The 70,768-nt window shown below is 43.2% G+C and overlaps 1 protein-coding gene and 1 pseudogene across 1 annotated transcript; both read right to left on the minus strand.

Annotated features, from left to right (window-relative positions):
• Positions 1-36,399: 36,399 nt before the first annotated feature.
• Positions 36,400-49,899, minus strand: RGCC (regulator of cell cycle). The gene is made up of 5 exons (XM_006884616.1): positions 49,851-49,899; positions 48,936-49,121; positions 40,536-40,643; positions 38,054-38,120; positions 36,400-36,577 (listed from the first exon to the last, which is right to left on the minus strand). Exons 1-5 carry the CDS (start codon positions 49,897-49,899, stop codon positions 36,400-36,402), a joined length of 588 nt encoding a protein of 195 aa, XP_006884678.1.
• Positions 49,900-55,564: 5,665 nt separating this feature from the next.
• Positions 55,565-56,029, minus strand: LOC102846883 (annotated as a pseudogene).
• Between the last annotated feature and the right edge of the window lie 14,739 nt (positions 56,030-70,768).

Below are 70,768 nucleotides of genomic sequence, written 5' to 3' on the forward strand. Positions count from 1 at the left end.
AGCATAATACTCTCCAGTCCCTCTGAAGTTAGATAATAATTTACAAAATCATTGCTCCTGCTTGTTGCATAGTATTCCATTGTGTGAATGTACCATAATTTCTCAATCCATTAGTTTGTGGTTAGACATTTGGGCTATTTCCACGTTCTTGCCATAATGAATAATGCTGCTATGAACATTGGTGTACAAATCTCCATTTGTGCCTCAGTGCTCATTTTCTTGGGGTATATTCCAAGTAGTGGAATAGCTGGGTCATATGGAATTTCTATGTTCAGCTTTTTGAGGAAGTGCCAAACAGCTCTCCAGAATGATTGTACCATTGTACAATCCCACCAACAATGTACAAGAGTTCCTTTCTCACCACATCCTCTCCAACATTTATTACTTGCTGCCCTGTTAGATTTTGCCACTGTTACTGGAGTGAGATCATACCTCATTGTGGTTTTGATTTGCTTCTCTCCTATTGTCAGCGATTTGGAGCATTCTTCATGTGTTTGTTTGCAATTCTAATATCTTCCTCTGTGAAAATTCTTTCCATGTCTTTTGCCTATTTTGTAATTAGATTATCAGTCTTTTTCTTGTGGAGGCCCAGGAGTATTTTGAAAACTTTTGTTATAAGACTGTTGTCTGAGATACTATTACCAAATGTTTGTTCCCAATCTGTAGGTTTTCTTTCCACCCTGTTGGAAAAAGTTTTTTCATGTACACATGGATTTAATCTGTAGTAGGTCCCATACATCAATTTTATCCTCTTTAGATTGTGCATTTCTGGTTGTATTTGGCAGTCTCTTTATATCTTGGCCTAGTGCTTCTAGGCTTGATCCCAGTTTGTCTCTTATGATCGTTATGATTTTAGACTTTACTCTCAGGTCTCTGATCCACTTTGAATTGATTTTTGTGTGTGGTATGAGATGTGGATCCTGTTTCAGCTTTCTGCAGGTGGAAGTCCGGTTTTGCCATCACTATTTGTTGAAGAGGTTATCATTTCCCCATTTGATAGCTTCGATTTCCTTGTCGAATATCAGTTGACCATAGATAGCTGGGTCTATTTCTGGGTTCTCAATTCCATTCCATTGGTCTATGTGCTTGTCCTTGTACCAGTACCACGCTGTTTTGGTAGGTTTTGAGGTCAGAGTGCTATGCCTCCAACCTCATATTTTTTTTCTCAGAAGTATTTTGCTTATTCAGGATCTCTTGCCTCTCCAAGTAAATTTGATAATGTTTCCTGGATCATTCAATATTCTGCCCACACATCCTTACACATTGCAACTCGAGGCTTGAACTTGTTCTTTAGTTCCCTCAGCTTAAGAAATGCTGAGCAAGTTTGGCCCTTTTGATTTTCTGACTCTAGCTCTTTGCACATTTCATTATTATACTTTGCTTTGTCTTCCCATACTGCCCTTTGCTTTAGCATAACTAAATAGCTAAGATACCATCCTACCCCAAATTCTGCCTTGTCTGGGTGTGTTAAGCATCCAGTGTCCTGCTAAAGACCTTTATGAGAAAGAGATTCATCTTTGAGGATATCCTTCAGCTCTGGCACTGCTGGGACTCCATCGCTCATTGTTGCAGTCACTATACTAAGTACTCTCTTTGAGGGTCTTCCTCTCTTTCACTGACTTTCTGCTTTCCCAAACAAGATGTCTTTCTCCAGGGACTGGTCTCAAAGCATGCTCAAATTCTGAGAAGATGTCTTGCCAGTTTTGTATCTAAGGAGCATTCTGTCTGAAATTCTTCCAAGACAGATTTTGTTCCTTTGCCAGTCCACAGGATAGTTAACATTCTTTGCCAACACCACAATTTAAAGGTATCAATTCTTCTGTCTTCCTCATTCATTGTCTAACTTTCCCATGCATGTGAAGCAATTGAAAATACCATGTTTTAAGTCAGGAAAACCTTAGTCTTTAAAGTGTCAGCCTGGGTGGGCACAGGACAATTTGGATCCCACAGATCTGAAGGCTCCTCAGTGTCTCCACAGCTGCCTTTGGCACAGAAACCCATGTTGAAACCCTGGCCATGACTCTGACGTATGCCTCAGTCTGCTGGATCTCACATCGTAGGTCTTTTCCTTCACGTATCTCTGTGGCTGAAAAGACTGACGCCTTCCCAGAATCCTCCCCACACTAATTACATATGTGGTCTGCTGAGAGACTCACACTGCCTGGAGGGGTGCAGGCAGTGAGAGCCAGATAGCAAGAGACTGTACTTACTTTGCTCCCATGAACTAAAATTCTCACACTAACATTCTCATTTTTCCCTCCAAAGAGTTCTTTTATCACATGCCTGACCCTAGTGGCATAACCCAATGCCCTCTGAGGTGTGGAAGGGCATAGAATTTGTAATTCAGCTGAGTACAGGGGCCTAGAAAGGACAAGAGTGGTTCACAGGAGGCCAGAATCATGCTGGTTGTGTTGATGTCAGATCTGAGATAAGCACTATCACTGTTGGATGTTAATGATCTGTTAGTTGTCACCAAGTTGGCTCCAGTTCACAGTAATCTCATATATAACAAAACAAAACATTACCCAGTCTTATGCCACTTTTATAATTGTGGTTATGCTTGAGGGAGTTCTAAATGGCATAGGAAGCAACTTCTCCTGTGCAATTTATAGCCTCAGAAATCAGAAGGGTCCTTTCTAGTTAGTTCCAACTCAATAGCAATGTGCCTGAGGCTTGGGAATGGGATTTTTGTATGTTTGGGCTCATTGTTGTCAATCCAGCTCACTGAGCGTCTCCACTGCTTTCCCTCACCATCCAGCAAACATGCTGTCTTTTTCTAGCAACTGATCATTCCTGATGATGTAGCCAAAGTAATCGAGTCAATGGGAGTTTTCTTTTGCTCCTCTCATTCTTCCTCTTTCAACCTTTCCATGAAGCATTCCCTGAAAGTGCCCATTTCTCCTGGACTCCCAAAGGGGAAGACTGAGAAGTCATGATCACTGGAATCTGGACCAACAAAAGAATGTCCTGAGTTTACAGTCTAAGAGTCAATGTTTCCAAACAAGATTTGCATGGATTGTTCACTGCTTTCCCTGGAGAGGTTGGTCTCCTTCAAAGCTGGGGCTTCTTTCTACCTGTGCGGCTGCTGTAAAGAAGGCTGAGCAGGAGGGGTCAGAGCAAGTCAGAGTCACCCATGGGGTCTGATGTTCTCGTTTCTCAGAAACCAGAATACCACCACCCAGGATGGACCACAGGGATGTTCACCCAAGGCTTACTCCAGTCATTTCCTGGAGTTGAAGGTGAGGGTGAGAAACCCCAAAATACTCTGATCTTACTGTTTCTGATTCCAGGAAATCATCTTCTCTGTCTCTTTCCTAACCACAAGCCGTGGTATTTGCGAACCAGAGGTCCTTAAAAATGGACTAGTCCTAGACAGGCCCTCATTTTACAGCCAAGATGACCCTGCCTCGGGCCTGACTGTAATCAGACTACACTGGCCATCAGCCTAGGCTGTTGTGTTTAGTGGTGGTGTGTTGGCTCTGACGCATAGTGACTGACACCATGTACAACAGAATGAAATCCTGCTCACTTCCATGCCATCGTCACAATGGTGAAGCGAAGACGCCTTCTGGGAGGTGGTGGAGATCTGGGATGTGGAGAACACACTTGGGATTCATATGTGGAATTCCCAGGCCAGCCCGAAATCCACCATATGGCTTACAGGAGGAAAATAACTGGGAAGTTTCCAAAGGCTGACTCTGCCATTCTTCTGACTCTTGCTTTGTGCTGCGAGGGTGTCAGAAGAATGGCAGAGTCAGCTTTGGAAAGATGACTTCCAAAAAGTCTGCACTGTGTCTGGCATGGATGGGAAGCAGACCCATAAACTACGGGGTATGGAATCCAACTCCGAAGTTCACACTCCCTAACAGACTCATAAGCACTCTGATCTCCTCAGAGTTACCAGATCTCTGACGTCCGTCGACGAACATTCTCAAAGGATTGAGATTTTAAGAAAAATCTGAATATCATCTGAAACTTCTGGTGGGTCTCTGACAGCATCTTTTTCAGATTCCCTGCAGATGAGAAAACATAGGGTCTCTGTCTCTCTGTACATTGGAAACCTCTAAAGCTTATTCCTCACCCACAAATTCTGCCTCTCTTTGACCCCAAGCTTTCCTCCCAAAAGGATCAGATACCAAGTCAAACAAGGACCTCAAGAGGTGGTTGGTAGGAAATCCAGGGGGGACTGTATTAGGCTGGACTCTTACATGTTGTCTTCTGGAGGGAGTACTACCAAAAAGGAGAATCCTTTGGTGAGGGAGGTAGCAGTGGTCAAAGTAATATCCTTCTTCCTCAAGAAGGCCATAATTTCATTCCTAGGATTTGTGAATATGCTACCTTGCATGGTAAAAGGACTTTCCAGTCATGATCAATTTCTTAAAAAGGAAAATTATCTATGTGGAGTCACTTAATCACATTAGTCCTCAAAAAAGAAGACAGGATGATTAGAGTCAGTAGTAGGAGATGTAACAAAAGAGTCAAGAAGTTGGTGAGGTGGTGAGATGAAGGGGCCATGAGGAAAAGAATGCAGGTAATCTCTTCTTATTGTCATTTTTGTTATATGCTGTCAAGTCACCTGCGACTCACAGTGACCCTATGTAAAACACCCTTAATCCCTACTGAAGCCTGTGCCAATCTCACTGTCTCTGACACACCTACCTCCATTACCCAGTCACTGAATCAATCCATCTCATCGAGGGTCTTCCTCTCTTGCACTGTCTCTCCACCCTCCCAAGCACGACATCCCTCTCCAAGAACTGATCCTGCTCTGCAATATGTCCAAAGTATATCAGACAAAGCTTCAGAATCCTTGCCTCCATGGAACAGCCTGGTTTCACCCTCTCCAGGACAAACCTGTTTGTTCTCTTAATAGTTCATAATATATTCAATACTCTTCTCCAACACAACAGCTCAAAGTCATCAATTCTCCTTCTATCATCCCTAGTCATTGTCCTGCTTTCTGATGCATAGCAAGTGATTGAAAAGACCATGGCCTATATCAACTGCAAAACACAAAGAAACAAATTCTCGTAGAGGCCTCCAAAGTAAATGCAAGCCCTGCTGATACCCTGATTTTAGACCTTGAACTCCAGAATTATAAGAAAATAAATGTGCATGTGCTTTTTTAAATTGAGGTTTTAATGAAGTTTATAAAGAACTTGGATTAACGTTCATTCATTGTTGTACATTTTCCTCCCTGCCCCACCCCCAGCTTTCCCATTGTTAAACAGTTCTTCCCCCTCCCCCTGCCCCAGACCACTTTACTATGAAACTCTTTTTTCTGGACTTTTTCATGCCAATAATACCTAATCATTTATTCCTTTTATATAATTCTTTCTCTCATCTGTTTCAATGTCGTGTACATATTTATCCCCTCTTTTCTTAGTTTCCCCCAACCCTCATGTCAGTCCTGTTTTATAACAGTGGCATTATGCAGTATTTGTTTATTTGTGACTGAGATATTTCACTCAGCATAGTGTCCTCCATAGTTATCCATTTTGTAGAATATTTCATGAGTTCTTTATTTTTCAGTGCTGCATAATATTCCATTGTGTGAATATACCACAGCTTCTCTAGCCATTCGTTCGTTGATGGACACTTGGGTTGTTTCTAGCTCTTTGCTCTTGTGGATAAAGCAACAATAAACATGGGTGTTTGCATATATCTGCTTGGGTGGTAGTTCTGGTTTCTTTAGGGTATATTCCCCCGCAGTAGAATTGCTAGGTCAAATGGTATTTCTATTTCCAACTGTTTGAGAAAGTGCCATACAGCCTTCCATAGTGGTTGCGCCATTTTACACTCCCACCAACAGTGAATAAGGGTTGCAGTTTCTCCACAACCTCACCAGCATTTGATGTTGGCTATTCTGTTAAATTTTGCTATTCTTACTGGGGTGAGATGATATCTCATAGTTGTTTTAATTTGCATCTCTCTTAGAGATAGGGATTTTGAACATTTCTTCATGTGCTTGTTGGTCATCTGAATGTCTTCTTTGGTGAAGGGTCTGTTCATATCCTGTGCTCATTTTGCAACTGGGTTGTTTATCCTGTTGTGGTGGTGCATGTGATTTTAAGCCACTAAATTTGTGATCTTTTGTTATAGCAGCAACGGGAAAGTAATACAGAGTTCTAAGGAGAGCATTCATAGGACGGGGAGAGAAAACAGAGAGCAGCCCCATCAGATGCAGTCCCCCACAGATCTTCTGGCGCTGCATGACTTCATTAGGACAGTAAGTAACAGAAAGACCCAGTTCAACTGCTTATACATAGAAAATGTCCAAAGGCAGGGTAGCTCTAAGCTTAGCTGGTTTGGTGGCTTACTGATGTTACCTTGATTACCTTAGTGAAGGACCTTCATTCTCACTACTTGTTCAGGCACAGAGAGTTGCCCAAATCCCAGGTGCTTTATCCAGGCACCCCATTGCCAAGACTCAGGAAAAGAAACTATCTCACTTCTGAGTCTCTTCTTAGGAGTGAAGATCGTTTTCCCAGGGTCCTCTGCCCCAGTAACATCCCTTCACATCTATTTCTTTAGCCAGAACAATACCACATGCTATGCCTAAACCAACCTTGGCAGGTAGTATAGGAACATCATTGTTTGTTCTTACACCAGCCAGGATGTACCCTTAGGAGTCATCTGCCCTGAAACTTTTGACTGGTGGACAGAACACCAGAGCCAAGGCAGGGCTATGTTAGTGTCTTAGATATCAAGTGCTGTTACAGAACAAATACCGCAAATCAGGGCCTTTAACAAGTAGAAATTTATTTTCTCATAAAAATTCAGACTAGACATCTCAAGTGAGGGCATTTGCTCTAGGGGAAGGCTTTCTCTGTTTGCTTACTCTGAGTAAGGGTTTTTGTCTCTTTTCAGCTTGTTTCTGGATTCCTTGATCTCATGTGGCGTGGCATCACTGTCTCCACTTACTTATGTCATTGTTTGCTCAATTTGCTGAAGGGTTTTTTTTTTAATTTAAAAAAAGAAAATTCCTTGAAGACACAGTCTACACTAATCTTGGCTCCTTAACATAACAAAGACAACTTATTCCCAAATAGAATTATAACCATGGGGTGTTAGTTGTTGCTCTTAGTGTCCTTGAGAAAGAAGTTAGTATTCATAATATGTATTTTCAGGAAACACAATTCAGTCCATATCAGCAAGAAAGAAGAGGCTACTTTATGCTGGTTGAGCATCCAATAGTGTCTGCCTCACTGGTCCACTGGCAGATGAATTGAGTACACAGAGAATTATCTCATAATCTCCTACTGTGCAATCTGCAGCCTCAGAAAACCTGCTGAAAGGTTCGCTATGAGTCAGTCTCTACTAAGCAGCAATGAGTTTGAGGGTTTTTTAAGTCTGACAATTCCAGAAAGCTCTGGTGCTTGCATTGGCTGCTCTATGTTCTCCCGGCTTTACTCTTTTCCCATCAGAAAGCCTATGATGCTTGACTTGTTTAAATGATCATGGAGCACACCTGGGGAGCCAGCAGTCCTGCCAAGCTACCTTGGTGAGAGCTCTCTCTCACCTGGCCTGATGTGTGGACTCAGAGAGACCTGATCATTTAGGTCGAATCAGGGTTCTCCTTAGAAGCAAGGATAGTGAAACTTTGGCTCACATACTTTGAGCATGCAGTTAGGAGGGAACAGTCTATGGAAAATGACATCATGTTAGGAAATTTGGAGAGTCAGCAGAGGACTAGAAGACCTTCAGCAAGATGGATTGACACAGTGCTGTCACAACAGACTCGAGTATAGCGGAGATGATGGGATGGCACAGGGTGGGGCAGGGCTCAGATCTGTTGTGCAGAGGATCGCTATGAGTGGTAGTCAGTTCAACAGCACCAACAGCAGCAGCTTCCACCCAGGAAGCTCTGGTGCCTTTGACTGTAGCAAGTTTTGTTACTAACCCCGAAGTGGAGGTTCTCTGCTGGTTCAAGCTCACCTATGACTCAGTGGGAGAAAAATGTGCCATCTCCTCCTATGTAATTCAGAGACTCCAAAGACTCGCTGGAGGGTCTCTGTGAGTTGATTCCTACTCAAGAGCAATGAGTTTGAGTTTTGAGAGCCTCCACTCTGACAGCCACAACAGAGAGGGGGAGAATTGAGGATACTTTCCTGAGAAAGGGTATACTAGGGTAGGGAAGACATAGCATGAGATTATCAGTGGGGCTAAAGAGGTTTTTTAATGTCAAGACTTCATAAGTCCGCTAATAAGATTGATGCTTTTTCTAAGTCTCCAAGAAGGGGCAATTTCAGGAGACATTACCAAAAATTATGAAAGAAGATAACTTTCTTACTCAAGTCACCTTGCGGAAGATGATCCCCCACTCCTAACGGAGTCTGCCATGGCTGGGTGCACTGGTCCTCTACCGGTTCATTTCGCTGGAAATTCATTTCTGACCATGGACCGTGTTCTCCAGACCCAAGCCCCACCCGAACATCAGGTTGAGAACAGGCTTTCATCTTGCTATGCAGCAGCCTGCCTACATCAAACCAAAATCTTCAGGAAATCATTGCCTTCTAGTCGGTTCTGATTAATGGCAACAATGTACATCAGAGTAAAACTCTGCCCCATATTCAATGGCAGGTTCTCAGAAGCAAACCCTCAGAACTTTCTCCCAAGGTTCAACCTAACTGCATTAGCCATTTGCTCCATCTAAGAACACCATTATTATTGCAGCGACTTTATTTAAATCATAAGTCTAATCCTGTGAGAAAGGAAGGTGTCTTCCTTTTGACAGACAAGTAAACGGAGGCACAGAGAGATTAAGGCACCAATAGCTCTCAGCTGTCTGATCATGAGGCTGTGCCTTTACGCCTCCGACTCTCCTACCCAGGGTGCTCTGGTGATCTAGAGGTAAGAAGCTGTGCTGCAATCTCAAAGGCACATGGTTTGGATCCACCAGTAGCTCTGAGAGAGAGGAATTGGCAATCTCCTCCTAGTGTGGTTTACTGCCCCTGAAAACTCACTGGAGCATCAGGTGAGTGGGTTCTAACTCAACAGCACACAACAACAATAACAACTCTCCTCCCCACGGTCCTGCAGGACCCATCAGCCCTTATCTGCTTTCATACAGGCTCTCAGCCTGGGTGCATGTGCACTTCGCCTGCATTCATGATCCTGCCACTCCCTGCTCTGGCCGGGCCCAGACTCCCTGCATCTTTGCCGTTGTGCTGCCTGCCTGTTGCTCCCTGTCTACACCTCCACTTCTGCAACCCTGGGCAGATTTGCTGGCTCCAGCACAGGCTACTCCACTCTGACAGTGCCAGTCACCCCACCTCTCAGCTATACTTGGACTCCTCCTACTTTGGGTAACAACCAGAAATAGGACACCAGGAGGAAGAAAAGTGAGGACAAGGACAAGGGGGAGGAGTAGAGGAAGGGCAGGTGTACAGCCAGGCACCTGTGAAAGACACGGGAGGGCAGGAACAATGTCGAGGCCACGTGGACGAGAGGGAGGCCACACGTGTCTAGTCTACTGTCCCCAGTGCACTGACCCCTCTCCTCTGGTTTCTGGGGACTGTCACACTGAGAAACTTCCACTATGTCTGGCCACCAGGTCATCCTTCCTATCTGCTTTTCTTCAAGTGACCCAAATGTTAGCCACCCAAACACTGTGTTCTAGCAGAATCCTGTCTTACAAATGATAAAGTTCTGGGAAGTTTGTGATTGGAGTTAAAGGGTGACTCTGTATGATCTGATCTCATTAAACTCCTGTGGGTTTGTTTTCTCTCATGATGATTTTGAAAAGGGATGTTGTTGTTGTTGTTCTGTGCCATCAAGTCATTTGTGACTCATAGCGACCCTATGTACAACAGCCCTAAAACCTGCTCTATCCTGTGCCAATCGCACTGCCTCTGACACACACATCCCGATCACCCCAGTCACTGAATCAATCCACCTCATAGAGGGTCTTCCCCTCCTGCGCTGTCCCTCCACCCTACCAAGAACGATGTCCCTCTCCAAGGACCTGTCTCTCCTTACAACATGTCCAAAGTATGTCAGACGAAGCCCCAGAATCCTTGCCTCCAAGGAGCAGCCTGGTTTAACCCTCTACAGGATGAATCTGTTTGTTTTCTTGGCAGTCTATGGTACATTCAATACTCTTCTCCAGCACCACAGCTCAAAGGCATCAATTCTCCTTCTATCCTCCATAGTCATTGTCCAACTCTCTGATGCATAACAAGTGATTGCAAAGACCATGGCCTGTATCAGGCACACCTTAGTCTCCAGAGAGACACCGTTGCTCTTGAGTACTTTAGAGAGGTCCCTAACCGCAGACTTTCCCATCGCAATACATTTTTTTATTTTCTGGCTGCTGGTGCCAAGAGTGTTGACCGTGGAGCCAAGCAAACTGAATCTGTGAACAATCTCAGTCTCTTCGCCTTCCATCCTGATGCTACCAATTGGTCCAGTGGTGAGAATCTTTGTCTTCTTGACATTGAGCCTCAGTCCACACTAAAGGTTGCAGTCCTTGACACTCTGCAGCAAGTGCATGAGGTCCTCCTCAGTTTCAGCAAGCAGGGTTGTGTCATCTGCATAACGCAGATTGTTAATAGATCTTCCACCAATCCTGATGCCACACTTCTCCTCATAGAGCCCAACCTCTCGGACAATCTGCTCTGCATACAGGTTGAAAAGGTATGGAGATAGGACACATCCCTGGTATACACCCTTTCCAATTCTGAACCATGCAGTGTTTCCCTGCTCTGTTCTGATGACTGTCTCTTGGTCCAAGTATAGGTTTTGCATTAGCACGATTAAATGTTCTGGGATTCCCATTCTTCTCAGAGTCAGCCATAGTTTGTTATGATCCACACAGTCAAACGCCTTTACATAATCAATGAACTCTGACCTTCTGAATTTTCAGTCTCTTCCTCTAAGATTAGTAGCATACTATTTACTCTGGTGACGTAGTGGTAAGAAACTGCACTGCAATCCCAAAGGCACACAGTTTGAATCTACCAGCTGCTCCACAGGCACTCTAATCCTGTGTGATCTACTGTTTCTGAAAATCCAGTGGAGGGTCAGATATGGGTTGGCTCCGACTCAACAGTATACAACAACAGTCACTAAAAGGCAGAAGTCAACAATTCCCCAAATGTCTAATGTGCTTTACCACTTCAAGATTTCAGACTTCAAGATTTCCTCCTTCATTCAATTTCCCCCACTGCTCTATATCCCTTGGGTTCTGTGACTCGCAGGAAGGTCTCCCAGAAATTCTAACCTGTCAGGGAAATGACTCAGGCAACTGTTGGTGATGCAGACTGCTGAACAGTGGGCCAGGATCCTACAGACTTTCAGTTGCCATGCAGCTGAATACAGTTTCCCAGGGAAACAAGTGTTTCAAAAAGTGTGAGTGTTGAGGCTTGTATCTGCACCCTCACCCTATCATCTTAATAAGATAAGCACTTCATCACAAAACGAAAGGTTAATCAATGCTTAGGAAAGCTATTTTGAACAATAAAACTTAACACCACACCCTCCTATGCCCTTGCATTCTAATTTTAGTAGGTTTTTCCTTTCCACTCTGTAATTCTGCCCAAAAGCAGTAAATACCTGCACAGAGAGCAGCGGCTTTGGGAGGCTCTTCAGAGAGAGCTTTGTCATTCAGAAGGTAAAATTATCAGTTCCTTGGGGATGTCTTTTTAGATATGATTTGTTGTTGTTTTTAAGTCAAGTACAACTCAAAGCCAGCCTATGAACAACAGATCTGAACTTTGCCCTGTGCCTACCATCCTCACCGTCTCTTATAAGCTCAAGCCCATCAGGACAGTCACTATGTTGACCCATCTTGTTGAGAGTTGTCTTCTTTTCTCCTCCTTCTCTCCAAGCATAATGTCTTTTCTCCAAGGATTGGGCCTTCCTGACAACATGCCCTAAGTACGTGCGACAAAGTTTCACCATCCTTGCCTCTAAGGAGCACCTTGGTTGCTGCACTCCCTCCAAGACAGACTTGTTTGTTCTTTGGGCCATCCACGGGATATGCAGTACTCTTCTCTAACTCCACAATTTAAAGACATTGATTCTTCTTGTGTCATCCTTATTCTTTTTCCAACTTTCAGAAGCCTATGAATCAACTGAAAATAACATGGCTTAGAAATAGTAATATTTTTAATGTTAAAATAAATGCAGAATGACTATTGCTGTTGTGTGCCATTGAGCCATTGAGTCTGTGACTCAGCCAAGTGAAAAAATCTAACATCACTGGAAAAGTTTAAGAAGGATTAAAAACTTGTTGAAAAAATAAACTACTTGCCTTTGGGTTGGCAAAGCAACTCATTACCCACTGGGCCACCAGAGATCTCTCAATAAGATGTGCAGAATGTCAACGTAATGATTAGTTTTGCCATAACTGAGCTATAGAAGAAATTATATTCCCATCAGGAAAGAAGAACCAAAGGGTAGTGTATCCTTTGGAGCTATAATCCCTGCACAAACCAAAGGAGGAGATCTTAACACTAGAAATTTGGGGGCAAAACTGTGAGACTTGCGATGGTGAGATAGTGAGATAAGATAGTGGCTGTGGTGGCAGAAGCAGAGGTGACAGAAACGAGGAGCTGGCATGAGGTCTAGGCTCCTGACCTATGGAGCTTGCCAGAGGTGCTATTTTCAAGAAAACTGAGTATTGATGGCAAAGTAGATCCCTTCAGGCACTTGTAAGAGAGTTAGTTTTGCCAACCCACAAAGCAGGAGTCAAGAACCTTCAGAAGGCCTAGGCTTCTTAGCAGAGCAGGATTGCTACTGGGTACATATCTGGAAGAGTTAAGAGTTTGATAACACCAGAGCAGAGCAGGGAAGAAGTCAAGGGTAAGAGAGAAAGACTCCTGCCTTTTGGTGCATCTGAGAAGGGACTGTCTTGATTAAAGACCTGTATCCCAAGTCATCCCTGACCTAGAATTGTAACCTGTTCTTATAGCTGTTGTCAGGTGCCATTGAATAGACTACAGCTCATAGAGACACTATGAACATGGATCTGAACCCCGCCCTATACTGTGTTATTCTCAACAATTCTGCTGTGCTTGAGACTATTGTTATAATCACTTTGTCAATCTCATTGAGGGTCCCCTAATTTGCTGACCCTCCATCTTTCCAAGCATGATGTTCTGAGCCTGTAGGATTTTTTTTATAGCCTTCAGATAGGAGCATTGGAGGGACAACGGTTAAATACTTAGTTGCTAATCCAAAGGTTGGTGGTATGAACCTACCAGTCATATTGAGAAAAAAGATATGCTGTCTGCTTCTGTAATGATTACAGACTTAGAAATCCAATGGGACTGGTGTACCCTGAAGGCTTGTTGTGAGTTGGAATTGACTCATTGGAAATAGACTTTTGATAGTTTTCAGATTAAATGAAAAAACTCACATTCATTGGCATTGAGTCAATTCTCAATAATGACAATTTTCCAGTGAACTTTAGAGGCCTTTAGGTTAATGGTGCATAATATGGACTTCCATAGTCAACAGTCTTGGCACCAGCAGCCAGGACATTAAAAGGCGCATTGCCGTGGGAAAGTCTGCTGTTAGGGACCTCTCCAAAGTACTGAAGAGCAATGGTGTCTCTCTGGAGACTAAGGTGCGTTTGATACAGGCCATGGTCTTTGCAATCACTTGTTATGCATCAGAGAGTTGGACAATGACCAAGGAGGATAGAAGGAGAATTGATGCCTTTGAGCTGTGGTGCTGGAGAAGAGTACTGAGAATACCATGGACTGCTAGGAAAACAAACAGATTTGTCCTGGAAAGGGTTAAACCGGGTGGCTCCTTGGAGGCAAGGATTCTGAGGCTCTGTCTAACATACTTTGGACATGTTGTGAGGAGAGACCGGTCCTTAGAGAGGGACATCATGCTTGGGAGGGTGGAGGGACAGTGCAGGAGAGGAAGGCCCTCTATGAGGTGGATTGATTCAGTGACTGGGATAATTGGGATGGGAGTGTCGGAGACAGTGCAATTGGCACAGGACAGAGCAGAGTTTAGGGCTGTTGTACATAGGGTCTCTATGAGTCGCAAGCGACTCGACGGCACATAACAACAACAACAACAACAATATGGACTTCACCAGCAGTGTCTATCTTCCCCTTGTGCCTGCTTGCTTGTTTCTGTACTTAACCTGCTCTTTTTATATCTAGAATATTATACAATTTAAGATACACTCACACTGCTATGACATTATTACCTTAACAAAAAGAAAAATCATTAGATTATGTTAACAAGGTATAAGGATTAGGATTCAAACACATATTTTCAGGAAATATGATTCCCTAAACAAATTCCCATAACAAGTCAGAAGTCTAAGATCCTGTTTGATAATAAACTGGCTATTTATCAACTGAAAATTCAATCTTTTCTCCATCTATCATGCTGTCTATTGGTCTAGTGGTGATAATTTTCATTTTCTTGATAGTAAAATATAACCCATATTGAAAGCTGTAAAGTTTTTTTTCTCACTTACTTCATCTCACTTTGGTCGTATTTTCAGGTGGAACCAGTTCTTGGAGAGAGTCATTGTTCTGAGAAAGTTCAGTGAAAGGGAGGAAGACCCTCAGTAAGACAGACTGACACAGTAACCACGGTAAGATAGACTGTAACATGGGCTTGAGCATGACAGAGATTTGCATCTCTCTTTGAGCTGAAGATTGTGAATATTTCTTCATGTGTTTGTTAGCCATCTGAATGTCATCTTTGGTGAAGTGTCCGTTCATATCTTGTGCCTATTTTGCAATTGGGTTACTTACCTTTATCCTGCTGTGATGCAAAAGGGACTTTTACAAATGTATCAGGTAGCCATTGCTGCATAACAAACAGCCCCAGAATCACAATGGTGTGCAATAATAATCATGTATTTCATTTACACATTTTTGTGTTGGCTGGAGGCAATCTAGCCCAAGTTCAGCTTGACTGGACAGCTCCTCTAAGCTACAAATTATGATCAGATTATCCCATGCATCATTTATCTTCCTTACACGTAGGCTAGCTAAGCATGTTCTTTTCATGATAAGGAAAAAGACAATAAAAAGTAAATTCAACTAGGAAAGAACATATCAAGTCTCTACTTGCACGTTTGCTAACCTATCGGCCCAAACAAGTTCTATGGCAAGGCCAAAGTCACGGAGTAACTAAGTAAACGCTGTCTCTAGTAGAAAAACTACAAAGACACAGTAAAAGGGTGTGAGCACAGGGAGGGGTGGTATAACAAGGAACTGGGGCCAATAAATCAGTCAACTACAATCAGCAATGCCAGAAAAACAAAGTGCAAATGAAAACAAAGGTAGAAATGAAAGACAGACCTATTTGTTCTCCTGGCTGTCCATGGTAGGTTCAGTACTCTTCTCTAGCACCACAACTCAAAGGCATCAATTCTTCTGTCATCCTTAGTCATTGCCCAACTCTCTGATGCATAGCATGTAATTGTGAAGATCATGGCCTGGATTAGATGCACCTTAGTCTCCAGACTGACATCATTGCTCCTCTGTACTCTGGAGAGGTCCCTGACAGGAGATTTCCCCAAAGTAATTTGTCTTTTGATCCCAAGAATGTTTATTGTGGAGCTAAGTAAATTTAAATTATTAACAACCTCAATCTCTTCTCCATGTATCATGGTGCTGCAAATTTGCCCAGTGGTGAGAATATTTGTCTTCCTAATGTTGAGCTTCGATTCATATTGAAGGCTACAGTCCTTGACCTGATGAGTAAATGCTTCAGGTCCTCCTCAGTTTCAAAAAGCAAGGTTTTATCATCTGTATAACTCAGGTTGTTGATGAATCTTCCTTCAATCCCAGTGCCACACTCTTCCTCAGAAAATCCAGCATCTCAAATTATTTGTTCCACATACAGATTGAAAAGAATGGCTAGTGGCTTTGAATCATCAAAGAGGGACCACCTGTGAGTCAGCAGCACTACTTTCTATGGACTGCATCACCAGAGCACTCTCAAAAGAAAGATAAAGCATCCAAGCTGGAAACAAAGGAGGACGCTTCAACGATTTAGATCCTCCCAGAAGAGCTGTGGGAGAGCATTAACATTACTGGCTGCAACACTTCCATGATACATCCTCAAGGATATGAACATGTACGGCTAAGCACAATTGATAACAGCGCATCTAAATTCCAAAATCAATCTCCATAATAGTCTATGTGTTTCCTATTGCCAAAGGGGCCCTTTAGAGTAATGAGAGAAGATCTTCACCCTGAAACCTACAGCGTCCCTTTTCAGCAGGAAGTAGCTAAAAGAATATGCCATCCCCTTTTCCTTATGAATCAGGGTGAAGTCTCTCTCAGGGAGGAGTGATAGGGAATGGCAAAGGACACACAGACAAAAGAGATTAATCAGAACTGGCTTTGACAAGCACTGTGGCAATTGAACAATTAAAACAGACTTTCAAGGGGGGAATAGAGGAACGAACTGGGGAGGAGGGTAGAGAAAATAGTGCAACAATGAATGAATGAAAACCCAAAATCTCTGTAAATGTTCATTAAAATTAATAAAATTCAATAATAATAATTAAAAAAAGAAAGATAAAGCAAATGCAAATCCAAGGAATCCTCATGATTTTCAGAACAAGAAACAATGAGGCAGATTTGAGAGTAAATAAAACCAGGCTTTCTTTTCTCCACACTCAAGAATAAATAGTAATTTTGTAAATTAAAAAAAAAAATCTCTTCCAGCAATCTTTGGGTACTGCTTAGCTTCTTCAGGGAGAGACGAAGCATCATCCTGGGGAGGACATTGAAGTCTTGGCTTAGACTTCAGTCTGGTGAGACAGAATGAGGCTTCGAAGTCAGTCCAGAAAAGGTCCCAAGGCTACAATCTATGCTGAACCCTCAAATTCTGTTGCAGTGATGAGAATCAGGTCTAGGGGTTCACTTCTCCACTCGTTCCTAGAAATTGATGCCTAAGCTCCATGCTTCTAAATGGGAAATCTGAGAATTCTATCACCACAGAGTGATGTCTTTCATCAGACCACCTTCTAAGTGAAAGATAAGTGATCACTGATGGTATTAGTACAGGCTAGATGTAGCTGGACATCTCCCTCCTGGTTTTCAAGTTGACTTTCAAAAAAAGGCCTGAACATCAACAAGGACCCTGAACCAACTCAGCCTGGGGCCTAGAGTGTTGTTGTTTTCGTTGTTATTTGCTGTCAAGTTGACTATGATTCATAGTGACCCTGTGAACAATGGGTCTTGATCCATCTCTATCTTGGGTCATCCTCACCATCTTTGACATACTTGAGCCCATTGTTACAGTCACCAGGGCAATCCATCTTATTGAGGGTCTTCTTCTCTTAAGCTGACCCTCCACTATTCCAATCATGATGTCCTTCTCCAAGGACTGGCTCCTAAAAACATACCAAAAGTATGTGAGATGAAGTTCTACCGTCTCTACCTCCAAAGGGTGCTCTGGTCCCACTTTCTCCAAGGCAGACCTGTTTTTTCTCTTGGCAGTCTGTGGTTGTTGTTGTGGTGCTGGTGGTTATGTGCCATCAAGTCGAGTAGGGCGCATAGCAACCCTATGAACAATAGATCTGAACCTGTCCTATCCTGTGTCATCTCGTCATTTCTGACATTGCTTCAGTCACTGCGTCAGTTCATTTCATTGAGCATCTTCCTGTCTTTTACCAACCTTCTACTATTCCTAGTATGAATTCCATTTCCAAGGACTACTCCCCCTTCTAGTAACATTTCCAAAGTATAAGTGTTAAAGTTTCACCATCCTTGCCTTTAGGAACACTCTGGATGCACCTTCTCTAAGACATATCTAGTTCTTCTTTTGGCAGTTCGTGGGATATTCAGTACTCTTCTCTAATACACAACTCAATGACACTGATTTTTCTTTTTTCTTCTTTACTCATTTTCTAGCTCTCAGATGCATAGCAAGTGATGGAAAAGACCATAGGTTGAATCAGGCGCATCTTAGTCTTTAAACTGACATCATTGTTCTTCAATACTTTGGAGAGATCCCTGACAGCTGACATTCCCAATGTAATGCATTTCCTAATCTCCTGACTGCTGGCACCAAGGATGTTGTTTGTGGATCCAAGCAGAAATTATTTGGATACCAGCATTACCGTTGGATCACTCAAAAAAGTCAAATTTCCATCTTTTACTGCAAAGCTTCTGGTTAAGATTGTCTTGAGTCAATTGGACAGTCCTGTCTCCCACCTCTCATTTACTAAGTGGCCTCGGACAAATAATTTAACATTTTACTCCATAATCTCTTTATGGAATATGTTGTTGTTGTTGTTATGTGCCGTCGAGTCGTTTCCGACTCATAGCGACCCTATGCACAACAGCCCTAAACCCTGCTCTATCCTGCGCCAACCGTACCGCCTCTGACACACCCATCCCAATTACCCCAGTCACCGAATCAATCCATCTCATAGAGGGTCTTCCCCTCCTGCGTTGTCTGAAAATTTTTAGTACAGTATTCAATTCATCACAGCTGTGATAATTTGGAGTTCAGTGACAGAATTTTCATCTTCCACTATGAGGCCCAAGATAGATTTTTAATCAGTCACTTCACGTATAGCCACCACTCTTCCATAGGTAAAGGCCTGCATGTTTGATAAAATGCTGAGCAAGTTTCAGTGGCGTTTCCAGGCTAAGACTAGGAAGAAAGGCCTGGTGATCTAGTTCCAATAATTAACCAATGAAAACTCTATGGATCACAATAGTCTGATCTACACTCCATCACAAGAATGGCACAGGGCCAGGCAGTGTTGGGGCCCCCTTAATGACAGCTAGCCATACAAGAAATGATAATCCAATATGGAGATTATCTGTAGATAATAAAGATCTCTGTGGCGTCAGTTCCAAAGAACATGGACTCTACATCCTGAATCTTAAGTCTGCAATATTTGAAGAATATAGAAAACTAGTGCCCTCTTTGAAAGTAAAGGGAAAGTGTTTGAGTCATTTTGGAGCTGGCTGTTCTTGGGTATCCAAATGTTATGTTGGAATCTTTTGTGGTTGAGCAAGAAAATGCAAAAACACAGGTGTCTGTGGTCAACAGATTTACATGTGAACTCAACACTGAGGGACACCTGCTGGTATCTGGTGTCTGGTGTCACGTGGCTCAGAGAGGCCCCCCTTCCTTCTGCACGATTGGTGTATGACTTCAACTCATTCTGTGATGAGTCACAATACTAACTGTCATCACAATGGCACCTTCAGAATGTGATTATCTTCTTTCAGCAGACTTTTCTGTATTTCCAAACACCTTTGATTTAATTCAGTAAGAACACACAGTGTTTTACCCTGTGGCAGATGCTTTTGGTACTAGTAAGGCAGAAAAGAAGAAATTAAGCATCTTTTCGATTCCTGTTATGAAAGAGAAAAAATCACATGCCTATTTATACCCCACCCCTCTACTCCGGGCAATATTTATGTTTTTGTTCTGTGGTTCATGAGGTCACCACAATTTGAGGGCAAACTCAATGGTAACTGACAACTTCTAAGTAACATGATGTTGTGATGCTGAATGCTGTGCCACAGATATTTCAAACACTAGTAGGGGCACTTGTATTGGATAAGTTTCATTGAGGAGGTAAGAAAAGTACAGTTACTCTGTGGGAATTGTAATTAACATAAACCAAACATGTATGAATGGTTTCATGAAAAACTAACTTTGTAAACTTTCACTCAAGTCACAATTTAAAAATACAGTAAATTTCAAAAGGAGAAAAGAAAGGAAAAAAACCCACAACTCAAAGCACATCAACATGCTTTTATAAGAAAAACGAGCCAGAGTCCCGGAGAGGACCCCTAAAGTGGAGAGAAGACTAGAGGACTTCTGGAGAGGATGGAGCAGAGATGGAAAGGTGGTGCCCGGGAGGAGGAGGCTAACTGAAAATGAGACTGAGAGTGTCCGGGAGCCTAAGGGTGTAGGGCAAAGGGCAGGCAGAGCTGAGCTGGCCGCTTTGCTCTGTGATGTAGGATATAATCCTCTCCTGCACCCCCACATAAAATCTTCACTGTCATCCTTCCTCGTAAAGCTGGTCAAGGTTCAGAGATGGGCTTCAAGGAGAGAATGAAAAATGAAAAAGAAAAAAAAACCCAAACCAAAACACCCCAAACCCAAGCCTTTATTGACCTAAGTCTCTGGTAGACTGTGCCTGAGAGTTCATTTCATTCAGAATAGAAGTCTTATAATTACTTGATATCAGTTGTTGTTGTTAGATATTGTTGAGCCAAGTATAATCCATAGCGACCATATAAATAACAGACTGAACCCTGTCCTATGTTGTGCCATCCTCACAGTCTCTGACATAGTCAAGACATAGTCTCACTATGTCAGTCTGTCTGGTTCATGATCTTCCTCTCTTTCACCAACCCTCCACCTTTCCAAGCACAATGTCCATTTCCAAGAAAAACCTCTCCTAGTAATATACCCAAAGTATGTGGAATGGGAAACAACACACAGTCCACACCTTCACCTGGCTCACGGTGTAGTGGAGGGCGCGGGCTGCAAGCCTGATGGTGACAGAAGTGCAAAATTCAGCAAAAACTACATTGAGATACAAAATGCCATCTGTCAAAAGCGGCAACCATGTTTCCAGTTGGTATATATTTCACTGTACACGCACACACTCCTACTGGCCTGACCCCCAATACCACGGGCCTTGAGGACTAAGCCTGGGAGGCTACCAGAGTAGCTGAGCACATAGTTTAACCCCAAAAAAGAAACTGGTTCTTTGAGCCTGTCCAGGTCTTTTCTTCTTTTCCACAGAGGCCTTGAACTTAGCCTGGGAGACCAGGGGAACCTGGGACTTTATCCCTTTTTTGTGTTAACTTCAGTAATATTGACCCTAATCTCTTTAAGCTACTTGAGCATTGGCCAGAATTTGGCAGAAAACACTGGATTCTATTGGGAGAAGGTAAAACTTGTGACATTTCTGCCAAAGAAGTCAGCCTATGACCCTTGGGTGACCCTGGGTTGACTCACCCAGACCTTTCTGGGGGCAGCTGGTCTGACAGGAGGCGCATGTAGTTAGCCCAAATGAGCTGGGTGTGGTTGGGCCTGTTCCATCCACCACCCTCCCCTGGCATAGTCAAGGCCTTAACTTCCTCATCTGTAAAAACTACTGATAATGTCTGCCTCATAAGATTGTTTCGAGAGGCCAGTCAAAGCCCTCTGGAGAGTCCCTGCCATGGAGGACTGTTATAAGTGGTGTGAATTCGTCATAAGGAGATCTTTTAGGCATCTCTTTAAAGTCTCTAGAGTGGATTCACTTGATATCACATAAGCATCCCTCTTTACATGGCTCTCTTTGGAGAGGAGGTCATGTTCCTTAAATGAGAGACTTTTCTATTTAAATCCAGAACAGGACGTCTTTGCCTTTGGCAACTCTAGGTGACCTAGGAGGCTATCCTACTGTTGTCCTGTTATTCATATGACAATCAGCTCATTCTGCTGAGTAAAGATGGTGTCACTGACAGTGCCTTGAGTCAAGGTTGTCCACACAGCTGGCCCTGTGCACAGAACCTCCATTCTGGCAGTTCCACCATCTGAGAGGAGCTCAAGTCATGAAAGTAGAACGGCATGATGAGGAACTGACCTAGGAACAACCGCCCAGTGGCAAAAACTAGTCCCAGGAGACTTGCCACCCAGGGAATCTTGAGCCATTCAGTCTTTTGTTTTCTAGATGGAGTGTACAACTCTTTGTTCTGTTTCCTGACCCCAGGCTCTTCTCCTCAGATGTCTATTGTTGTTAGGTGGTGTAGAGTTGGCTACACTCATCGCTCCCACACCACCACAGACTGGAATTTGCCCTTTTCTGCACCGTCCTCAGGAATTCTGCCATGCTCAAGCCCGTTGTGATTGTTGTTACATGCTCTTAAGGAGGAACCGGATCATAGTTGACCCTCTACCGTGTTGTTCCATCTTGTTGAGAATTTTCTTCTCTTTTTCTGACCCTCTAGTTTTTCCAGAATGATCTCTTTTTCCAAGAACTAACCCTTCCTCACAATATGCCCAGTAAATGTGCGATGAAAGTTTACCACCCTTGCCTCTAAGAAGTATCCTAGTTACACTTCCTGCAAGGCAGATTTGTTTGTTTTTTTGGCAGTCTGTGGCCTATTGTAACCCTATTGAAAATGGGGGGGGCGGGTATCTGTTACCTTAGTAGGTAGTGTATATGCATAACAATGACAACATAACCCAATACCGTAACATACAACAACATAGTAACAACAGCAAAATGCTATTCCCAATGTGGTCACAACCACAGGCACAGCGGGATTTAGACTCATATTTGGGCCTGTATAACTCAATCTGTAGCTCTGCCTCTATGTTCCCTGTGCCTTCCTTGGATTGTACAGCCATATTAAGCCTAGAAAACAAGTGTCTAAACTCTGAGTATGTAGGGGCAGCCAGCGATACTCAGAGGTAAGTGGTAAAATTCTCACCTTTCATGCAGAAGTTGTTATTGTTGTGTAAGTTTGAGTCAGCACCAATTCATAGTTGACCCTCAGCAGGTTTTCAGAGGCAGTAAATTGCACAGGAGATTATCAGTCTTTCTCCTGAAGAGCAGATGATGGATTAGAACCGCATGCCTTTGCACCGGCAGTACAATTCTTTACCAATAAGTCATCAGAGCTCCCTCTTCTCATGCAAGAGACAGGAGTTCAATTTCCAGCTGTAGAATTTCCAGGAGATGTTCAAGTCAGTGGAAGTTTGTGTATTGCAATGGTGTTACACAGATTTCAGAGGACTTTTCAGACTAAGGAAGACTAGGAAGAAAGGGCTGGTGATCTATTCCTGCAAATCAGCCAGGGAGAGTTCTACGAGTCACAATAATATGATCCCAAACAGACCTTGGGGATGGCAACAGACCAGGTCTGTGGCTGATTCTAAAGGAGCTTACAGTAGCAAGATGCTCTGGATAAAGAAACCTAGGCCAGGTGTTTGCCATCTCAAGAAAACCCAAGCCAACACTATCTCTCATTGAGTCTTAAATCTCAGGAGAAAACGCGGAGCTGACTTTCTGACCATGATCACACATCTGGCACCTTTTCTTCTCAGGGATGGCAAGAAAATATGTCTTTTCTTTCAAACTCAGAATGACACAACAGGCACTCAGGTCTGGACGTCAGCATAGTGCTGGGTAGAAAGGCAAATCCACACACAAGAAAACCAACAACTTGGAGGATCTCAGGAGCAGAAACTACAAACACTTGTGTACAATCAGCTTGGACTTGAAAAGCTAAGCCTGTGAAGAAGAAGCAATCTCTTCATGTGCTCAGCCAAGATTTAGAAAAGATAGAAGAGCAGAAAACCAAATTTCATTTGCCCTTGTGCCGAGGGACTCCTGCCAGCCCTCACATGTTTCATAACTTCCCTGAGGAGCGACTCCAATCTTAGCACAATGGCCTTCCTCCAGCCAAGGTGACCTTTCTCCTCAACCATTTTCCTTCCCAGTGTGCTCCCTGGTCCCTCGTCTTCTGGCCTCATGCAGCCTCTCTACGCAACTGGTGAGGAGTGTCCTTCTGGACACAGCTAATCTCTCTATCGCTCTCAGACCGCTTGAGATTGTGACAGTTAATTATATTTCAGTTTGGGAACGCATGCTCCCCACTGCCCTCAGGACTCATTTCACCTTCCTGAGACTCTTGTCAGGGACACAGGTCACTTAATCACATCCCCTCATCCGGCCCCCTCCTCAGTTTTCTCAAGGCAACAGGAGCCAAACGGATGTGCTTTTTGTGAGTCAGCCCAGGGAATTGCAGCCAGTCAGAGGCTGCGAAGGAGTAAAGCAGCAGCAAATCTCATAGAGAAGTTGGTCCTCCACCCCACCTTTCAGAATGATCTTGAACCCCATTTTGCTCCTTGTTCCCTTCTGTTCGGCTCATGTCCCAGAAATCTTACTGGGCAACTGATCCTGTTTCTCAGATTCCTCAATAGGGGCCTGAATTACCATAGGAACTCACTCCCAGGTGCTGGTAAGACAGTGCTGTGAGGGGCCGCTCAGTCAGAATCCTCCCGGATCTGACCTTCCTGGGGTGTCAATGATCTGCTGCTCCCCTCTTTACCCAGGGTTCTGCGCCTCCTTCCTGCAGCTCCAGGCCTCATACTCCAGACACTCTAGATAAGGGTCAGGGAGGGGCGTGCGTTGGGTCTGCCCCTCCTAGACCTGTTCTTGACTGGGTGGGGGCTTCCTTTGGCTCAGGATCTGCAGCCAAGCACTGATTCTTCTGGTTCCAGAACAACTTTGGCTCTGGGCCTAGGACAACAGGTCTCAGGCTTCCTGGGAACACATGGAAATGGGCCTTAACCATGTGATACATGAAACCCTAGTTACAAACGTGAGCCTGTTTTGTAACATTGACAGGCAAGGGCACGCCTGCCCGAGGGAGGCGGTGCACCGAGGACCAGGCCAGTTCCTGGAAGCGGACACTGTGCTGCTACCAACAGGTCAGTCTGGTGAACAGCTCAACACCAGGTCCTCTGAGAGCCCCACTTTGTACAGATCTTCCAAATCACGGTCCACATCCTCCTAACTCACGGCACTATGTGCTCACATGGGCACACACATACACACATGCATGTCCACACATACGTGACTGTACACATGCTTGTGCATGCACACACATCTGTATGTGCATAAACATACATACGTGGATATACACTAATGTGCACAAACGCACGCACATGTACCTTCACAGTGTTCTGTCAACAGTGAAGCTGAGAAGACGTTGCTAACTCTAGGGAGCTCTGGTAGCCTCGTGGTGAGGAGTAGTGCTGTTAGCCCAATGGAAGATGGTTCAGATCCACCAGCTGCACTGAGGGAGACAGTGGGCAATCTCCGCCTCTGCCACTTACAACCTCTGAAAACCCACTGCAGGGTCAGGGATGAGTCAGATTCGATTTAATGATGATGAGTCTTGAGCTAGAGTCCTTGGAAAGGTCATTAAGATAAGATTGTGTTCATTACTCTATGCCCTCACTTACCTGGAAAAGACAAGAAAAGGAAAATGTGTGGTTCCTAGGGACAGGAGAGGAGGCAGGAAGAGGATTCATGGAGGTGAAAAGTCCCATTGACTGAGGCTGTTTGCATAACTAATCGTTCTAATTGCTGTAAAAAATCAAAGTGACCTTTTGTGACTGATCCTGCATAGTGCCACTGTTGTAAAACAGTGACATCGGGGTTGGGGGGAGACTGAGAAAGATGGGATAAATAATGTATACTGCATTGAAACAGATGAGAGAGAGAACTGTTTAAAAGGGATATGTCATTATGTATTATTGTCATGACAGGAGTCCAGAATGAAGGCTGCACAGTGCAGTGGACATGGGGGGAGTGATTGTATAACAGTGAAAGAATTTTTCTTCTCCTTTTCAAAGAGAAGAATTAACTGGAAGGAAGGGGTGGGCAGAGAGAAAAGAGCAACAATGAATGAATGGAAATCCAAAGTCTATGTAAACTTTCATTAAAATTAATTTTAAAAAAGGAGAAAAAATCAAATTGCCTAAAGTTGTATGATAGATATATTTACAACAACAAAAGAGACAAGTTACTTATGTGCAACTAAACATATCTTAAGATTCTGTTTCTTGATATGGAGGTTTAAGGTCATGGTTTCATGGGAAATCTCAATTAATTGACCTAATAAGGTGATTAGTGCTTCCACTCTATCACTGGTTCCTTGCATTGTTTAAGAGGAAGGGGAAGAGGGTAGATCTTAAAGACTCTCAAGCAGCCATCTGAAGCCCTCAGTTCATGCCCATCAAATCAGAACTGACTCATAGCTGTCTCTCCAACAGGTTTCTGGATTATAAATCTCCTATAAGGAGATGACCCATCATTCTCCCATATAACTATTGATGGATTCAAACCACCAGCAAGCCCTTCAGGTTCACAGTGCAACCTCCCACAGATAAGACCACCAGAGCTCCCTCCAGAAGAGATGAAGTTTCTGTTCACCTGGGAAGCAACAGAGACGGAGAGTCAGGAACAGAAGGAGAATATGGAATGTGTGACCAATTGTCTCCATGAGTAACTTTGTCATATGACCCAAAACTTGACAGCTCTCAGCTGTAACAACTGGATATTTTGGTCAAAGATTCCATAGAAGAATTCTGACCAAAGGAATGATTTTCATAGACTCTGAAATGTCTGGTGCCATAGAGAATGGCACTGGTGGCCTAGTAACAAAAAGTTGTGCTGCAATCCCAAAGGCACGCAGTTCAAATCCTCCAGCCGCTCCGTGGGAGGATGAGCAATCTCCTTCTGAGTGCTTAACTGCCTCTGAAAACCTGCCGGAGGTCAGCTGTGGGTCAGTTCCTAGTTGATGGCACACAGCAACAGCAACAATGGAGATGTCAACCCCTGAAAATACTGTCCTGGGATCATTTTCAAAGTTTAAACCAAAAATATCCCTTGAACTCTCCTTAAAACCATACAACATTTTAGCAAGTACAAGGGCAGGAAAAGTCTGCCTTATTATTTTGCTCTTTTAAGAATAATATGTTTTGTTGTTATGTACTGTTGAATTAAAACCAATGCGTAGCTTTTCTAATAAATTGGGACTAGGGTCCATCTGCCATCCAGACAGCCCCTGGAGTGACTGGGGGTCAGCTTCTTTCCCCTCTATTTCTAGTCAGGTGACTGAAATTCTTCCATTAGAGACCCATTGCTTTTAGCCTCAGAAGTCCCTCGATTGTCACAGAACTTTCTCCAATCAATTATTAGTGTCTGAGGAAGGGGACACTATAAGATCTTGGTCTCACTCTTGACCCTGAAACAATTTTTCAGATGCTTTGGGATAATAGGAGCAAGAGCCTGGAAAAGAGAACCTGAATGAGTTGGGTGACCCAAAAAAGTGACACAGCAGACAAGCACTTAGTCAGACCCAACCTGATTCACTCAGCAGATGTTGACAGAGCATATACTCTGTCCCAGGCACCATGCTAGGCACTGGGGACATAATGACAAGGGAAACTGGAGATAGTCCCTGTCCTTGTGAGGTATATGATCCAACTAGAGAGGCTAGGACAGCAGGAACCAAAAATAAATCCCATTGGTCCACAGCAAGGGAGCTCCGTTACCCTACTGGGTAAGTAGTTGTGCTGGCAGGTAGTTTGAATCTCCCAGCTTCTCCACAGGGGAAAGATAGTCTCCTCCTATGACATTTACTGCCTCTGAAATCCCACTTGGAGGGTTAGCTATGGATCAAAAATGAGTCGAGGTGAACTGAGGCTATAGCATGTTTCACTACTACTCATTTCTGGTAGTTAGAATCAACTTGCAGGAGAAAGATGGGTAGTCTCCTCCCACTAAGATTTGTAGCCTTAGAAGCTCAGAGGAGGGTTGCTAGGAGTCAGAATTTTCTCAAGGGCCATGAGAATGAACATGGCCCCAAGAACCCAAGCCAGACTGGGGACCAAGGAAGGCTTTCTGAGAAAGCTCTACTTGAGCTAATATTGAAGGAAAAAGAGAAGTAGCTAGAAAAAGAGCAGAGAAGGCACTCCAGACAGAGGAAGCTGTGTGTGCAAAGACCGTGTGGAGGGAAAGAGCCTCCCATCACTGGCTCTGGGAGATAGTGCATTTCCTTAACCTCCAGTAAACTTTGAATTTGAAGGAAAATGTTCCCTTCTAAAAATACACTTCCCTTTCCCTTTCCCTTTCCCCTTCCACTTACCTCTGCACTTGAATCAACGCCAAGTAACGCAAAGCAGGTAAATCCTGCGGGAGAAAACATTTAAAAAACAAAAAAATGAGACCTTGCAGACAGCAGCTATGACAGCTATTTCCTATCTGGTGTCTCTGACCACAAGCCTTCTCAGCCAAATAAATTAGCACAGGAAAACATTTTGGAGAAGGGACTGGGAGAAACGCATACTGAAAATAGCAGGGGAAATCCCTCCCAGTTTTTCAGAGAAGTGCTGCAAGTTTGAGGCACCAAGGCCTACAAAAGACGGCCTGCTGGGGCTACAAGGACTCCAAGGACATGTCACCCCTCTCTCAAATTCTATGAAGGACGCTGAGCTCCCGAGGGGCCAGTGAATGGTAGGGCTGGGGCGGGAAGTCATTTGTCCACATTCTCCTCTGCTTTGCCCATTTAGATTCCATCAGAACAGCTCTGCCGACTTTCCTCTATCAAACAAGAAACACTAGGATTGGGACTGCCCTCTGCAACCACTGTGCGTGAAGTTTAAAGTCCAGGGGGTGCAGGAGCCTGGTGCTTTGGTGGTACAAGGAGGAGGACTGACAAGCATTTTACACATTATGTATTTGACATCCACAACAGTCCTGGGAAGCAAATTCTTATTCTTCCATTTACAAATGAGGAAACAGGTTCTGAGAGGTTAAGGAGCTTGTCCAACATCAACCAGCTACTAAGTGGAAGAGCTGGGAATGGAATCTAGTCGAGTGTGAGATTCCACCCTTTCTCTATTTTTCCTCCTTTCCATTCCCAGGACCCAAGCTCGGCTGCTGGGTGAGGCAGCGGTTACCACTGCCCCTCAGCTCAGATCTGCTTTCTCACACCTGGAGACAAAGTCCTACCATCTGTCCAACTGTTACAGTTCTTCCAAAAGAGGTATCCATTGGCTCCTCTGCCCCATCCTGGTGGCTGGTGGCATAAATATTTAAGCTGGTGATAACTTTTGGGTGTGTGTGGTATTTTTGTTTTGTTTACCTTTAGCTAATTCTACAAGAAGTTAGAACTGAGAATTCCCAAATTGAAAAACGTACTATTCATATCCTACCAGATTTGCATGCAGTTTCCACCTGTGCTCCCTTCCAGAAGAGCCCTCGGCTGATATTTTCCAGCTAACACTCAGGCTTCTTGGCAAGAGTCACCCTCCGGGTACTTGGGTCTTAGAGGTGATGTGCAGTAGGCCCCTCAGGGGAGAGAGAACCTGTGTGGCATTTCCCATAGTGTTCTAGAAAACACTCAGGCTCTGTGCACAGTTGAGTGGTGTCTCATTAAATACAGAGCGGACGAGTTTCTTAGCTGCAGTGTTTCTCACAGCCTTCACAAGCTACCACAAATGTGACCAGTTATCTTCCAGTACCCATTTCCTTTGTCTTTCATTATTAAGAAACCCATTGCTGCTAAGCCAACTCACGGGACAGACTAGAACTGCCCCAAAGAGTTTCCTAGGTATTAACTCTTTAGGAAAGCAGACATTTTTCTCCTAAGGAGCAGTTAATAGATCCCAACTGCTGACCTTTTAGTTAGAAGCAGAGAGCCTTCCCACAGCAGCACCACAGGGGCTTTTTTTTTTTTTTTAAGAACAACCCAAAATAAAACAACTCCCTACCATTGAGTCAAGTCTGGCTCATAGCGACCCTCCTTTGTGCTTCTGAGGTTGTATATCTTTATATCTTTCTGTTAAGGAGTGGCTAGTGGTTTTTAAAAGATATGGAGATAGGACACATCCCTGGCGTACACCCTTCCCAATTTTAAACCATGCAGTGTTTCCTTCTAGCACAATCAAGGATTCCCATTCTTCTCAGAGTTAGCCACAGTTTGTTATGATCCACACAGTCAAACGCCTTTGCATAATCAATGAAACACAGATAGACATTCCTCTGGTATTCCCTGCTTTCAGCCAAGATCCATCTAACATTAGCTACAATATCCCTAGTACCACGACCCCTTCTAAACCCAGCCTGGACTTCTGGTAGTTCTCTGTTGCTGTTCCAGTCGTTTTTGGATAATCTTCAGCAGAATCTTGCTTGCATGTGATATCAATATTGTTCGATAATTGATCTTCTTTCTTTGGAATGGGAACAAATAGAGATGTCTTCCAGTCAGTTGGCCAAGTGGTTATCCTCCAGATTTCTTGACATAACTTGGTGAGCACATCTGGGACATCATCTGTTAGTTGAAATACATCAATTGGTATACTATTAATTCCTGAGACCTTTTTTTGCCAATTCCTTCAAAACAGCTTGAACTTCTTTCTTCATCACCATAGGCTCTTTCTCATATGTTGTTTCATGAAATTCTTTTGTGTCTGCCAATTACTTTTGGTAAATTACTGTGCATACTCTTTCCATCTTCTTATGAGACTTGTGGCATCAAGATTGGAGGAAGATTCATCAACACTCTGTGTTATGCAAATGACACAACCCTGCTTGCTAAAACAGAGGAGGACCTGGAGCATTTGCCACAGAAGGTCAAGGACTGTAGCCTTCAATATGGATTGAGGCTCAATAGCAAGTAAACAAAGATTCTCACCACCGGACCAATTGGCAGCATCAGGATGGATGATGACGAGATTGAGATAGTTAAAAGCTTTAGTTTGCTTGACTCCACAGGCAACACTCTTGGCACCAGCAGCCAGGAATTAAAAGACATACTCTGATGGTAAAGTCTGCTGTTAGGAACCTCTCCAAAGTACTAAAGAGCAATGGCGTCACTTTGGAGACTAAGGTGTATCTGATACAGGCCATGGTCTTTGCAATCACTTGTTATGCATCAGAGAGCGCTAGACAATGACTAGGGATGACAGAAGGAGAATTGATGCCTTTGAGCTGTGGTGGTTGAGAAAAGTATTGAATATACCATGAACTGCTAAGAAAACTAACAGGTTCATCCTTGAGAAGCTTAAACCAGGCTGCTCCGTGGAGGCAAGGATTCTGAAGCTTCATCTGACATACACTGGACATGTGGCAAGGAGGGATCAGTCCTTGGAGAGGGATGTCATGGTTGGGAGGGTGGAAGGACAGCACAGGAGAGGACGACCCTCTATGAGGTAGGTTGGTTCAGTGACTGGGGTAGTCGGATTAGGTGTGTCAGAAACAGTGAGATTGGGACAGGATAGAGCAGGGTTTAGGGCTGTTGTACATAGGTTCACTATGAGTCGCAGGCAACTCGATGGCACATAACAACAACAAATGGTTTTGAACCACTGACCTTGTGATTAACAGCCCAACACATCCCAGGATCATATCTTTTATAATATTGTTGTTGTTAGGTGCAACTCACAGCAACCCAGTGAGTCTGAACCCCGTCCTATTGTGGGCCGCCCACATCATCTCTGATATACTTGGGCCCATAGCTACAGTCATTGTGTCAATCTTTCTAGTTGAGGGTGGTCCTCTGCCTCACTGACCTTCTACCAAGACAATTCAATGGGGAATAGTTTAGTCTTTCAACAGCTGATGCTGGGACAATTGATATTCATGCATTGAAAAAGAATGGAATTGGGCCCCTGCCTCATATCATATGCAAAAATGAATTCAATAAAATATTTTTAAAAATGAATTAAAAATACATCAAATACCTAATGTATGGGTTTAAAATAGACAACAGAGTTGTCAATCATAGTTGATCCTATTAGATCTACAAATGCAAATGTCTTGGGTCAATGATTTCTTAAGTATTCTAGTAAAAGCACAAGTAACAATTTTTTTTAAGTCAGTAATTTCACCAAAATAGAAAATTTTTGTGCTCAAAAAGTGAACAAAATGTATACAAATTATTGAAAACCAATTTAAAAAAATAGTAAGTAAACAGCCCACGAACTGAGGAAAACATTTGTAAATAGTGTATCGTGTAAGAGTCTAATTTACAGAAAATATAAACTATTACAACAAATAAATATCTAAATATGTATATATATATCTCACATGAATGTTTTGTAATCACTTGAGAAGATGCTCAACATCATTAGTCATTAGGGAAATGGAAGTCTAAACCATAAAAAGATATCACTTCAAACCCACAAGGATAGCTAAGATAAAAAAAGAGACGATGTTTATTAGGAACTACTTTTCTTTTTCTAGGGTCACTAAAACAAAGAAGCAGAAAGTACTGGCATCCTAAAATATATTGTAGGTAATGTTAGCTGGATCTTGGCTGAAAGCAGGGAGTACCAGAGGAATGTCTATCTGTGTTTCATTGATTATACAAACGCATTTGGACTGTGTGGATCACAACAAACTCTGGCTAACTCGGAGAAGAATGGGAATCCCAGAACACATGATCCTGCTAATGTGAAACCTATACTTGGACCAGGAGTCAGTCTTCAGAACAGAGGAAGGAAATACTTCATGGTTCAAAATTGGGAAGGGTGTATGCTAGGGATGTGTCCTGTCTCCAAATCTTTTCAACCTATATGCAGAACAGATTATCTGGGAGTCTGGACTCTATGAGGAGAAGTGTGGCATCAGGATTGGTGGAAGATGCATCAACAGTCTGTGTTTTGCAGATGACACAACCCTGCTTGCTGAAACAGAAGGACCTGAAGCGCTTGCTGCAGAAGGTCAAGGACTGCAGCCTTCAGTATCGATTGAGGCTCAATGTCAAGAAGACAAAGATTCTAAACACTGCGCCAATTGACAGCATCAGGATGGATGGTGAAGAGATTGAGATTGTTCACAGCTTTAGTTTGCTTGGCACCAGCAGCCAGAAAATTAAAAGACATACTCTGATGGGAAAGTCTGCTATTAGGGACCCCTCTAAAGGACTGAAGAGCAACAATGGCAGTATGGAGACTAAAATGTGCCTGATACAGGCCATGGTCTTTGCAATCACTTGCTATGCATCAGAGAGCTGGACAATGACTAGGGATGATAGAAACAGAATTGATGTCTTTGAGCTATAGTGCTAGAGAAGAGTATTGACTATACCATGGACTGCTAAGAAAATGAACCGGTTCATCCTGAAGAAGGTTAAACTGGACTGCTCCTTGGAGACAAGGATTCTGAAGCTTCATCTGACATACTTTGGACATGTTGCAAAGAGGGATCAGTCCTTGGAGAGGGATGTTACGTTTGGGAGGATGGAGGGACAGCGTAGGAAAGGAAGGCCCTCTATGAGGTGGATTGATTCAGTGACTAGAATAATGGTGATGAGTGTGTCAGAGATAGTGAGACTGGCACAGGACAGAGCGGGGTTTAAGGCTGTTGTACATAAGGTCTTTATGAGTTGTGGGCAACTCGATGGCACATAACAACAACAACAACAGTCACTTGTTTGTTAATTGCTCATGGCATTATCAGCAACAGAGTACATGAATAAATTGAGTATTATGTAGATGCATTGTATATGAAAATGGGCACTGCGGATAGTGGTGCCCAGAAATTGCCAGAGTGGCTAAATTAAGACAGGTTTTGCTTTCATCACAGTAAATTTGTTGCAATGGTGACAATGAGACCTGTAATACCTTTTGTTTAAAAAAGAGAGAAAGAGACTATGACAGGTGTTAGTGAAGATGTAGACAGAATGGAATCTTTATTTGCTGGTGAAGATATAAAATGACACAACCACTGGTATAATAGTTTGGCAGTTCCTCAAAAATCATAACCCATCGATATCCAAAAATCAGAGGGATTCCTCTACAGTAACAAAGAGAACTCAGAGAAAGAAACCAAAAAAACAATACCATTTACAATAGCCAACCACAAATTGATATACATAGGAGTAAATCTAACTAGAGATACAAAAGAACTATATAAAGAAAATTATACAACATTTCTGCAAGACACAATAAAAGACCTAAAGAAATGGAAAAAGTTACCCTGTTCAAGGATAGGAAGACTCAATATTGTGAAAATGACAATCCTACCAAGCCAATCTCCATATTCAGTGCAATCCCAATAAAAATACCAAGTTCCTTTTTCAGGGAGATCAAAAGGGAAATTGTCAAGTTTCTTTGGAGAGACAAGAGACCCCGAAAAAGCAAAATACTTCTGAGAAACAAAAATGAAGAGGGAGGTATAGCACTCCCTGACCTCAAAGCATACTACACAGCAGTAGTTACCAAAACAGCATGGTACTGGTACAATGACAGACCCATAGATAGGTAGAACAGAATTGAGAACCCAGAAATAGACCCAGCTATCTATGGTCAACTGATATTCGACAAGGAAATAAAACCTAACAAATGGGGAAATGACAATCTCTTCAACAAATGGTGCTGGCAAAACTGAACTGCTACTTGCAGAAAGTGGAAACAGGGTCCACATCTCACACCACACCCGAAAATCACCTCAAGGTGGGTAAGAGACTTGGGAGTAAAGCCCAAAATGATAAAGTTCATAAGAGACAAACTGGGATCAAGCTTAGAAGCCCTAGACTATGGTATAAAGAGACTGCCAAATACAGCCAGAAATGGACAACCTGAACAGGATAAAATTGATGAATGGGACCTTCTAAGGATTAAATCCCTGTGTTTATCAAAAACTTTTTCCAGCAGGGTGAGAAGAAAAGCTACTGACTGGGAACAAACATTTGGCAATAGCATCTAAGACAAAGGTCTCATAATGAAAGTTTATAGAATACTCCTGGGCATACCCAAGATAAAGACTGATGATAACTCAATTACAAAATGGGCAAAAGACATAGAAAGGATTGTCACAGAGGAAGATATTCAAATAGCCAACAGACATATGAAGAAATGTTCAAAATCACTGGCAATAAGATAGATGCAAATCAAAACCAGAATCAGATACCATCTCACTCCAGTAGCAGTGGCAAAGTTTAACAGGACAGCAAGTCATAAATGTTGGAGCGGATGTGGTGAGATAAGAACTCTTTTACATTGTTGGTGGGATTGTACAAAGGTGCAACTACTCTGGAAGGCAATTTGGCACTTCCTCAAAAAGCTGAACATAGAGATTCCATATGACCTAACTATTCCACTGCTTAGAATATACCTGAAGAAAATAAGATCTGAGGCTCAACCGGAAACTTGTACACCAATGTTCATAGCAGCATTATTCATCATCGCAAGAACATGCAAACAGACCAGATGTCCAACCACAAACGAAGGATTGAGAAATTGTGGTACATTCATACAATGGAATACTACGCAGCATGCAAGAGCAATCATTTTATAAATTACTAACTAACTTGGGAAGGACTGAAAAGCATTATACTGAGTGAACTAACTTAGTCCCACAAGGGCAACGACTATATAAAACCATTATTGTGGAATGAGTATGAGGATTCAAGGTGGAGGGGAGGGTGGAAATTGGTCCAGTTGTGAGGATTTTTCTTGTTGAGATGTAATCCATACTGAAAGCAGCAGTCTTTAGTCTTCGTAAGTGCTTTAAGTCCTTTTTCTTTTCAGCAAGATTGTGTCATTTGTGTATTACAGGTTGTTAATCTTTCTCCAATACTGATGCTACATTCCCCTTCATATAGTCCAGCTATTTGAATTCTTTGCTCAGCATCTTGAATACAATTATGGTGAAAGGATACAGTCTCGACACACACCTTTCCTGATTTAAAACCACACAGTAGTCCATAGTTCTGTTTGAATGACTGCTTCCTGGTTCATTAATAGATTCCATGAACATAAGAATTAACGTCTTAAAATTTCAATTTTTGTCAAGCCCTTTGCATTGCACATCTCCTGAAAGCACCATTGTTCTCAGGTCCACTGCCACAACTTTCCCTAGATTTTCAGTCTCAGATTTGGACTGTTATTAAGTATCCTCGAGTCAGAAGAAAGCCATAGCTGACCTTCCATGGGGTTTTCAGAGACAGTAAATCGCATGAGAGGGGATTGCTAATCTTTCTCTAGCTGAACTACTGGTGGACTCTAATCATGTGGCTTTGAGTTAGCATAATTCCTTACCATTAGGCTACCAGCACTCCCTATATTTGGACTACAACAGGTACTTTCTTTAATTCAAGGAAAATTTCATGGCACCTGGGGGATGGAGATGGAAAAGAAATTTTACCTTTTTCAACACCGGAATTCTCAAATTCCTATGTCCCATTAATTTCTCTAGAGTACCAACTGAGCTTCAAAGAAATGTTCTTAAATTTATTTTTGTGTGTCATTAAGTTGGCCTCAGTTCATAGTAACTCAAAATACAACAAATCGTGCACCATCATTCCCATGATCATAATTGGACCATGGGACCCATGGGATTTTCATTGATTGATTTTCAAGTGTAAAGTGCCAGTTCTTTCTGCCTAGACCATCTGAGCTTTGCTGAGATCTGTTCAACATCATAGCAACCTCCCTGACAGATAGTTGTACACAATGTACTGGCCAGGAATCGAACCCAGGTCTCTGGCATGAGAAGCAAGAATTCTACCACAGAACAGCCAATGCTCAACAGCTAGTGCATTACCTTATTATCTAGTACAATTAAGCAGCACCCAGAATCCTTGCTAAGATTCCAAAGGTATATTATTTCCATTCAAATATAAGCTGAATGTAAATACATACACTGAAAGAGAAAGAAATTATAGAAATAAAAGCAAGCTTTAAAAAAACTCTGGCTCCAGTTTGAGGTTTTATTCATATACAAAAATATATTATAATGAGAAAGGCATATTACTGTTTCAACTATATATAATTAATTACAAATCTTTTCACAAAAGCACTTTAAATTACAGGAGAGCTATGTTTTAAGAGAAAATACAATATTAGCAGGAGTCTTCTCTTATAATACACTGCAAGTAGAGAGATAAACAAAGTCATTTTCATCATCTAATGTGTCCAGAGATGATCCACAGGCAAGCTCGTCTGAGGGCTTGTGGGCAGCCGAGTCTCATCTCTGTCCATTTTGCAGCAGATTCCAGTAGTTGGTTTTACCAGGTCCTCAGAGCTTTCAGAAGCTTCTGCCTTAGAAGAGAAAGGACCCAGAGCCCTTCCTTGTTTCACATACCTGTAAAAGAGGAGATAAGTAAGATTACCTACTTAGATCACAAATCCCACGGTTCACCAGATCACAGTACCTCAGAGCACCCACTTTGATGGCAGGCTTCCACATGACAGGGCAGCCATCTGTGATTTCCATGAAACAGGCTTGGTAGATGGCTCTCATACAAACTGTGCTATAATTACAACTGCCTCTGTCAAAACAAGCCTTACTCTTCTGATGGTACAGCATGTGTGAAAACGGACAATCACATATTTACATAAATAGAAATGGGCTTTCTTCCTCGTATTTGGATCTAAGTGACCCACTATGGGTCTGTTTTCACTCCTTTTCTCCTAATTTTACTCAGCTATTTAGCTAGTTGTTTTTATTGTTGTTACACGTTGTCGAGTCACAATCGACTCATAACTAAGCATCCAGTATGTTTTCAGAGGATGTAAAAGGGAAGAGATTGGCCATATTTCTTCTGAGGAGCAGCTGGTGGATTCAAACTGCTTGCCATTAGGTTGACAGCACTGCTCCTTATCAGAGATAACCTATTTAGCAAAAGCTGTTCATAGGGTCACTATGTGTTGTAATTAACTTGGTGGCACCTAACAATAACAGCATGAAATTCTTCCTAGACAAAACACTTTTACCAGTAAACGAAAAGCTGGGACAAAATTCTTTAGGCCCATTTGGTAAATGAACAAGACTTCCTTGACCTTGCACCCTAAACCCCAATAGTAAATATAGCTGTGAAAACTTCCATTTGAGAAGTCTGAGCTGGTGTACTGGTCTTGTAACGTTGTCCTACAGAAGAAGGTGTATAAAATTTCAAGCTTCCTTCTAAATGAGACTAGACTTTCCACAGAAGTTATGATCTGATGTCTTTAGTTGTCAGGATCAAGTTTTTGGTCATATTGTGATGCTAATGATAATTTTAATGATACATGAAGTATCAATAAACAAACAAAAAGCAAGGTAGCCAGTGTTTAATAGAGGTAATTTAGTCATTGGCATAGGTCTTTGGTTAGAGGGTTTCCCCAAGCCAAATGCTTCTATCAAGGCCCATCCTTCTAGAACACAGAGCTCATCAAGCCCCTGGATATAATGTAGGAAGATTCATCTGGCCTGTGGGATGGAGTCTCAAGTGTCAGCCCGACACTTGTACGGTCAATCAGCTCATTTCTTCTCCAGAAATCTGGCAGGGCCACAGTGGAAAAGCTCCAGTCTTGCTGTCACTACTTCTCTCTCCACTTCTCAAACAAAACACCATTGTTTGCCAGTAGCCTGTTCTCTCTGTTAGGAAGGTACACTGACTAATGAAAATTTATCTTCAGAATTTCTCTAAGGCACTAGGGTCATGTTTCTGAACTCAACGAAACCTTAGGAAGCCTTGTGATGTGACTTTCTGCCTGGGCAAACTTGTAAACATTATAGCATTTTATCAGAGATGCCGGTTAGTTTTCTCTTTAACTTTTTTAATAAGCAGGCATGTACTCACTTGCTAATGTTCTGTCAAGATCAGCAATAAAGTCTTCTAATTCTTTCGTGTCTCCTAGTTTGGCTGTAAAACAAGACATAGAGTTTAGTGTACTATGTCAAAGACAGTTAATGACTCCCACAGCTGAAGTAGAATGTGCAAACCACCCTCATAAAGTCTGTGAAGGGCATGCAGTCCAAACTCTAGAGTCTGCTCCAGAACTTGTTATTGTCGTTAGCTGTCAAGCTTGTCTTCTGAGCACCCTGTGCACTATGGAACACTGCCTGATCCTGTGCTAGTCTCATAATTGGTTGCAGATGAAACTATAAAGATCTACAGAATTTTTACTATCCGATTTTCAAAATAGACAAGCTGATCTCTCTTCCTAGTCTGCCTTAATCTGGAAGATCTTCTGAAACTCATTCAACATCATAAGCACCACACAGGCCTCCACTGACGTATGAGTGGTGGCTGGGAATCAAACCCAGGTCTCCAGCATGAGAGGTACGAATTCTACCACTGATGCATCAATGCTACATTCTTTACAGAAACTTGAAGACTGGCCTAAATCCTTCCTTCTTGGTTTTGGGTTCATCCTAACCACAATTCATCTATTGCTCAAGGAATCTCCCTTTGCTGCCTTAAAAGTTAGGCAAGAGGGAAGGAGAGACAAAGAGTTTGGGTTTTTTGATGGTGCAGGATTTTCATCACTCAGAAATCATGACGGCACCATGCCTTCTCTGAAATTCATTTACCCACTGCCAAGAGCCAAGCCTAGCTCACAATGAACCTGTTGGGCAAAGTACTGCCCCACAGTTCCCAAAGCTGTGATCTTTATGCTGCAGATAGCTGCATCTCTCTCCAGCAGAGAAACCAGCATTCAAATCACTGACCTTTGGATCAGCAACCGAGCGCTTAACCACTGTGCCACCAGGGCTCCTGCTGAAATGCAATACTAGAGACTTCCATTAATTCACCCCTGCCAGCTACAAGTGCCTCATTGTTCTTAGCTTTTCAAGTCAATTTGGCACTAGGGGTTTTTTCCTCCTTCTTTAATGTCCACCTCTTGAGGATCAGGTAGCAAATCTGGGTGCATGCTAAGCCACTTTCTAGATGGCTCTGTCTCTCTAAATTCCACAGATCCATTACAGCTGACTGAGGGCTGGATACTGGCAGAGTCCCCAGTGGCCACGGACTTTTAAAATGTGGCCGAGAATTTAAAAATGTCTCTTTTGAAAACTAACAACATTCCGCCTTGATGCCCAAGCCAGGAAAGAATGGAGTCTTCATTTAGAAAACAAACCAAAACAAAATCTAAGCTCCAATTTTGCATTCAGTGACCATTTTCAGCAAGTATAACCTTTTCTTAAGGAAAAAAACTCCTTTTGTTTTCAAAAGGGCACTTGTCCTATATAATAGAACATTCAGCTCTCTAGTTGGAGACACCCTACGAGTTCTGAAAAATAAAAAACTGCTCATGCATCTTAAAAAACTTCTTAGGACTATAAATACCACAGTGCAGACAGGCTATTTTGAATCATGTTAAATCATCTCTTGTTTAATAAGAAAGATCCCATTTAATTGCTAACTCTGTAACATGAAAACATGGATTGCATAATTAATGCAATAAAAGGAGTCCCACCTTCCACCCAATCTAGCTGCTGGGCCAGAAATTCTAGAGTCAGGCATCCAGAGGAAGACTCACAAACAGCAGTGTTCCAGGGTGCACGGTCTTGACTAGAACGCTCAGAACAGAACCTAGAGTCTCTCAGCTCTTCTGTCTTCATGTGAATTTGAGGTTTCTGCTCTGATTTAACTGTCACACAGCTCTGAATCCTGAGAAAGAGCAGGTTCTGCTCCACGCTGTCCTGTGATAAGATGCTCCAGTCGGCGTTGAGTCTGTTCTCACTCTCATGTGTCAGGGCAGAACCACAGGGTTTTCCATGATGATCTTTCAGGTGGTGGTCACAGGGGTGGGTGTTCCTTAGGAGAGGCCTGGTGGACTCCATCCATCACCTTTCTGGTGTCTGAGCACTTGAACCATCTGCCCCTACACCAGATGTCCCCAGAGTGAAATGCTGTCATTGCTTTTATGTGCCATTGAGTAGAGCTGACTCCTAGGTGACCCTCCAGCAGGGTTTCAGAAGCCATAAATCACACAGGAGGAGATTGTTATCTTTCTCCCGCAGAGTGGATTAGAACCCTCACCTTTAGGTTGGCAGCACAACTCATTACTCACTAGGCCACTAGAGCTCCCTGCTGAACATTTGTCTATTTGTTTGTGGGTTTTGTTTGTTTGTTTGGTTGGTTGATTGGTTGGTCATTTTAATGTTGGGGTGGTTTTTTTTTATATTACTCTGATTTATTTACCAAGTTTGCCTACATTGTTTTTCACAATCATCTATTTGTTTTGCAACTTTGGTAAAGACTGGCTAGAGGTAAGGGGACAAGGAGAGCGGTTGAGAAGCCAGAAAGCCCACCTCCACCTGAGGGACTCACCCTTCCGAGGCATGACGGCAGGAGAGAGCAGGGCGGGGGTGGAGTCTGTTGGAGAATTCAGCTTCTCGTCGCTGAAGCTGAAGCTGTTTCTACAGAGTGAATCTGCACCTTCCAGGAAAGAAATGGTTGCTCATTAGAAATGGTTTTCAGGCTACAGTCTACTAATAACCAACTCGTCTTCAAAAGAAGCAAACATTATCAATCTAGATAAAAGGGAATGAGTTGATTTTCTATTTTCTGCTCCAAAATTATTTGAGGCTGAGGAGTGAGCATGTCAGTGTGGGGGTCTCAAATGAGGTACATCCAAGCGTGGTCCCTAAAACAATCATGGCATGCTGGGATCGCCATGACCAGAACTTACCCTAAAGAAACCATAACTGCCACCCAAGCAGATATAGGCACACCCATGTTCACTGTGGCTTGGAACAACCCAAGTGCCCATCAACAAACAAATGGATAGAGAAGCTCTGGTATATTCACACAATGGATTACTACACAGAATTTAAAAACAAGGAACTCATGAAATATTATGCAAAATGGATGACCCTGAAGAACATTATGCTGAGTGAAATATCTCAGTCACAAAAAGACAAATATTGCATAGGGCCACTCTTGTAAAACAAGACTGACATCAGGGTTGAGGGAAGACAGAAAAGGAGGGGAGGAATGATGTATATTGCATTGAAACAGATGAGAGAGAGAACTTTTAAAAGGGACATATGAATGGGTAGTCTTGTCATTACAGAAGTCTAGAGTGAAGGTGACTTGAGGGAGGGATTGCATAACAATGAAAGAATTTTTCTTTTTCTTTTCAAGGAGAAGAGTGAATTGGGGGAAGGGGGTGGGTAGGGAGAAAAGTGCAACAATGAATGACTGGAAACCCAAGTCTCTATAAACTTTCATTAAAATTAATTAAAAAAAAAAAGTCCATTTTGCCCTCTGAATTTCCCAAAATACAGACCCAAAGTTTGATCCCATGACTCAACCCTCCTCAGTTGCTTAAGGGAGCCTTTGTCCTGGATCCTCCAACACTTTCCTTAAACTTACACTTCCGGAATAAGCCTGAGGCTCAGTCTATGCCAGAGATACTTCAGGTGATTTTTGTGATCCCCCCATTTTTCACACCCCTAAAAACCAAGGCAACACAAAGAGAAAATTCCAGAAGCAGCTTTGACTTGAGAGTCAAGAGAACTGGAACAGCTAGTGGGTACTTGGTGCCTTTGAGGAAGTCATTAATATCTTCACCAGTTTAAAGAGCCCTTAAAGTTCTATATAGCTCTGAAATTCTGGGTTCTATTTCTTTAAGTCCTGCCATGTGTCGTGACACAGCCAGGAGCTGCCACCAGAGCGACATCAACATCGGCTCAAAGGAAGAGTAGGCAGCGGAAGCAGGATGTGGCCACTGAGGTCGTGAGGGAACAGTCTTCCTGGTGAAAACAAAACACAATGCCAGCCGCTGTGTGACTGAGATGAGCACCGGAAAGGCTCCTCAGGTGAGCAAGCACAGCTCAATAATGAGCGCGATAGCCTCTCTCCTTTTGGGGATCCTCTTACTTTCTTCTTTGGTCTTCTTCACTCAAAATGAGCTAAGTTACAAAAGATAGGTCCAGTTGCTAGAGAACTAGGGCTTCTTGCGAAACAAAAGTTCCTGGTCCTAAGGAACTGTAGCGTCAGCCCTAAGAGGCTCAATGACTCCTCCAATACCTCTCTCTCTGGCAAGGGGGCCTCCCCAGCAGCCACCTTGTCTTCCTGGCCTACTGGCCTGTTTCCTCCACTTTCCGTACATGCCCTGATCCTCCCTGACTGGCCAGTGCTCCCAACCTCTCCTTCCTCTGAGACTCAGCCTGGCACAAAGCTCATGGCAATCAACGTCATGGTTTCCTCACACAGTCCCCTTGCAACCTCTTTGTGCATCTCATAACAAAGAGGCCCTGTATAATATCTCTCTTATAATAAAGAAACCAGTTTACCCCATTTATTAAATTTGCATAAAAGTGAGATACTGTGTGTTTGTGTACTCCTGTTATCCCTGGTAAAATGTCTTAGGATGCTCTTTCTGTGGCACACAATTAGGGAAAACCTTCTGAGCTTGCCTCTGAAGAATCTCAATTTTTCTCACAGGAAAGCCTTTCTCTGTATACAAGAAAATGCCATGTGCATTGCAGACCTACAGTGGAAAATGACTGTCACCATGCGAGAGCCACAGTGCCCTTAATCTAACCTGAGAAATGTGTTGGCATTGGGTGACGTCAGACTCAGAGGCAGACAGTCACATGTGGTACTAGGAAGGCGGCCTTGTGCCCAGACGCCTGAGCCAGAAGGAAGGAAGGAACACAAGACCTTTGGAATATTATCCTTGGCCCTGCAGGGCACTCGGGAGCATCACCCATCTCCACACGCAGGGGACCTGATCACAGTGGCCACACCCCCAGTCTCTATCAGTCAAAAGCAGCTTGTCCTCAAAATCCAGTATCACACCGCTCACTCCAACCCCACCCCACCCCACACCACAGGCCCTTCCCAAGACTCTGGCCTTCAACTCAATGTAGCCACCTCTGTGGGCCAGTGGTCTCATGTCCACACATACCCAGCCTTTGGGAGGTCAACAACAACAACAAATCACAACTGGATTTTCTTGGGATCTGGAAGACCAAAAGTTATTCCATTTTCTAGAAAAGCTCACAGTAACTCATTCAGTTTTGGGGTATTCAGTAGTGAATGAGTCATGTCGTTGTGCACCATTGAGTCAGAATTGACCCATAGCTGACTCTCCCGTGGGTTGTCCAAGGCAGTTAATTGCACAAAACAAGACTGCCTATCCTTGTCCCACAGAACAGACAGTGGATTTGAACTGTGTGCTTTCAGGATTGCAGCACAGCTTCTCACCACCGGGCCACCAGTGTCCCCTAGGATGAGCCATAACTCTAGCACATCTGCATGACTTACTTTTTCTTCCCAGAATCTAGTCAGTAGGCCAAATATCTCTGGATACAAGTATTTCCTCAAATTCATACAGACAAAATTATAAACTGAGTCATAAAGTAGTAAAATGATCAGAAGTTGTCCCCTACTGCAAATGAACTCGGGCTTCTCCCACCACTCCCTGTCCAGACTGACTCATTCATAGTTGACCATTTGGTAGGTTTTCAGATGCCTTAAATTGTGTGGGAGGAGAATGCTCATCTTTCTCCCACTGAGTGGCTGTGGACTCGAAATGCCAGAGAGGCACGTCCTTTGTACTAGCATCACAGTACACTATGGACTAGACCACCAGAGCTCCTGACTCCCACAGGAAGAGGAAGGGGTGGGGGAATTACCAGTTACAGCGTTGCACACAGAGAGAGAGTTAGGTTAACATAGCACGTGTTCACTCCTCCATCCCAACCAACACACACACACACACGCACACACAAGTTCACACACTGGCACACTGCCACACCTTTGCTCTCTTAAAAGAGATCATGAATCATCTAGGCCAGACCAGAATATGGGCTCCAAAATTTCCAACCCTCAAGAGGGCTTTTCCAGTACTTGAGTCAAACCCACCCACAGTTTAACTCCACCCTTTGGTAATGCTCTGCATATGCCATTTTTGCTAGGAAAAAAAAAAGATCAAAATTGCCCGAAGAACCCCAAAGTAAGCTGGGCCCAGTAGAAGCCACCACTATAGAGGAAACACGCAGCACAGAGGCCAGGGGAAAGCTGAGTGACCGGTTACTCTGAGCCTAAGAGGTTAATAGCTCAAGTGCTCGTGTCTGATATATATGATTTTAGATTATTTTGTTCTAAAGTTCTCTCTATGCATCAGAGAGCTAGACAATGACTAAAGATGACAGAAGAAGAATTGATGCCTTTGAATTGTGATGCTGGAATTGAGTCTTAAACATATCATGGACAGCCAGGAAACAAATAGGTCTGTCTTGGAGAGGGTGAAGTTTCTCCTTCGAAGCTAGTTATTTTGAAGCTCTGACTCACATACTTAGGGCATGTGGCCAGGAGGGACCGGTCCTTAGAGAAGGACATCATTCTCTGAAGGGTGAAGGGACAGTGCAAAAGAGGAAGACCTCAGATGAGATGGATTGATACAGTAACTAGGGTAATCAGGGTAGATGTGTTGGAGTTAGTGAAACTGGCTCAGGACAGGGCAGGGTTCAGAACTATTGTGCATAGGATCACTATGAGTTGTGGGCAACTCAATGGCACAAGAACAACAAAATTACTGGCAAAATAGAGAACTGAATGCCCAGGAGAAGAGATGTCATCACAGAGAATAAAAAGACAGCAAGAGCTTGGGCCCTGACTTCCTTCTCTGCTGCAGCTGGCAGCAAGTTGTTCAGGAAAAAGTGATCATCACAGGAGACCTAGAAGAAACCTCCCATGAGCAAGCCACCAACAGAGACCTCAGAGGAGCTCCTCCTCTCTACCCTTTCCTGATAACACGTCATTCCACAGACTTTTATTAAACACTCACAATAAATAAGGCCTTATGCTAGATGTGTGGCAGATGAAAAGCTATGCAAGGCTCAACTTCCTGTTCTTTTCACTGCCCTGGAACTCTGCTCCTTGCAAAATAACAGTCAGTTAGTGATAAAATGACAAGGTGTCACTGGTTAATAATATATTCATCTATTGCCTCTCCCGGGTACCAACGGTTGCTACTGAGAGGGACTTAATGGATTCATAAAGCTGGATGTTTACAGCCTTACACCAGCGACTTCAATCAGCTCTGAAGCTCCTCCTCACAGTATCTCAAAGCCACCTGAAATCTGCCTTTTTTAAAACCACCTTAATGCGTCTAAGCCAGGAACTCCCAATCTCAGAGACCATGTTAGCTAAGATACCAGCAAAGAAATGTAAGCATATTAAATATACAGGGAGTCACGGGGTTACAAAGGAGACCCTTTAAGTCTCATTTGTAGGTCAACACAAAACAACCTCACAACTCATTTCTGTTTGTAAACAACTCAAAGCTGAACTTCCAGTATGTTTTTCGGAGGCTGTAAGTCATACAGGAGGCCTTGGTGGAAGTAGGCCACCAGTGCCCCCTCATTTGTAGGTAACAGGCATCTTACTTTAGTGTAAGAAAAAGTATGATGACTTTCATGATTTAAATGCAGTACACTCAACAAGTGAAGGTGACTGTGATAGATAAATTGTTGATAGTAGGAGATGTTTCAATTGCGTCAAGGTGGGGGCAATTTTATATAACACTAGTCATATGTCCATAACCTAGAGATTACCTGCACAGCCACCTAGCTTGTAAGATACAAGCAGAACCTGAGAACTCACCTGTGAAAACAGAACCTCCTTTAAAAGGTAAGTGAGCTTTTTTCAGTTTGCAGGGTGGAGAGAAAGGTAATCTAGGGTTAGCACTGGCATGGGCTATTCCAATGAGAAAAAAAAGTCATAGACAGTAAACCTTGCCCAGAGCTCCTGTAAATATAGAACCACCCCACACGTCTAGGGCAGGCAAACCACAGTAATTAAGAGAGAAAAAGAAAGCCTTGGGTCTGTTTCTTTTTGCCATAGGGAACTGAGGAGAAAGGGTTCTCTTCCTCCAAATGTAACTATTAACAGCCTGCTTAAAGTGGGATAGAACAATTTCACTACTTCTACCCAGCTGCCCTCCTGGAACTGTGTGGTCCCCCTGGACACACTGCCAGGCATCTGTCAGAGTGAGACTTGTCACCCCCTTGGAATTCTAGTGCATCCTTGGCTTCCTAACTAGCCTGTTTCCCATGGCTCAATTTGGGTTCCATTCTCAGTGACTCCCCAGCCAGACAGAGCAGCACCTAGGGTTGTGAGAGAGATCATATGAGATAACATATTCAAAGCATATAGCAAAGAGATCAGTAATAATAATAAGAGTTTAAAAAAGAACTGTGGTCACCTAAAGGTAAGGAGTTATGCTCACTGTAGCTGCTCTGTTGGAGAAAGATGGGCAGTCTCCTCCTGTGCAATTTATAGCCTCTGAAAACTTGCTGCAGGGTCAGCTATGAGTCTGTTGTGACTCCATAGTACATAACAACAGGACTGTGGAAGACAGCATATCAGATAACTATCTTGATGGGACAGCATTAAACAGATAAGTGGGTATAACAAATGTCTTAATTCTTGGCAGCAAGTATTACTTAAGAAACTACTATTTAGACTCACATAGATCTTGCCAAGACCATTTCTAATTAATTTTGCAGGGCACCAAACACATGTATAACAAAGAGTAGTGTCATCAAACAGTTGCAAACAGTTAACATGCTCTAACTTTCTAACTGAAAGTTGAAGATTCATATCCACACACAAACACTTCAGAAGAAAGGCCTGGTGATCTATCTGAAAACCCTATAAAGTACAGTTCTACTCTGACATTCCTGGGGTCAGTAAAGGTTAGAGACAACCCAATATAAACTGGTTAGATTTTAGGTATTTTAATGTTATCTTAAACCTTCGTTATACCTCAACCAATCCTCCACTTATTATTTTTCTACTAAATTAAGTTGTGATGTAAAGTGAACGAGTCAACAAAACCAGAAAGCCAAGCACACACGTGTCCTGAGAAAGACTTAAAAACCCCCAAGCCCAACCTATTAGAAATGGACACACACACACACACACACACACACACAAACACACTCAAACTAATAAGACTGTTTCTAGAGCCTTTTCTTTGAGGACCCTGAAAAAGCATCTCAGATCTGAAGTCCCACTCCAATGACATTGCCATCACCCATGAATGGGCAAACTCCCGCTGTAATCTAGCTGAGTCCTGCTGTGACTTAGAAAGGAGCTGGTTTTTGCCACAGAGTGGCACTGGGCATACCATCCCTGCTTTCTTTCCCATGTGGGAGCAAATTTCCATTTTATGAACAACTTGCTCCCGGCCCCCAGTAGAAAGAGACATACTTAAATTTGGCCATAGATATTGAGACAAATTTCAAAAGCCTGTAAGAGTTCCCTTTGAAAGCAAATTTTAAAAGTAAATTACTGCTAAGGATTTAATATGTGGTCTTCACCAACCAAGCCCAAAAATTCAAAACAAAAAAATTTACAGCAATGATTCCATTCCCTTTCACCTCAAAAGCTGTAATTCTGTCCAACCCGCAGGCAGAGCTGCCAAGAAATGTCAGGTTTCTGCCTCAAATCCTGAGCCTAGTGGCAAGTGAACTTTATCCCTTTTCAGAAGGAAAAGAAAGAGCTCAAGATTTCAAAACAAGAGAGTCACAAGAAAGCAGTCAACCAGATGTCACTGAGGTGACTTCAACTCAGGAGACCTCATCTATGTCTGGGCAGATCTGCGCTTCCCAGAATTCTAAAAATCAATAACCAGACCTTTCTTCCAAGACCCATCTGGACAATCTTGAGCATCCAAACTCTCAGCTAGCAACTCAGTACCATCCAGAGAATTCCAGAGACAGGGTAGGACATTCATGCTTGGAAAATCCTAAGGATTAAAGTGTCAAGAACAACCCAGATGACTTTAATATGGTGTTTTAACAATAACCCAGGATTTGAAGGGCAATAATGATATATTAAATAAAATAATAATATCAAATAAGAAAAATTACTAAAGTCATCATATTTGCTGTTTGACACTGTAACGGGTATATATGGTCATAAATCCTTACAGGAAATTTGAGCTCCTTGAAAATGATGTCACTTTTCTTCTAAGGTTTTTTAGGGCAGGTTCCCTGGGGCAGCCTTAATTATGAGATAGGTCACCAAGGGTCCACCCCAGCCACTCCTCATTTAGCCTCTCTGCTTTCAGACTCCCCTCTGGCCTGGGCAGGGGGTCAAAGCCTGTGACAGGGTGCACACAGGGAGAAGGACACCCCGACAATACTTGGACTCAGCAGACCAGACAGCTTTACAAACTCTGTGAGAGCTCAAGGCCAGGAGGCGAAAATACAAGCAGTTACTTCAAAAATCCCAAGAACAGGAGTTTGGGAAAACTTTTCTGGTTTCAGAAATGTCTGAGTATTGTGCCCTCCCATGGCTTGTCCCCGCCCCATCTCTGGAAGTGAGTGTTGAAAAGTTGAGAGAGAGGAGAGAAAGGAGACTGGCCGTTGGGGTCCCTGAAGTCCTGTCTTGCTGTGAGTCAGCCAACTGCGGAAACCACCAAACCTGAAGGGAGGCAGGTAGAGGACCCACGACCTCCTAGAGCAATCCCGTGACTACTCATGGCTGGGCAGGGCCTTCAATCCTGGTCTTTCCGGTCCTGGAGACTGTGCAGAGCCCCGGGGGCTTACTCTGCTGGGCCTCCAGATGTGCAAACTGAGTCCTGAGCCTAAACACGCCAGGTCGTTAAGTGTAGTCTCCCTGTGTACACGAGATCGAACCTCACCCCGCGGAGCTATAGGGCTGGGCTGGGCACCCCAGCACCGACAGGACAAGGCCCCCACTTACTCTCCGAGTCACTGAAGCCACTGCTGTCGCTGACGCTGGCGCTGCTGCGTCGCTTCATGCGCTCCAGGTGCTCCTCGTAGTGGAAGTGGCGCTCGTGGAAGGGCGACGAGAAGTCCGCCAGCACCGCATCAAACTCGCACAGCGCGTCGGTCAGGTCCGCGGCGGCCGCCGAGTCCAGGGCCGGGGCTGGGGACAGGACAGGGGCTCGGGCAGGCGCGGGCGAGGGGCCGCGGGCCCCGGACGACGACGCGCCAGCGCAGCCGAGAGCCCCGCTCCTCCGCCGCCAGGTGCCTTTTCATCTCAACCACTCCCCCCAGCGCCGCCACCCTCTCCACAGATAAGAAAACCGAGCTAGTGAACGTGCCGACCAAAGGTCACCCAGCTAACACACAACACTTCCCGCGCAGCGCGTCGGCTCCCTGTGCCCACGCACACTCTCCCCGTGACGGAGCGCGCGAACCCGGGACGCTGGGTAAACTGAGTCAGGGCCCGTCCCTTCCGTGTTGTCGCGCGGCCCCTAGCCCTCCATGGGGAGGGGAGCGGGCCCACCATGGGGAAGGGGCGAGCACACCGTGGGGAGAGGGACGAGGCCCCTGGCCTGCTATGGAGAGAAGGGCGAGTCCATCATGGAGAGAGGGACGAGGCCCCTAGCCTGCTGTGGGGAGAGGGACGAGCCCATCATGGAGAGATGCGAATCCTCCGAGCTCCCCACCCCAGGCCGGCCTTGGAGAGAGGAGCGAGGCCGCTAGTCGGCTTATCGTGAGGAGAGGAGTTCTCTCCCAGCCTTTTATGATGGGGAGGGCATTGACTTCGCCGGCACTGGGCCACCTGGATTCGGGGCCGGGCTCCCTCTTTCCTGGTCCTCACCTGGAGAGCCTGGACTTCAGGACACCCCATCTGCGTCCTGGGACTCACCTGCGGCGGTGGCAGCTGCTGTGCTGCCCTGAGTGGCAGGCGGCTTCATGGGGTGCGCGAAGTGTCGGTTGGGGCCGGGACAGGGCAGATTAGGTCTGGACGGGGTGACGGGGCTGTGGCCGCTGCTCGGGGTTCGCTCACGTCCCGCGCTGTCAGTGGCTGGCCGCGCGCTCTCCTCCGCCAGACGCCCCGGGTCCTGCCTTCTTATAGCCGGCGGGGCGGGACGGGGCGGGGCCGCGAGAGGCGGGAGCTGCTGTCCCCGAGGCCCCGCCCCGCCACGCGCCTGCAGTGACAAGGAGTCGCCAGAGCCCGGGTTACAGCCCCAAATATTTACCCGCCACTTACACGAGCGCCCTGACAACCCGACCCACGGAAGTGGCTTGTCGTTGGTTGGTGCCACTGGAGGGTCAGGGGCTCCGGCTGCTTGGATCCCCGCCATGTGCGCTGACCTCCGAGAGCCCCCGGTTCCTCGTCTGTGAAACGGACGTGGAAATGCTGGGTCTCCCGGATAACTGCGAGAAACGAGGGTGTGGGCGACCAGGAGTGACTCGGCTCCGAGTGTCCCTTGTCCCCAAATTGTGGGCCCACAGGGCCGAGCAGACGCGGGGCGCAGGCCTGGCGTGAGAACTAGTTTAGTCCGAGTTTAGGAATCCTTTCTTTGTGCTTCTATCCTGACTTCAAGGAGTCTGAATTAAAGCGCGCTGGGACCAATTTATTAGCGGAAGAAGCTGCTGTGCAGACACGTTGGACTCGTGCCTCGAAGCGTCCACACTGACCAGCTACCTGGCGCGACAAGCGTGGCCATGAATAACCCCCCTCGCCAAGCCAGAGGAGAGCCCCAACCACCGATCACACGGGGTTATTCCAATGTAAAGCAGTTAAGGTTGAATAATTTAAAAGTTAGATACTCAATCTTCCAACGCCCTCTTGAAAAGTGACACTGGGGTCTCTGACCGCAGACCGGGGCAGAAGGCGTGGAAACTGAGGCGCAGTCTCTAACCAGTCGTATAGATGGAAAGTCCGGGTTTAGAACCACTTTCCACTGCACCACTCTGGCTCCCGAGCTCCTCAGTGTGAGCTCTGACCGCGTGGGAGGTGCAGCTCTGCGCAGACCCAAGGAGGCTGTTGACACAACAGCAGGGAGCCTACATCATGCATTTTTGCTCCTTTTACTTCCTCTTTCCCCCACATTCCCCTTTAAATTCTTTCTTTTTCCTTCCCCTATGGGAATATCCAGAGTAGTGGCCACTCAGAGCTGAGGCCAAGGATCTGTCTTCCAAAGACAGTTGTCCCAGGATGATGGCGCTTCCAGCCTGGCTTTCTGCGGAGAAATGAAACCTCTCTCAGCCAGAGACTCATTCAAGCTGATCTTCAAAGAAGCCGCAAGACAACCCCCTTTTTAAGCAGTCAGTAGACACAGTCACAATAAAGAGTTCCTTGTCTCCACGGGGACATTTTGATTTCTCATTGCTGACAGCTGCACCTGAGGGATGAGCAGAGAGGCTGGGCTAGTGCTCCGAGCTCCCATCATCTCCTGTGGATGAGTTCCATTTTGATTAAAGAATTGTTGCTCTCGCTTTCCTAATTTCAAATATACATCTAGTTATATAGTGCAGTGTGGAGAATTAAGAGTTCCTGCGTAATACCAATGATCAGGCTCTCCATGGGAGAAAAATGTCACACTCTACTTCCATAGAGATGTTCAGCCTTGGAAATACTACGAGGCAAGTTCTAATCTCTCCTATAGGGATTGATATGAGTTGGCATCAACTTGATGGCAATGGTAAGGGTTGGTATTAATTGCAAAGTAGCATAGAGACCCTTCTGAGGCAACGGCAATGGACTCCATCTTGAATTGGATAATAGTTACATAACTGGAGGATATGTACACCTTAATCAAACTGTACACTCAAGATGTATGCACTGCACTGTATACAGCCCATTCCCTAAAACTCAGGACTGTTGAGTCAGTTTCAACTCATGGTAACCTTGCATTTGTTTTCCAAGATTGCTGACTTTTAAAGGAGGATGATTGTCTATTTTTGTCAAAGGATGAATTTGGACTGCTATTCTTGCCATTAGCAGCCCAACACATAACATATCACCAAGGCTCCTTCCTATATAAAAGCTGCGTGTTTTTTTTAACTATCCAAAGGGAAAAAAAGTGATAAAATGATGATGTTGTTGCTGCTGCCGTTAGGTGCCATTGTGTCAAGTATGACTAAGCCATCCAAGAAGAACAGATCTGAGCCTGCCCTATCCTGTCCCACCCTCATCATCTCTGACATTCCTGAGCCGATTGCTGCAGGCACTGTGTCGATCCATCTCTTTGAGGATCTTTCTCTCTTTCATTGACCCTCCACCCTTCCAAACAGGATATCCCTTTCCAACTAATGGCCACGTTTAGCAATATGCCCAAGTATGTGAGATGGAGTTTCCCCATCCTTGTCTCTAAGGAACCCTCTTAAATTTCTCCAAAACATACCTGTTTGTTATTTTGGCAGTCCATGAGATATTCCATATTCTTCTCTATGTACGACTTCTGAGTGGTAGTTTTCTAATATTATTACCTAATTACCTATAAAACCAAACCTAATAAAACCAGTGACTGGCAAGCAGATTTCAAATTCATGGAGAACTTGCTAGGGTTTTCCAGGCTCTCAGAGGCCTTGCCTCCAGGCCTGTCCTGTGAAGCGCCTCGTGGTGAATTTGAACTACTGATGCCCTGGTTAGCAGGCAAGTGCTTAACCACTGCACCAACAGGGCTCTTTACACTGTCCCACAGGTAACCTCTATTTTTTATTTTGTCACCAGCGAGTAATTATTCCTATTCCAGTGCTCCTTAAACAAAATCGTATTGTGTTTTCTTTCATGTATAGCTCATTTTGCTTAACATAATATCACAAGGTTTTTCCATGTGGTGGCAGCAGCTGGTCCCTCTCTGGGAGGTATGTGTCTTCCTGGGCCCTGAGCCCACACTGACCATCCCAGCCTTCCTGTGGGCATTACACACTTCCATTCCAAGTGCAGAGGGCATCTGTCACACAGGTCTCCTTCCAGAAAGTGATATGAAATGGCTTATGTGTTTGCAACAAGACAATGACACAGTTTTACCCTTTTTAAAGACCACTTCTTGACCTTACTTCTTATCCCTGCCTTCTGTACATTGTTGACCATTCTCTCCTTGAAACTTGTCCTCCTTATTCATCTAACTGCTTCATTATTTTTTTTCTCTCCAGTTTCTGCTGAATTCTCCTGCTTAATCATTCCTCGGAAAGCTCTAAAGGCCTAGTGGTAAGAAGTTGTGCAGCCAACCTTGAGGAATGCGTTTCAAATCCACCAGCTGCTCTTATGAAGATGAGCAATCTCCTGCCATGTGATTTACAACAGCCTCTGAAAACCTGCTGGAGGGTGAGCTATGAGTTGATTCCGACTCAATGGTACCTAACAACAACAACAACAATCACCCATTAGATTCCATTGCTCCCCGAAGGTGTGCCCCTGGCCTTGTCATTCTCCTCTGCCTGGACAGCTCATCTCCTCTCAAGCTTTTAACTAGCAGTGATAAGCTCCCGAATCTTTCTTTTCAAGCTGGACTTTTTCTTTCAAATCTCTTGTATCCAATCATCCATAGGACTTCTCTCCTGATGTTGCTCTATAAATATCCTGTGGGAGAACCTTCTTGTTCCTTAGTATCAGATCTCTCCTTCCTATATAAGTTACATACTTTAAAAAGACCCAAAGTAAAAACATGAAAAAAATGTTAGCATGTTTATTAACATATACATGGTCCTCCTGATTCGTGGAATAAAGACTGTGTTCCCTATCCTCACTTATAGTAAGGAATGATCATGTGACTGATACTAGACAATAGGAAGTAGAAGCGGTATCCTATGAAACCTTTGGAATGGAAAGAAGGGCGCAGGGGCCTTTGCCCTTGCTTCTTCCTGTTGAATGAAACAGTAACAAGAGGCAACAGAGCATAAGGTTTTAGTCATTTACTGAAGACGGAAGCAAGAAGATAATGGAATCCTGGATCCCTGATTTAATAGAGCCACCATAGCAACCGATCCTGAACTACCAATAGCTACATGAGAGAAAGGGATAAGAAAATTTTCTCTTTTACAACTTACTATTTTGAGAGTTTCTGACCTATACACTTGAGACTAGTCTTGACTGGCACGTATCTTAACTAAGTCTCACTAGGACTTGCAGGTTCGAGAGAAAGATAGTTTCTTTTTAGTTATGCTAGCCAGAGTTTACCACATAACCTAAACCCTAAATTGACCTGCAGTGACTAAGACAATCTTAAAGAAGAAAAGTCAAGTTGGAGGGTTTACACCTTCTGATTACCTGACTTAGTATTAAGTTAAAATAATTAAAACTGTGATTTCAGCAAGGATGACTAAACAGACCAATGGCACATAATAGTCCAGAATAGAACAGTACATAGGTGATTAATTGCTTGTAACAAAGGCATCCACAGAATTCATAAAAAGAGAAAAAGATTTTCAACACATGGGGCTGTAATAAGTGGGTATCTGTACAGGAAAAAAATCACCGTTATTTTTACTAGATTGCTGTATGTCACTTGAGTCAATTCTAATGTATAGTGACCCCTTAGTAATTTCTTTCTTCTTTATCTTTGTAATGAATGAATGAATGACCTATTGCTTTTTTTCTTAGATGGTATCCTTGATGTCATTTTACAACTCATCTGGTCTTCAGTCATTAGCAGTCAATGTATCAAAGTTATTCCTAAAATAGATTTTTTAAAAATTCAATTTGGATACCCTTGAGATTATATTTGGTTCTTGTGGACTTGTTTTAACCATCTTCACCTTGAATTTGAACTTGCATATGAGCAGTTGATGGTCTATTGTCTATAGTCTGTCCTTGTTCTGGTTCAGACTGCTGATAATGACCTCCATTGTTTCTTTCCACAGATGTAGTCAATCTGATTCCTGTGTAGTCCATCAGATGAAGTCCAAATGTACAGTCACCATGTATACTTTCTTAAAAGTATTTTCAGTGAATAGTTAATGTTGTTGCTGTTATGTGCCTTGAGTCACCTGTGACTCATAGCGACCCTATGTATACTGCACTATCCTGTGCCAATCTTATTGTCTCTGACATACCTACCCTCATTACCCCAGTCACTCAGTCAATCCATCTCATCAAGGGTCTCTCCACTCTTTCAAGTATGATGTCCCTCTCCAAGGACTGGGCCCTCCTTGCAATATGCCCAAAGTATGTCAGACGGAGCTTCAGACTCTTTGCCTCCAAGAAGAGGCTGGTTTCACTATCTCTAGAATGAACCTGTTTGTTCTCCTAGCAGTCCATGTTATATTCAATACTCTTCACCAGCACCACAGCTTGCAAGCATCAATTCTCCTTCAATCACCCCTAGTAATTGTACATCTTTCTGATGCATAGCAAGTAATTGTGAAAACCATGGTCTGGATCAGAATAGATAATACATTTTACAAAATTCTATCATGGGATCTCCAGCCTCATTTCTGTCATCATGACCATATTTTCTCTTTTTTCTTTTTTATCTTATTAATAGTATTTATTTATCTTTCCTCAGACAAACCTTTTCCCCAGTCACTTTTCCCATGCTGCCTGGGGAGTTACAGGGAAAGGAACACATAGGGTAGACGAGACACGGGGGGGAGAAAACCAACAAACTATGGGAGGTGGAGATGGCTCCTTCACATGGCGAAGAGGATCAGAAAGGCCACTATCAGGCAAAAAGAGCTCCATGGCCTCTGAGACAGCAAAGCCCAGAATGGCGTAGAAGAGACGCTGCTTCAGAGAAGGATTCCTGGCAAAACCAATGATGAGGCTCTCAAACACAATCCCAATCCCAGTTCCAGAGCCAGCCACTCCAACCGTAGCAGCCCAACCCCAATAATCTTGGCTAATGTGTCAATATTCCTTGAGATGGTGCTGGTTTAGAAGCTGTGACTAGAGATAAATGAAATCAAGGAACGTGGGGCTGTCAGACAGCTGAAGTTCTTCTTTCTCAATGTCTCTGGTTGTGTCAGGACCACTGCAGACAATGGACAGGTCAGCAGCTGAGAGGCACTCCTGACCAGGGAAGGGGTGGAGACAAACTTGGTGCAGGCATCCATTCTCAGGGGATGAGGGGCTGTGACAGGAAAGCTGCTCCTAGTGCAGAGATAATAGAGAGAGAACCATGAGCATATTTTCTAACTACCAGTCCTTCTTCTTTGTTTTCAACTATTACTTTCAAGTCATCAATTAGTGTTAATGTATTTTGATCGCATATTTCATCAATTTCAGACTGCAAAAGTCAGTAGAAATTCTCAATTATTTCATCTTTGTCTTTATATTTTAATAATAGTTGTATCAGCAGGACTTCCTTATATGTATATGGATAGGATCCTATCACTCATAGCATTGCACTTCAGGATGTATATTAATACGTTCATTTTTTTACTATGAAAGTCACACTATTCCTCTTCAATTTGTAATTTCTGAAAAAATATGTTATATCATTTGTATGATTAAATATGGCCAATACTAGTCTGTCTCCATTACCTAGGGCCTAGGATTTTGAACTTTATGAACATATCACTTTTTACAACTTCCAATTTTCCTAGAAGAGAGTCAATAAAAGAGAGGAGGCGGCCAAAGATCAAAAGGATAACACAGAACAGGGCAAGATTCTGACCTGTTGTTCATAGAGTCCCTGAGTCTTAGTTGACCTGGATCATACTAAAGATGGGCAATCTCCTCTCATATTATCTACACCCTGTGAGACCTGCTAGGTGATCAGCTATGAGTCAGTTCCTACTCAGTGACAATGAGTTTCAGTTGAGTTTTGATAATAAGGAGAAGAATTGCTCCAAAAGGTTACCCAGGTTGTAATTTTTATTGAAGTGCAACATTAGTTCTTTTCTTTCATGGAGCTGCTAGTGTATTTGAATTACTGACCCTTTTATTAGCAGTCATGTACATAACCATTGTCCCACTAGGATTCCCATCTCTTATACACCCCACAAAAAATTAATATAAGATGTATCATGAATCTAAATGTAAAGGCTTAAATTAAATTTTTCAGAAAAAAATCTCACAGGGAAATATTTTCATGATCTTGGCATGTGAAAAGATATTTTAAATAGAATTAAAAGGACATTACTTATTTTTAAAAATTGATAAATCAGATATCATCAAACTTAAAAATTTTTTGCTCATCTAAATATATCATAACAAAAAGGGGGAAACAAGCTACAGACTGAGAATCTCAGTCTGTAGCTTGTTTCCTCCTTTTTCACACACATACATACATACACTGCCCAGACCAATGTGCCCAGAATGTCAACATCACTAGGAAGAAGAGAGACAATGGCTAGACAGAAGAAGCTGGGGGCCTGAGCCATCCTATCAGTGACTGCCCCACCAGCTGGAAACCGCCCTGCTGTCCCTGTGCCAGAAGCACCAATATCACAAGGGAGTGGAGAGAAAGTGGGAGGACTTGAGCCATCAAATCAGAGTTGACTGTGGGCAGGGGATAGGAGATGCAGAAAGAACAAGGACAAGGAATTGAGCTGGTTGCTGGCATGGGGGGTGAGGGTAGGAACACAACACATGTGCCGAAAGGGTGGGTCCCGGAACCAACACCTGATCTGTTACCAGCATGCTCTCATCAGGGCTTTTGGGTAAAATGTTTGTCTGTCAAATATCGCTCTAAACCTGAGCACCCACATTAAAACAGACTAGGAAGAAGGATTGGCCATCCACTTCCGAAATAACAAGGCTTTAAAATCCTATGTACAGCACCACACATGGGAAGGCTGCCTGGCCACTTGGCCGCAACCGCCATGTCCGTGCTGCGCAGGCTTGGTGGCCTATGGATGCCGGTCACTTCAGCAGAGCTGACAAAGAGCTCATCCTTTTGGTGACCAGCATAGCAAACAGGAGCCCTTACAACGTGGTTGTCCACGGTGCTTGGTACAGAGTCTACTCGAAGAACCCAGTGCTTTCTGACCAGGTTTGTATGAATTGGAGAAAGTCTGACCTCCCTGCTCGGGAAAAGGCAATGCTAGAGTTTGCACTTGCTGTTTCCAAAGCTGACGACATAACAGATGCCCACTTCAAAAAGCTGGAGGTGCATGGCTTTGACCAAGAGGACGCCTGGGACATAGCAACCATTTCCGCTTTCTTTGCTATGTTGCAACCGCCTTGCTCATTTTATCAATCTTGTTCCCAACAAAGAATTTTATTTGATCGGTAGATCTGATTATATCAAAGATTCCAGGAGTGAACCTCCTACACCCAAAGTATAAAAGCCTGAAAACACAGGCCATTGTTTACCATTGCACATTGCATTATAAGACATCAGTGTGGAAGTTTACTCCCTGCTTGTTGATGAACTACAATCTTAAGTGTGAAAGGCATACAGAGATAAATGATAACTTGGACTTTGGGAATATAGTTAAAGAAAACCTGCTAAGTCGTTTATTTTATTATGATTTAAGTGTACCATCAGGGGCAAAACGTTCAAAGGATGCTTTAGCCATTTCTGGTGGATTAATAGCTAACTGGATTTCAGCAGCTGAAACCAATTCTTTATTTAGCCTTCAAAACTAGTGAGTGTTAGGCAATGTGAATGAAGTAAAGTGTGAAACACATGTATACAAATTTTGTATGCAAACAAATATAAAACAAAATTTAAAAAATAGTGTCAAGGAAAACCCTATGTACAACAGGGCACACTTAGATTAACTAGTAGATAATAGCACCAGAAGCTGATCCTTCCTATTGGGAATCACAAAGAAAGAGGAACAGTTGCAAATGGACACTAGTGATTAGAACATGGATGTGCGAAGTATGTTGTTGTTGTTATTGTTTTGTGCTGTTGAGTTGCCTGTGATTCATAGTGACCCTATGTACAACAGCCCTAAACCCTGCTCTATCCTGTGCCAATATTACTGCACCTCCACTCTCCCAAACATGACATCCCTCTCCAAGGACTGGTCCCTCCTTGTAACGTGCCCAAAGTATGTCAGATGAAGCTTCAGAATCCTTGCCTCCAAGGAGCAGCCTGGCTTCATCCTCTCCAGGATGAATTTTTTTGTTCTCCTAGCAGTCCATGGTATATTCAATACTCTTCTCTAGCACCACAGCTCAAAAGCATCAACTCTCTTTCTATCATCTCTAGTCATTGTCCAGCTTTCTGATGCATAGCAAGTAATTGCTATGCCCTTATTAGGCACACCTTAGTCTCCAGACTGCCATCGATGCTGTTCAGGACTTTGGAGGGTCCCTGACAGCAGACTTTCCCAGTGTAATTCATCTTTTAATTTCCTGGCTGCTGATACCAAGAGTGTTGATTGTAGAGCCAAGCAAACGGAACAAAGTATGAATGTAGGAAAATTGGATATTGGTAAGGAAGAAATGGAGTACACAAATATTGGGATACTAGGCATTGGCAAAATGAAATGGATTGGCATGAGACATTTTGAATGAGACAATCATATGATCTACTATGCTGGAAATGAAAAGATGAGGAGGAAATGGGATCACATCATTCATAGTTTAAAAGGGCCATTTCTGGATCCATCTTAAAATACAATGTTGTGAGTGACAAGATAATATCCATACACATACAAGGAAGACCGGTTATTACTGCTATCATTCAAATTTATACACCAACAATCTGAACCAAAAGGAGGAAATAGATGACTTCTACCAACTGTGGCAATTGGAAATCAGATGAACACACAACCAAGATACATTAGTGATAATGGATGACTAGAATGCAGAAGTTAGGAACAGCAAAGAAGGATAGGTAGTCAGGAAACATGGACTTGGTTGCAGAAATGAGGCTGGAGACAGAATGATAGAATTCTGTACAATCAATGATTCATTCATTGAAAATATCTTTTATAAGAAACACAAATGGAGACTATACACATACCTGGTGGCCTACACAGAAATCAGATTTTCTACATCTGTGGGGAAAAAAAATCATTGGAGAAGCTCAATATCAGCTGTGAAAAGTAAGCCAGGTGCTGATTGTGGACAGATAATCAACTATTCATATGCAAGTTCAAACTAAAGCTAAAAATAAAAAAAAAATCAGATTCACAAGAACCAAAGTTTGTGCTTGAATATATCCCTCCTAAATGTAAAGACCATCTCAGGAAGAGGTTTGAAACCTTTAATACTAATGAGTGAAGGACGAGATGAGCTGTGGGAGGATATCAAGAATATCATCCATGAAGAATGCAAAAGGTTATTACAAAGATGGAAAAAGAAGAAAAGACCAACATGGAGGTCAGAAGAGACTCTGAATATTGCACTAGAGCACTGAGAAGCCAAAGAGAAGGGAAGAAATCAAGATGTTAGGGACATGAACAAAAAATTTCAAAGGGGAGCATGAAAAGACAAAGTATTATAAAGAAATGTAAAAAGAGCTAGAGTCAGAAAACCCAAAAGGACAAATTCGCTCAGCATTTCTTTCTTTCTATTCCCCCCACCCCCACCACTTTTCCAGTAAGTCCTTCATATTAGTTAAGTCACAATTCAATATTCCAGCAGAAAGGTGAAGCCGGCCAGTTCAGATCTTCCCAGGGAATGTGCCTTCTGCCCTGTCCTCATCGCAGGCTGACACCCAGGACGGGGATAGAGGGACTTGTACATGCGCAGATTCCATTCACAGACAGAGACATCATCGCCTTTGGCAGTCATTGCCTTCTCACAGCGGTGGGGATCCATGGAGTTTTACCAGCAGTTCCTGGTTTTGTTCTCTTTAGGGAGTAAAGTAGTTCTTGATTTTGACTCCCCTCAAATCAGTGGCAGCTCAGTGTGACCCTCAGAAGAGATATGTCTGTGTGAGATTCGAATTGGAAATAAGACCCCATCAGCATTTCTTAAGCTGAAGGAACTAAAGAACAAATTCAAGCCTCGAGTTGTAATACTTAAGGATGCTGTGGGTAGAATGTTGAATGACCCAGGAAACCTTTTAAAAAAAAAGATGGAAAGAGTACACAGAGCCCACTATACCAAAAGCACTGGCCAACAGAGAAGAATTTAATGAAACAATATATGATCAAGAGGCAATGATGATAAAGGAGAAAGTTCAAGCTGCTCAAAAGGACTTGGAAAAAAGCAAGGCCCCAGGAACTGATGGCATATCAACTAATGTATTTCAACAGATGACACACTCACCAGGTTGTGCCAAGAAATCTGGAGGACAACCACCTGGCCAGCTGATTGGATGAGATCCATATTTATTCCCATTCCAAAAAAGCTGATCTGACAGAGAGTAGGAATTATCAAACAATATCATTAATATTACATGCAAGCAAGATCCTGCTGATAAGTATCTAAAAAGATCTGGAACATCCACAGAGAACTGCCAGATGTGCAGGCTGGGTTTAGAAGAGGCCATGGCGCTAGGGAAGTTATAGCCAATGTTAGATGGAACGTACTTAAAAGCAGAGTACTAGAGGAATGTCTATCTGTATTTTGTTGACTATGCAAGAGCATTTGACTGTGTGGATCACAACAAATTGTAGCTAACTTTGAATAGAATGGGAACCCCAGAACACTTAATTGTGCTTATGCAAATCCTATACTTGGACCAGGAAGCAGTCATTAGAACAGAGCAAAGAAATACTGCATGGTTCTAAAACAGGAAAGGTATATGCCAGAGATACATCCTATCTCCATACTTTTTCAATCTATATGTGAAACAAATCATCTGGGAGGCTGGACTTTCTGAGAAGGGATGTGGCATTAGGATTTGAGGTAACAATCAACAACCTGCATTATGCAGATGGCACAACTTTCCTTACTGGAACTGAGGAGGACATAAGGCATTTTCTGCAGAAGGGCAAGAATTGCCACCTTCAATATGGATTGAAGCGCAACATCAAGAAAACATATTCTTACCACATGGCCAGCTGGCAGCATCATGATAGTTGGTAAAGAGACTGAGATTGCTAACAGTTTTAGCTTGCTTGGCTCCACAATCAACACTCTCAGTACTAGTAGCCAGAAAATCAAAAGACAAATTGCATTGGGAAAATCTGCTGTCAGAGATCTCTCTAGAGTACTGAAGAGCAACAAAGTTAGTCTAGAGACTAAAGTGTGCCTGATCCAGGCCATGATCTTTGCAATTATTTGCTATGCATCAAAGAGTTAAACAATGGCTAAGGATGACAGAAGAAAAATTGATGCCTTCAAAGTGTGGTACTGGAGAATATTGAACATACCATGGATTGCTAACAAACAGGTCTGTCCTGCGGAGGGTGAAATCGAGCTGCTCCTTGGAGGCAAGGATTCTGAAGCTTCGTCTGACTTTGGGCACATTACAAGGAGGGACCAGTCCTTGGAGAGGGACGTCATGTTTGGGAGAGTGGAGGTGCAGCGCAAGAGAGGAAGACCCTCGATGAGATGGACCGAGTCAGTGATTAGGGTAATGGGAGTGGGTGTGACAGACACAGTGAGGCTGGCACAGGATAGAGTACATAGGGTCGCTATGTGTCTCAGGTGTCTTGATGGCACATAATAACAACAACTTGAACAATAAGCCAATAAATAAATGAAAATTCAAAGTATGACTACCCTATGATTTAACAACTTTTCATACATACTCACTAAGGAGAAACCAAAGACAATATAAGAATAAATGTTTCTTCATTACAACCCCAACCTAGAAATAACTGAAATGCCAAGGAACAGGAGAATATACACCTAAACTACGGAGCACTCACACAGTGAAATACTGGTCAGCAATATAAAGGAATAGAGCACTAATACCACATCATCAAGTCTCATACATTAAATTTCGTGAAAGAAGCCACACACAAATAAGTGATGTGATTGGCAGGATAATGATCACCAAAAAAATGCAGGCTGTAATCCCTGGAACCTGTGACTATTTTCGTTTAAATGGCAAAAATGACTGTGCAGGTGTGATTAGGGTACTTGTTTGCTGCCATGAGTCTAACTTTGGTTGACCCCACATGTGCAGAATAGAACTGCTCCATAGAGTTTTCCAGATTGTGAGGTTTGGGAAGTGCATCGCCAGCCCTATCCTCTGAGGCACCAATGGGTAAGTCTGAGTCAGCAACTTTCTTCTAACAGTCACCTTTTTAACTATTTATGTCTATGTGAATAAGACTAAGGACCTTGAAAAAGATGCAGCCTGGCCCACCCAGGTGGGCCCTATTAATCACATGAGTCTTTATAATGGAAAACTTGACCTGGAATATGGTCAGAGGGAGCTGCCAGAAGAGGCAGAGGAAGGTGACCTTGCTGACTACAAAGATGGAAGAAGGCCGGCCTCGAATCAAGGATGGTGTAAGACCTCCGGAAAAAGGACAACAGTTCCCCTTGGGCCCTGCATAAAGGAGCTCAGCTCTGCCCACGCCTTGAGTGTGTTAACACTGAGGCTTGGGACAGACTTTGGGCTCATAGGAATTCAAAATAATAAATTAGTATGGTTTCAAAACACCAACTTTGTGGTCATGTTAGAAGAACAAACAGAAAACTGATGCATCCTACATCACTGCCTTCATATGAAGACCAAGACCAGGTAAAACTCATGTGTAGACCTACAAGTCAGACCGCTGGCTGTCTCTAGGGAGAGGCACACTCCCATTGGGAGGGGACACAGGGGGATTGTGGGAGCTTATGCAAACGCCCTATATCTTGATTTGGGTGATGGATGCACAGGTGCATTTGTTTGTCAAAGTAATTAAACTGTATGTTTATGATAACTTATGCACTTCATTGTCTTTAGTCAATAGTGAGTTTGGAATGTGGCGTGTTTTGCTTTTCTGTTTTCAGGTTGTGATGATTTTTTTTTTTAATACAAGAGCAGCTGTGTACTTTATCTCCTCTGGTGAGGATCTTCTGTTCATAAACTCTGCTCTATTTCTCTTCTCCAAAGCAAGCACACAACACTCACAACTCAACAACAAAAAGACAAGTGGCCCATCTGAAAAATGGCCAAAGGACAAAAGTAGATATTTTTCCTAAGAAACTATGCAAGTGGCCAATAAGCACATTAAAAGATGCTCAACGTCACTAGCCATCAGGCAAATGCTAATCAAAAGCACAATGAGATAGCCGCTTACACTCACTAAGATGCTATGTTCAGAATGGCAAAACACAAAATAAAACTAATAACTGTGTTGGCAAGGATGTGGAGAGACTGGAACCCTCATGCATTGCTGGTGGGACTGTAAAATGTATCCACTGTGGAAAGCAGTCTTGTAGTTCCTCAAGAGTTAAATATAGAGCTACCATCTGGCACAAAATTCTACCCCCAAGAGAATGAGGGCATATGCTCACAACAAATCTTGTAAACAAATGTTCACATTTGCACAACAACCCAAATGTCTCTTAACTGACAAACAAAAATGTAGTATATTCAATAGAATATTATTCAACCATAAAACAGAATGAAGTACCAATACATGCTAAAAGACAAGTTTTGGAAATGCACTACTTAACTCTATTTATGTGAAATGTCCTGGAGAGACAAACCCAAAGTGACCGAAAGTAAAGTGGTGACGGCCAGCAGCCAAGGAAAGAATGGGAATGACGGTTGATGGGCGTGGACTGTCTTGAACTAGACATGGTGATGGATGTACGACAACGCACGTGTACAAAAAAGCCACTCGTTCTACACTTTGAAATGACTAAAAATGGCTTTATGTGAATTGTACCTTAAATTAAAATTTTTTAAGACAAGAAAGAAAAGTAAACACACCACCACTTTCAAACTCACAAAGCCACCATCTATCTTCAAGCCGCAATGCCTCTCCTTTGACCATCCTAAAACTCCAGGGAAAGCCCAGGATTTCTCCACAAATCAGTGTCCCTGGTACACTAGTGGGCAGGAGGGAAGTGAAGCAGCTCTGGACGCTTGACTGACTTCCTCTCGTTCTGTCCTCATTAGGTCACTAGCAGATTCTCTGTTTAACAGATTAGGAAACTGAGGCTCAAAAAAAAGAGAATAATCTATCTATCCTTACCCAGTTGATGGGAGACAGTGTCTGTCTTACTCCTCATCTTGTCCTTTTCCATGACCCTGAGTTTCCTCTCTCCACGCAGCAATCCTGCCCAGCAACATGCTGGCTTCAGAGTAATTAACACCAGTGATTTACAACAAACAAAGGCATGGGTCTTGCAGAATATTGCAGAGTTGTTGTTGTTGCTGTTGTGTGCCGTCGAGTTAGATCCATCCTGTAGCTGACACTCCAGGGGTTTTCAGAGGCAGCAATTCCAGAAGATTACCCATCCTTCTCCTGTGGAGCATCTGATAGATTTGAACCATGTGCCTTTGGATTGCAGTACAGCTTCTAACCACAAGGCCACCAGAGTTCCCTAGAGTTAGGATTAACTTCTTATAGAAGATTCTAAGAACAGAGTAAACTGGGCCACAATACAGAAGTCACCATTCTCTAAAAGAAATAAAAATACGTTAGTGTAATTTCATTTTAATTATGTTTCATCTTGACAAAATTGGCGTTCAGAAATGCATAGATTTAGAGCATGCAATTTGATACATTTTAACGTGTCTTCACATGCAGGAATACACCCATACCTCATAGGTTCACTCACGCATGTATACATGGGATTCTTCATGCCTCACTTTACTCTTTCCTTCTCAGTCATGGATATTTCTTACCTCCATTTCTGTAATTTTAGATCAGTTTATATTTTCTAGATTTTACATGAAAAGAAGGGCAATCTCCTCTCATGTAATTTACTGCCTCTGAAAACCCACTGGCGAGCCAGCTATGAGTCAGTTCCGCCTCAACAGTACCTAGCAACAACAACAAACAATCATAAAGTACCTACTCCACTTTGGTCTGGCTTCCTGGCACAGAGTGTAGCTATTTTATGACTCAGTTATATTGTTACATGCATCAGCAATTCATTCCTAATAAGCATGAACAATAATCCATTGTATAGATATACCACAATGTCTTTATCCATTCTTTCACTGATAGACACTTGAGCTGTTTCCAATTTTAAGCTGTTCTTAACAAAGAAAGCAGTATAAACCTTCATATATAAGACTCTGAGTCAATACTTAAACATGGAAAGAGTGGGTCTTAGATAAGAAGTTGTGTGTTAGCCTTCAACTCTTAAACAAAAGTATTTTAATGTGATTTTAAAATTAGACCATTCACAACAGAATTGGAAACAGGATCCCTGCAGCCTAGTTCTACAACTTTGTGCTGCCACCATCTGGAGAGCAGAGGAGAGGAGAGGGCTACCTCCAGCAGTCCGCTCCCAGGGATCACAGTCTAAGCCCACAATTTATCTCACTTTCTCAGCACTGCTGCCAGTGCCCTCCTCAAACCCACACCCTTCAAAGCCCATTCAAATAATGTGGCTTCAGGTCAGAAATATCTGAGGGCTTCAAAGACAAACATCACTTCATAAGGAGAAAAAGGAACAGGGGCTTATAATTTTTTTCATGATTCTGTGTAACATCCTAGTGTCATAGAGGAATACTTTCCAATACAATAAATGAGTTGGCATTGTCTTTTTACCTCAAACCAGCCTTGCAAGTCAAAATGTGGCATACTTACTTTTGTTTCCTAGTCCTTAGTAGGTATGTGCTATGTATTTATTGGATGGATGGATGGATGGATGGATGGATGGATGGATGGATGGACGGACGGACGGATGGACAGATGGACGACGGATGGATGAATAAATGAAGGAACAAAGGAACACCCTGCACATTCCTTTGATTAGTCACAGGAAAGTGAGCCACAATGCAGAAATCACCATTCTCTTCAAAAAAGAAAAATGCTTCAATGTGATTTTCTTTTCATGCACAGAGCATTAAGTAAAGTAGAAGTTGGACGGCCTGGGCACTAGTGCTGCCCTTAATGTAAGTGAAGTCTCATGGTGGGGCATGCAGCCTCAGTCTGCTATGTGGAAGATTAGAAAAGCAAGCTAACTTCTTCAGCTTAGTGTATATGTCATGAAAACAAACTTTTTATAGGCCGTTACTGTTGTTAGGTGCTGTCCAGGCACCTATGAGTCATAATGACTGCAGAATGACAGACCTGAGCCTTGTCCTCTGCTGCCCCATCCTCGTGATCGCCACCATGCTCGAGCCTCTGGTTACAGTCACTGTGGCAGTCTGTCTCAGAGGGTTTCCCTCACTTTCTCTGACCCTCCAACTTTCCCAGCACGATGACTTTACCCAAGGACTGATCCCTCTTAGTGGTAGGCCTAAAGTGTGTGAGACAAAGTTTCACCATCCTTGCCTCTAAGGAGCACCTTAGTTGCACATTCTCCAAGACAGATTTGGTTGCTCTTTTCTGGGTCCTCAGGATATTTAACACTCCCTTGCCAATGTAACAATTAGAAGACATCAATTCTTCTTTTAGTCTTCCTTATTCATTGTCAAGTTTTCAGATGCGATTAGTATTATGACTTAGATCAAGTGCATCTTAGTCTTTGAGCTGTTATCCTTGTTCTTTAGTATTTTAAAGAGGTACTTACATACAACATGTTTTGCTTTTTATTTCTTGACTGTTGCTACTATAATTGTTGACTGTAGATCCAGGCAAAAATAAGTCATTGGGAACTTCCTTCTTTTCTCCATCTACTTTATGTTGAGATTTAGTTAGTATTGGAGGCTGCAGACTTTTGACTTTCTGCAGTACTTCAAGTCTTCTTTACTTTCTACAAGCAAGGAGGTGCCATTTGTATAACATAGGCTATTGGTGAGTGTTCCTCTAATTCTGACCAAATTCTTCTCCATATAATCCAGCTTCTCCCAATTATCTGTTCAACATACAGACTGAACAGGTATGGAGAAGGGATACAATGGTTAAATGTACTACCAATGTAAAACGGGGTGCTCTAAGTGGCCTAGTGATAGGAAACTGTACTGTCAACTCAAAGGTCCATGGTTTGAATCCACCAGCTGCTTCACAGGAGAAAGATGGGCAGTCTCTTCCTGTGTGATTTACTACCTCTGAAAACCCTCCAGAGGGTCAACTATGGGTTGGTTCCAATTCGATGGTACACAACAACAATGTAAAAAAATGTTACTTTAACAAATGTTTTTACAAGTATATTAATGTCTTAGTCATCGAATGCTGCTGTAATATTCTATAAGTGGGTGACCATAACAACTAGAAGCTTATTCTCTCACAGTTTTGTTGCTGTTATTGCATATTGTCAAGGTGGAACTGACCCATGGCTGACCCTCCAGCAGGTTTTCAGAAGCAGTTAACTCACAGGAGGAGATTGCTCATCCTTCTCTTGTGGAGAAGCTAATGGATTTGAACCACATGCCTTCAGGATTGCAGAGCAGCTTCTTGCCACTAGGCCATCAAAGCTCCCTTCATCCAAATTCTGGGCATTAGCTCTAGGTGTGGGCTGCTTTCTCTCTTTCAGTAGTAGAGAAAAGGCCTTGTTTCCTTCAGCATCTATAAGTTCTGCCTTCTTTGAAGAATGTCATATGTCTGCTTCTCCTAGTGTCAAGAAGTTTTTTACACAGAGAATTGATCCCAAAAGAAACTACATCCCTGGGGATTCTTCTTTGGAAGTACCCAGGGTCCCACTCTTTCTACCTGCTTTCTTCTCCTTTTCTCTCTAGTGATCTAAAAGGATTGCAGATCCCACAATGCAGCAACTCCCCTTACATCTCAGTAGGAAGATGATGGGCTCAAAGGTGTTGCATTCCAGTGAATCCTTTTACAACTATTTGGTTTATCAGAAAATTAGGATCATTTCATAGCTTCCATATAATAGCATTCTCTACAGGTTTTGGGGAGACACATTTCAGACCATGACAATTAGCAAATTGTCAAAATTTAGCAAAAAGGACAGCCCACTCTATCAATGAATTCTTTTTAGCAATTAGCAATTTAAAAGCAACTAGGAGGGAACCACAAAACTCGTTAAAGTTATATAATATGATTTGTTCTTGCACTGTCTTCCAAAATTTCAAATCTGTTTCATGTATTTAGCTTTACATTTTCAGTGAGTTAAAGGAAGTTAAGTGGGGGGGAAAGCACATTTTTACCATCCTTAAATCAAGAAGATAACTCTGGTAGCCTAGACATAAAGAGTTGTGCTGCTAACCTGAAGGCATGTGGTTCAAATTCACTAGCTGCTCTGCAGGAGAATGATAAGCAATCTCCTTCCATGTGATTTAGATTTTTCTGAAAATTTGATGAAGAGTCAGCTATGAGTCAGTCTCAGTTACATCACACATGACAGCAACAAGAGAAAATCAAGAAGCTGAGACACAACACGATGTCAAATCACACACAAAACATAGCTAAAATGGGTTTAAAACTCATCTGTGGGGGGGAAATGTCACCTCTTTTTTTTTTTTGCACCACATTAGAGATTTTACTTCTAGATGTGTCTAGAACTTTTCTCTATCTCCCCACAGTACTATCCTACCAAATACCAATGAGATCTCTGATAGGGGTAACGTGTCCAATAAATAAGGTAAGCATAGGTTTAGCTGTGCTCCCTTACTAATTTGTAGTGACCAGCATTGTATTTTCCACTCTATGTAGTGAAATTCATATGAAATTGTTTGCCACAAATCAGTATGTATGCAAAAGTAAGCCTGTTGTTGCATGTGCCATCAAGTGGCCAGCGACTCATAGCGACCCTCTGTACAACAGCCCTAAACCCTTGTCCTATCCTATGCCAATCTCACTGTCTCTGACACACCTACCCCCATTACCTCAGTAACTGAACCAATCCATCCCATCGAGGGTCTTTCTCTCCTGCACTGTCCCTCCACCCTCCCAAGCATGACGTCCCTTTCCAAGGACTGGTCCCTCCTTGCAACATGTCCAAAGTATGTCAGAGGAAACTTCAGAATCCTTGCCTCTAAGGAGCATACCGGCTTTACCCTCTCCAGGACAAACCTGTTTGTTTTCCTAGCAGTCCATGGTATATTCAATGCTCTTTTCTAATACCACAGCTCAAAGTCATCAATTCTCCTTCTATCGTCTAGTCTATCATCATTCTAGTCATTGTCCAGCTCTCTGGTGCATAGCAAGTGATTGCAAAGACCATGGCATGTATCAGGTGAACCGTAGTCTCCAGACTGACATCCTTGCACTTCACCACTTTAGATAGGTCACTACATATCAGATCTACAGATCACCCTCCCTTGGGAAATATTGTAACCACAGTGTGCTATAAATGGAAGGGAAGATGCCCAAGGCACAAGAAGTTAAAGCTGGAGCAAAAATTAAAGGGAAAGGACTTTTCTTCAGAACCATCTGAAATAAGATTTCCCTAACATTAGAGCGTTATATTTGGACTTACAGGACCCTAAACTCAAGGGACACTGATCACAGCATAAGAAATCTGCAACATCTTGAAGAATTTTCAATCACAGATACCCACAAAGCTTGAGATAGAAGCTATCAGATCACAGGGTGTATAGCAGGAGATAGGTGTTGAAGGATGTAGGTGGGAGTAGAAGGGAATACTAGTGGAGCAGAGAAAGGGGTGGGTCAAGTGTCTCCTGTCAAGGGCAGGGACAAAACTAAAACTACTGGCTATTCTACAATGGGGAAAAATCTTTCATCTGCATTGTTCTGTAAAATGCTAGTGTGTCAGATACTTTTCTAAATCTGAGCATTTCAGATTAAGACAGACTAGGAAGAAGGATTGGCCATCCACTTTCAAAATAGCAGGCCTTCGAAAACCCTATGTACAACAGAACACAATTAGACTAGCAGATAGGGAAACAGATGTGGAACTTTCAAGTATGGAAAAGTAAGCCCACAAGAGTATAAAATAGTAGGTTGTTGTTGTTGTTATGTGCCGTCGAGTCGCCTACGACTCATAGCGACCCTATGTACAACAGCCCTAAATTCCGCTCTGTCCTGTGCCAATCACACTGTCTCTGACAC

Source organism: Elephantulus edwardii, unplaced genomic scaffold (assembly GCF_000299155.1).
Source record: "Elephantulus edwardii isolate Elephantulus edwardi_28Jun2011 unplaced genomic scaffold, EleEdw1.0 scaffold00036, whole genome shotgun sequence".
Taxonomy (NCBI): domain Eukaryota; kingdom Metazoa; phylum Chordata; class Mammalia; order Macroscelidea; family Macroscelididae; genus Elephantulus; species Elephantulus edwardii.

Coding starts and splice junctions, on each gene's coding strand:
- RGCC (XM_006884616.1), bottom strand. CDS start 49,899: ATGAAGCCGCCTGCCACTCAGGGCAGCACAGCAGCTGCCACCGCCGCA. Junction 49,122..49,850: donor AGCAGCTGCCACCGCCGCAG/GTGAGTCCCAGG, acceptor TCCTGTCCCCAG/CCCCGGCCCTGGACTCGGCG. Junction 36,578..38,053: donor GACAGAACATTAGCAAGTGA/GTACATGCCTGC, acceptor CCTCTTTTACAG/GTATGTGAAACAAGGAAGGG.